Consider the following 72,089-nt stretch of genomic DNA (forward strand, 5'->3'; position numbering starts at 1 on the left):
ATCAATTTGAATGATAAAAAATCAGTCGAACACTGCATCTTTTCCCGATACGTCGTAGTTTGACGTCGCGAAAATAACATGTTTACGTTAGCGACGTCATTACCTCCCCTGTAACTGTATCGTATGCCCTTAAGAAATACCTTTGAAAAATCAGCAACACAAACGTTATCAATTATGGTTGATAACTCACTCTAAAAACAAGCCAGTCAATAAATCTTTGCCGGAATATTGTTAGGAATAACAACTGAGTTTTACTGTTCGTATGGTTGTGTCTTTGTTTTTCTACATTGGCTAGAGGTATAGGGGAACGGTTAACCCCGCAGCATTGTTGTGCCTGTCTCAATTCAGGAGCCTCTGAACTTTTTCAGTCTTGTATGATTTTATATTTTAATTTCTTGTGTATATTTCAAAGTTGATGATTATACAAATAAGTTGTCTTTACCACTATACCATATAAAAGGCCAATTAAAAGTTTAATATCAAAATGAACGATACAAATCAAAATGTACATTTACATTCGCCAAACCGCTGTCAGATATATTTGTAATGCTTCTAACATTATGTTTTTTTTTTCTTATTTGATACACGTTGAAAATTCATACATCGACAAAATAAATAAATAAAGTGCACCGCCAAATTTGTATATTTCTGATGATAAGTTATTTGTGATGTATCTATTCTATCTTTATATTTAAATGGCCTAGGTTTGTTATAGTTGTTTCAGTCTATGTTTATGGGACTTTTCAGTCAAATATATTGGTAAATAAAGCCAGGAACAGAACTAACGTGATTCCTATTTTATATTAAGGACACAACCATGATATCGTTGAAAAACAGAACTATTGTGTACCTTTTTTCTTCCATGAAATAAGTTGATGTTAATTACAGCCGACAAAGATTAAGTGTCGTAAAAAGTCCGTATATACAATTCATTTGTATTTATCTGATATTAGTATTATAAGTATCATTCAAATGTTGTACATTACAAAAAGTATTAAAGCATACCCCTTAGCTTATTTTGACAAATTTATAAAGAGAAGCGTCAGATATTTACAAGATGTTCAAACTATATAACACAAAACATTACATAGTAAACTGAACACTTAGCTACATGAACCCCACCCAAAACCGGAAGATATCAGGTTCTCTGGAAAAGTAATCAAGTTCTGCTCAATATGTGGTACGAGTAAAGATTGTGTAAATACTAATTCATAAAGGTTTATTATGTTGAAACATCATCTTAATTTAAATGTTGTTTGATACATGTGTGTGGAAAAGAGTTCAGAAAAATTGTAATATGTTGAAGTCAAACATGAATCTTCTTTGGTATAAATGTTTGGCGAGTTCAGACGACGAGGATTAGTCTTTTCAATTGTTATTACTTAGTTAATATTATTCAGTTTATATAAAAATCCTGATCATCAATTGAAAATATAAAAAAGAAGATATGGTATGATTGCCAATGAGACAAAGTTTGTTCTTCAATTTTTATTATATAAAAAACCTGATATCGCATCCAATTCATAAATCATAATTCTACATGTTCTAATGGCAGTATTTCCTGTGACACGTGATAAGAACGAAGATACATTTAGAGGTGAATAAATGAACTTAACGACATCATTACTGCGAATATAATCCTTTTGTAAATAGCACGAGACAGCAGGTAAAAAAAAAATAGAAACACACGTCAAACAAACAAAACACACTAATTGGAACATACAAATTCTGCTAGGAAAATATGTTTTGAAATAAGAAGATCAATGATGTTGCTATGTCCGAGTTTTAAACAATGAAAACTGCTTTCTAAAATACAATGAAATAATGTTAATAGTTAATGTGTTAGATGTATTTAGAAACATATTCATGTCATTGTACTGTAACATCATTAGTATTTGTACAAATTGAATGTTTAAGATATTTCTGTAAAGAAAAAAGCATTTCCCTCCCTCCTTTCATTAAAATATCAAAAGAAATAAATAAGGCTTACAAAAATTAAGGCTTACACTATTTTGACGTAAAAGTAATGACTTTTGTCTGGTTTGAAACACAAAAGAGATCGTTTTTGTCGAAGACTGCGTGGTATCTGTTTGTTCATTGATGATGACCGTATAATGACCATCATGATGGAATTTATTGACCCCACATACTTGCACATCTGTATATGTTTTTACATGAAAGGTTTTATTTCATTTAAAAATATAAAAGTGAAAATGGAATAAAGTTTTGAACCATATTTATTTTCTAAATCGAATCAGCCCAATGTGTTGAAGTATGGTATCCCGAAAAATTTAGCAATTTCATATTTTGTGGGAAACAAATGGAAAAAGATAGCAAAAGTTCATACTGGTCTTTTGATCAGACTAGTAGGAAAGAAAAACAAAACCTTTCAAAAGACTGTTTTATTGCAAGTCATATTAATGAAAAAATCGGTTCAATAAGGTTTTATATGGCTCTTATTTCCAGCTGAAATTTGTAATACGGATTTATTGACCACCATAAAATAGAAATATTGTGAAATCATTCAAAATTAGGAAACCCTGATGCATGGAAGTAAACATAGAATATAAAGACACAAACGGATAAATACATGTACAAAATCCACTTCACAGTAAGTCAAAGGTCAACCCCACTATAAATTTTACAAATCAGATTAAACTTGCGCATAAATCATTGCAAATCCAGGTGATGTGGACTTATAAACTTGTCCTGATGCATAGATTAATCTTTGTAGCACACCTCATGGTTAGGAATACTTGTGCAATTAAAATCAGTTATTCGTTTTATTGAAATAAATAAAGGCAACAGTAATTGACCGCTGTTCGAAATTCATAAATCGATTGAAAAAAAAATCAAATATGGGTTACAAACTTAAACTGAGGGAAACACATAAAATATTAGAGGATAATAACTACGCCATAACAGAAACACAACATTTAAATGTAACGCACACACAGAAACGACCTATAAATTGATATAACAATATCCATTTTTATGACTTGGTACAGGACATTTAATTAAAAGTGGTGGGTTGAACCTGGTTTTCTGGCATGTCAAACTATGCTTGACGTTGTTTGTTTCTTTATTACTTAGTCTGATGTCAAACTGTATGGTTACAAGGTATGGATATCGATTGAAAGGATTGCTAAAAATAATCTTTTGTCGATTTTAAATTTAGCTTTTATAAATTTGTACAACTTTAATAATCCAGTATGTTCAATAACATCAAAATATTGAGTTTTTCTAAACAGAAAGAATAATGGGAAGCATGAATACAGGGAATTGTAATTATTTGAGGATCAATCATAATTCGGTTAAATAAAATCTTCCAAATGAATTTTACCTTTTTTAGAGTCTGTTAGTATAGGCCATTGCAATCACTCAACTTAAAATATGCTTAGTTTATAGATTCATTTGACCGATTTCAAGATAGATACCGAAATTGTATTTAAAACAACATAATTCAGATGGAAGCCATCTCTGTGGACCCCGTTGTTTAATAACTTGTGCTAAACAATGTATATTGAAAAACTGATATGAATCACTTTTGAGGTTATTAGTATTGCATAGTATCGTTACTTGCTGAGAGTGATTGAATCATTTGTGTCTTAGTTACTGTGAAATATTTGGCAATTTGAACTAGCTGTCAGTAAAGTCTGCGAGTACTCTGTACTTAAAGTCTTTTGGTTGTTGGGATGTATAAGTACCCTTCCACGTCCACTCTCTTTTTGTAAGATGTATTCTATTTGCATCCATCTGATGAGTTAAGCCTTTTTTAACTGATTTCTACAGTTTATTCTCATGTTGTACTGTTACACCACTGTCCCAAGTTGAACTGGTCCGGCATTCCATCTTAAGCTTCGCACCGTTAGTGTAACGATAAGGGAACACAACAGGGGTCCAGTTTATGTCCCAGGTTAGGGGAAAGGAGGGTTGGCGCCTTTAAACGAGTTTAACCTGACCACATTATGTATGTTCCTGTCCCGAGTCAAGTAGTCTGTAATTTAGTTTGTTGCTATGTAACATATTTGTTTTTCGTTCATTATTTTGTACATAAATTAGGTTTTCTCGTTTGAATTGTTTTACATATGTCATTTCGGGGCCTTTTATAGCTGACTATGCGGTATGACTTTGCTCATTGTTGAAGGCAGTACAGTGACCTATATATGTAAATTTCAGTGTCATTTTGTCTCTTGTGGAGAGTTGTATCATTGGCAATCATACCACATCCTTTTATTTATTTTTATGTATATAGAAACACATATGTCATCATCCTTGTGTTTTATATACATTGCTTCAAAGTTGACTGATACGCTTAGAATTTGACAGAAAACGTGTGACGTTACAGAATAAAGTAATTTGGTAAACAGTGATATTGAGGTACAACTTGAATTGATTGATTGATGGTTGCTCAACGTCCGGTGGCAACTATTTCATGCATTTACAGGACGATACAGTGCAATTTGAATTGTTGTGTCTGGAAAACACATTTGGTGCAGCAGTCAAGAAAGGTTAAACATTCTGTTATTTGTGGAAATTAAAAAGAAAATCAACATCCTGATACAATACACAATCTTAATATAGCATGCTTTGTACATGTATGATGTAAACGTGTGGGTTGTGTGCGTAGTTAGTCGGACCATGGAAGTGGAAGTATTATATACTTCCATGGTCGGACAAACCTTGCAAACTGTATGCAAAATTTCACTCAAATACACCAAGTTCAACATTCTGTCGTTCGTGAAAAATTATTAAAGAAAAAAATGATCCCGAGAATGTATATGCACCCTCAATATAGGTAAAAAAAATATATCGGCGCAATATATTTAAAAATGCCAAATTTAGCAACATGTCATAAAAAAACAAAAAAAACATTGACAAGATGAGAATCGTCAGTGTATGTACTAACACCAGGTACATCATTTAAAAGTGTAAGCTTAAAAACTGTACATAATCCTACGAAATCAGCCGTATAATCCTATACTAGTATACCAAGTGCGGGACTGTCGAAAGGAAACTGGTAAAACAATATGATCCCAGTATTTAGCCAAGGGCACACAATTTATATTAGCATATATAATGATGTTCTATGTTATAAATTATTATAAATCATTTGGTGACAAAATATCTTTTTGTATAAGCAGTTCATAGTGGATGGTAATTGGGAGATATCAAATATAGCAAACTAACATGTACGTCATTTTGACTTTGATGGAAAGTTGTTTAATTGGCAATCATATCACATCTCCTTATGTCATAATGGTTTGAGTTTTTTCAAGACTAACAAATACGTACTAGGAGAATAAACTATGTTGCTGTTATAGCTTAAATCTTACTATTGTTGTGAACATGTGATGTTATAATTTGATAGATTAAATACTTGCTATACTAAATATACTTATTTCGGGGCCTTTTATAGCTGACTATGCGGTATGGGCTTTGCTCATTGTTGAAGGCCGTACGGTGACCTATAGTTGTTAATTTCTGTGTCATTTTGGTCTTTTGTGGAGAGTTGTCTCATTGGCAATCATACACCATCTTCTTTTTTTTATAATTATAAACTTTCATATTCAAGAGAACCCAACAAATCTTTACTAAAACTACCGTAACAGATTAGCAGTAGAAAAATACTTGTCCATTCTGCATTAGTCACGTGTTATCTATATGTCTTTGGTTTTGATTGTCCTTATAATAATTGGCCGGTTGCTGTGTATATCCCACATTTCCATTTTTGCAAATAAAGAAATAGCAACCCTTTTAATTTACATAAACACTCGTATACTTGTTAGAAAAACTCCTTATAAGACTGTGAATACTCTCGTGCTTTTCCCGACGCCCATGTGACCAATATGCCCCCCACAAAAAGGCACCTTTGCTAATCGCATGTGATTCGTTTTGTCTCCCCACTTTGTGAAAAGGTGCGTTTTTTACCAGCTGTACCAGGCCTGTATATCATATCTAACTCAAAACACCAAAAACACACCCATCTCCTAAGACCAAAGTGCAAATTAATATGAATCTAAATTCAAAATGATTTTAAGATTTGTCCCTCGCGCGACGCGTTGATGAGGACATTGAAATATCGGGCGTCCGTCCTTTCGTCCGGTCTTGTTAGCTCTCTAACGTGTACAATTCTTGCCAGATTTTTATAAAAACTTATATATCAGGTATATATCAGCCTTGTTGCTGACAAGTTTCAAAATCAGTGCCGACTAACTGCTTATTGCATTGAGGAAAAACAAAAAGCGACTCAAAGACAAACACTAGTTTACAAGTATATTTACGACATAAATATGAGGATGTCAGAATGTGACATAAACCGAATTTATTTTACATTTATTAATGACTTGCTATTTTTATTACCGGATTTCCAGTCCCGTTATTGATTTATTGTTGTACTGCGGACGAGCAGGCGGACTGCTCCAGTTATTTCCGTGCGATGACTTATGAACCTTTCATCCAAAGGTTTTCAAATTTTGATATGTTGTAACTGGTGAGAAAATGGAGGTTAAGAGTTCGATATTGACGATTAAATTTACATCATTCAGCAACAACATTATTTTGATTTGAAATGAAATACTATTGCTAAGAAATATTTTAAAAATTTTGAGCCTTTGATTAGAACAAATACATGTACTGGGATTTTTTTTATATCATTATACCTATAAATAGGATAAAGTTAAGATTGGGAAACCAAAGGGCACCAAGATATTTTATTAAAATTTTGAATTGATTGAATACTACCATATATATCTTCAGAATAAAACTGATACAGGAGCAGGAAGGTTATTGAAATTGATGTAGTTTTTTCCATTTATGTCGGTCATTTTTATTCTTGTTAAAACACGAAATACAGAGATTACCTGATTCAAAAATTAAATTACTTGCTTTGCATCGAATTGTATCTGCTACATGTATGAGAAGCGGGGAAACGAGAATGTTTGTTTTTTATATACAAAAGATAATTGTTTAAAAACAGTTTTACTGTATAAAATATTAAAAACATATTTTTAGATACAATGTTACAGTAACTGTCCTTATTTCTCTTTTAATTTTCAAGCATATAAACTTTTAAATTATCTGCGTTTTTCAATAATACAATATTTTATTACAAAGTATTAACACGTTTTCACGAATACAATCTGCATGTTTAATGATGTCTTTATCTGGCAACTCTTGGCTTGCGTAATTGGTATAATCTGTTTACAACGTCTGGATTTAATTATACACAATTAGCGTTACATTGTATTTGATCAATTTTTGGTAATTAACACATACGGTTTCCCTTTTAAAATACCCTGTAGTGTTAAAAGATGAACCATTTCACAGTCAGGAAAATCCCTTCATTTACATACAAGTGACACATTTACCACCTATTAAGGGATAGTTGCATAATGTAATTCATGCTCTTTCTTCGCGGTATAGCCAGTCGAGGTCGTTAAAACTCCCATCATCATCATCTCTTTCTTCATTGTATTATTTAACTCGAATAATTCAAGCCCTTTCCGTGTCCGATTTTCTCCCACACGAGGTAGCCTTCGTAGATCAGCGGAATATAACGACTGAATTATTCGGGTTATGTATTATTAGACATTTTCAATTGTAAACATAAACATTCTGACAACATTCTGATAAAATACATGTATGTGCATACTCGTGTATTTTCAATTTATAGGATCATGCAAAACACACGCCTTGGCTCAAGTTATATTGAAATAATTATTTTGTATTCTCTTGTTTAAAATGAAAAAAAGATCACAAATAAACAGAAGCTAAACTAACTTTTTTCCAAGTCCACATCAAGGTTGGTAGACTTAAGCTTGGGTTGAGAAAACGTACCGTGTTTATCGATTTGATCTTATTTATTCTAGTTTAGCGTTCATTCTTAATGACATCGTTGTTTTCATATTTTGAAGTACAAAAGGAAAACCTGCTTACAATTTAGTACAGTGTTATTATAATAGTGCATTTCTCCCTACACCTGAGATTCATGTAGTATTTGCAACTGGACGTTTACACAAATCAATCCATCTACCCATTTATTATGTGGCTATAAGATTTAAAAAAAATATTTATTTTTTCCGTAAATGCGAAATAATCGACACATCTTACAGCATTTACTAGGGTCTGGATGGTCTTTCATATCTGTATTCTATGATCATTTAGATCATATTTCTCTATTTTTTTTTATATTTTATGCCCATTGTCATGATTATTTTCTATTCTGTATATATATTAGACCCTTTTTATCTAATTTTTTGGGAATAAATTATTTTCTTTTTTTCTTCTTTTAGCTCTAACCACGACCCTCATTTACGTTTGTTGTGCATGCGAGATATAAACTGCAGTCTCGCAAAGCTATACCTGTGTGAAGACAACTTAACAGTATCAATGTTTCATATACTAACTATGAAGTAAATAAAATGCATTTCTTTACGTACATAAATACATCCGACAAATGTTTTCAAAAATAAGCAAATATTTGTCAGCATTTACTTTGGTTGTAAATGTTTTATAAACCGCGGTCTCTCAAAACTTTGCATACGTCTATAAAGATATGTTGCAAATATTAATATTTATCAAAATAACTATGATAGTGGAAAGTATTAGTAAATAAAATACATGTCTTTACATACATAAACTATATCGACAAATGTTTACAAATATAACACAAACATTTGACAGCATTTACTTTGGCTGTAAATATTTTATAAACCGCGGTCTATGTTTTATTGTTTATTTCAAAATCAATTTGTTTTCATATCGTGCTATTCTGCATATAATTTTACTTACACCATGTATGTGGCATATTCAGACAAAATCTATTTTCCAGAATGCCCTACAGGTCTATTTGGAAGAAATTGCTCTCAGATTTGTGAGGGTTGCATTTCAAGAAAGTGTGTTCCCACAAATGGATTATTTGATAACAAAACCATATGTAACCTGGGTTATGTAAACGGAAAATACTGTAACATAAGTACGTAAAATGTTCTTTTAAAATTGTACTTACATAGGTTTTTTAAGTTACGAAACAGTAGTTAAGAGAAATAAAAACCTATATCAATGTTCATAAAATCAAACCCGAAAAATATTATAAAAGGAAAATTTGTGATAATGTCAGAATGTTTCACTTTATAAATCAGGTCAGAAATGAAATCAACATACATGTATATCCATTATCCATTATCACTGTACTAGTATGCATATTTTTTAAGAGGCCAGCTGAAGGACGCCTCCGGGTGCGGGAGTTTCTCGCTACATTGAAGACTCATCGGTGGCCTTCGGCTGTTGTCTACTCTATGGTCGGGTTGTTGTCGCTTTGACACATTCCCCATTTCCTTCCTCAATTTTATATAAACCAAAATTAAAACTTTGTGTGCGACAGATGCTTATCATGAAACAGAGCGCAAAAGATACCAAATAGATATTCAAAGTCATTTGTCGAAAAAAATGACAATACCATGACAAACACAACAACGGATCATACTGACAACAGTATACAAAACACAACATAGACAGTTTAAAAACTGAACAATATTAAAACCACCAAAAACCCTACCAACTCATGTGATCCGAAATTATATGCAAATCTTTCTCCTCATAAGGGAACCAATGTGGTATTCGTGTAAGACAACACAAAGCGATGTATTTAATTCGCTAGGAAAAGTGAACGTGAACGTGGTTACGACAATACCTGTCATGATATGTTCAAAAGTATATACGATCGCCTGGATGTTTAAAATTCGAGTAGATTATTTAATAGCAATGCGATATTACAAATTGTTAATATAATAACTATAGTTACACAAAATAAACTGCGCTATTTGAAAAATGAGTACACAAAATTAAATATAATTACAACATGACCTCCGCTGTAGTGCTTAATTTAGATTTGCCAACATAATTGTAGTTCACTTGAATACGATAGGGAATGGGGTGTACTTAAACAACTAGCAATGGTTCAGCAGAATTTGTTACAACATAATTTGTTTTGAAAAAGAAGTATGATATACATAAAGGCAACAGTAGTATACCGCTGTTCAAAACTCGTAAATGGATGGACAAAAAACAAAATATACAGTCACTAATCACAACCACTTCTAAGTGATATGACTGTACTAATATGCATATTTTTTAAGAGGCCAGCTGAAGGACACCTCCGGGTGCGGGAGTTTCTCGCTACTTTCAAATATTATGTCTCAAAACGTTATTATTTTGATATATAAGTCATTGCATGGTAGAGTAGATTACCTTAGCAGTATTTGGCACAACTTTTTGGAATTTGGACCCTCAATGCTCTTCAGCTTTGTACTTGTTTGGCTTTATAACTATTTTGATCTGAGCGTCACTGATAAGTAGACGAAACGCGCATCTGGCGTACTACATTATTATTATGGTACCTTTTATAACTATTTCAACAATGAGTTTAATCTATTTTGTATGGTAAGTTTCATTTTCTTGATTTCTTTCTTTATTTTGCTGAATACATAAGTGACCATGTCGAACATTTTCAGATGCAGTGTTTAACATTCCAAATTGAGCAAATATATTAAAACTATTTCATTTAATATACATTTTTGTCTTGTAATTTGGTATTTACACTTTGCATAACGCCATACTTTTACTACAAATATGCGGTATTGTTCTCTTAAACGAAGTATACGTGCATTTCTTTATAAATTTTTCTGAAAGATAATTTTTTGTGTTTTTGTTTGAAAGTTTTTTTTAAATATTCTTTTTAAAATCATCAAGGTTATCTAAAAATGTAGAATGGGTTGCACTATATATACCGGCCTACAAAGCTAAAATCCTTGCAGAATACAACAACATTTCTTCTACTTTGATGATACAACTATTTTAAATGTGAAAACTCTAGCTACTGCAAAACAGCAATACGCTGATATGATTATAGTTATTCATGTTAGATTTATGAGTTTGACTGTCCCTTTGGTATCTTTCGTCCCTCTTTTAAACAAATATGTGCACGATTGCTTTCTAATGAAAATGTCATGTTACAGCATGTATTGAAGGTTTTTTAACGGTAGCAACTGTCAGCTCATATGCTCACCATTTTGCCTGCAACAACCTTGTAATCGAGAAACAGGGGAATGTATTGGTGGATGTGTTCGCGGAGCACAAGGATTCAATTGTAAACAAGGTTTGTCTCATTCTCTCTTTCTTTCTTTCTCTCTCTCTTACGGAATATGAATTCTTTTTTTAGTATCGTTTTTCATTCTATACTTATTCTTGTTATTGTCAATTTCATATTTTTTCATTGTCACTTATTAGTTTTTTATGTAACAAAAAATGTAAACGAATAATGCTCTTCAACTGTGTACTTTTTTTACTTTCAACTGTTTTTTATGAGTCTTATTTAAAGGAAACGCGCGTCTGGCTTATTAGATTTTAATCCTGGTACCTTTGATAACTATAATCCACACGTGTACGAATGGATTATTATCATACTGACATATTCAATGAGGTATAAAACCATACACCGATTGACCATCTGTTCCGTATGTATTACCAACTTTATAGCAGTAACTTACGGTTAATAAATACATAGTGACTGTGTAGCGAATAATTCAATAAAATATATATACTTTTTTTCTTTATACATATTTATTTTGATATATTCTTTAATTCTATTTATTAGTTTTATCAAAAACAAAGTCCCCGAACACCGATGCAGATTGGTATTTTCATTGGAGGTTTTATATTTGGTGCACTGATTGCACCTGCTGTATGTTTTCTAGTTATGAAATATCGTAAAACAAAAGGTAGGGAATATTTTATATCAATATGACAGTTTCACGGATAATTAATACATACTGAATTGAGATTTTTTGGAATACAGATAAATTATAATGAAAACTAGTTTCCAAATTACTTTATATAAGTATGTCATGTATATTACGGCATTTATATGACTTTTCTGAAGAAAAGTAAAATGACAACAAAACGCTTTTAATGGAAGATTCAAACACGACATTCCTTTATAAAATGGAAAAATAAAAAGCTCAAACACATCCAAAGAATGTAAGCATCCGTCATTAAGTACAGCATTCCTTAATTAAAAATGCTTGATCGCAGCATTTACATTATTATTTTTAAATGTTATTGGTTGAACGTTAGTCTATTTTGTATTAACAATCGTTTGTTTTTATAGGTAAAGAAGAGAAGAAAACACAATGGTATGAAATTGTATGGCATAGCATTCCTGATATTGTTACAACTTTATGCATTTAACAGATGTTTTTTTTTCTTCATTTTTCCATATAAATCATATAGAAACTGAATTATTAAGAATGCCTTTTCAAGGTTAAACACTAATATTGCATTTGAAAATTTCTAAGGTTAGTTAAAAAAAAGTCCGTGTTTTCTTGTATTGCTTTTGTCTACAAACATAAGTAAATACTGAATTTTTTGTTGTCTTTAATTTTTTTTCTGTTTGAACATGATTCACATATTCAACAAACCTATCTAGTTGACAAAGACGAACCCTATTAGGTTCATACAACTAGTAACGTACTTTATTGGGAATTAAGTTGACTTGATATGACCTCTCAGTGTACAAGTAAAACGTATAATGTACAATTTATGTTATTCTTTTATTTACTATTTTCTTTTAATCAGTACAATTCATATTAATATTGCAAATACAAAGTTTTCATATTCAAAGTCCAAAAGCCAATTGTATTCCAAGGCATATTATCACGAGTATGTCAAATGATATGTTTTCCTTCGGATATGTATATTTGTCACTGCAATCGGAACTTCGGGAGAAAACAGCAGATAAGAATGATTTAGGTATTTGTACATTATGAATGTGTTGAGACATTAGTAAACTAGTTATTTTTTGTAGTCATAAGCAACAACATTATGACGATGTTAGAATGGAACATATATCTACATATCAGGATCTCACAAATGATTCCACTTCAAATGATTATGACCAGATAAACACAGCATACGTCAATCACCAAGCAATATGTAATGCATTTGTGAACACTCAATAATGAACAAATAAGTGAACGTACAATTAATGAACATAGTTAGACAACCCAAAACTCTCTGCAAATAAATAAGTTTATGCAAGCTGTGACATACACGAAAATGAAACTAATGAATGTTAAGTAAAATAAAATACACAAAGTGTATTTGCGCTTTTAAACTTGGTTTGATTGTATTTTAAAGGATTGATTTTTCAAATGGTTGCTGCACATGCACTATATATGTGCGGGCGTGTTTGTGTGTTTGTGTGTGTGTTTATGTGTGTGAAAGAAATTTAAAGATAGAGAGCAACAAAAATTATAACAAAATTCATGAATTGATTAGTAAATCCAAAGAGTTGTTTTGTAATTGATGAACATTAAATTTGTTCTGTTTCCTATGCTAACGTCGGTATATCTCAATATGAGAAAACAAATTTACCTTTTACAGAAATGCCTTACTAGTTTTTTCTTTAATGCTTTTTTGAAGTAAATAATTTATATAATGGTAAAGATAGGGTCTAAAGACATGAGAATAACAGTCAAAATTCTTAGTAAAAAGGGGCAGAAAATATCAAAAGAATTTGGAGAAACGGGGACAGACAGACAACACCATATATCTATTTACGCAACATAGAAACAACTAAAAGACGAATTTCATTTTATTGAACAATGAACGAGTACTATAAGATTGATTAACAGGAAACAGTGAAGAAGTAAGTTGTCATTGACGGTAAAAAGATCCTGTTCTACTAGTGGCATCCATCGTATGATTAGTATGATGTAAGATTTAGGGATACGGTGCAATTATGTCAAAGTTCGTGGCGTTCATTACGTTGTCATTTTATTTTCGAGTTATGAGTTTGACTGTTCCTCTTGTATATTTGGACCCTCTTTCATGTTAACTATAGGCTTGTGGTTTGACCCTGATACTCCTCTCTGTATTGACATACCAGATGCGTATGCAGTAGAAATAAAAGTTTTCTCTGATATGCAATTTAATTAAGTATCAATATAAATAATCAAAGAAAAAAGACCAGTCAAATCACTTTGTAGTTTTATAATGTTCTCTAATATGGAAGCAACAAACCTTTTCTTGCATCAGTGCTTCTGTATGAGCGGAGTTCTCCACAATGCTAATATTTTAACTATAATACTATGAACTCACTTTATACATATTAGATTTAATAACGTTTTTCACAAAACACAAAAAGTAAGCTTTCTATATCAATAGTACAACTAGGTCTGACATTATCAACTTCATAATACCCTCTTATATCACATGGATAAAATTCTGTAGATGTCATTTGAGCAATGAATCATTATTAAAGGTAAGCGAATGATGCAAAAGGGACATTCAAACACATAGATAGAAAATAAACTGACAATTTCATGGCAAAACAAACTAATTTTACAAAACAGAACAGTAATAATAACCGAAAATTAGAAAAGATTATACTAAACATTGCGCAGTTCAAAACGTCTAAAACATTTGCAAACGTTTCCTTTAATTGAATCGGAAAGCTAGCTCTGAGTATACAGACGTTACGCACGGTAATGCGTTCGGATTAAAATTACGTTATTATATGATTTAAGAACAGCAACAATTTGCCTATACAAAATAAAATCACCAACATCCATAGATCTACAGAAAGGCCCGGACATGTTTTTCTTATTTTAAGTTACTTCTATAAATTTTTGCACCATACATTTATTTTATTGAACAACACAAATCTTACTTTTACGTTAAAAATTGCATGTCCGGCGTAACATTTCAAATTAAATAAAATGCATTTTTCTATGTTCCGTTGTAATTTTGCACATAAAATCTGCGAAATTTAGTATACCAGCTTCCTACTAGATTTATATTATAACATCATACCCGTTTTTTGGTATTGGCTGAAATTTGAAGCAAGCCTTCAACGAAATATTCAGCAGAGGAACCTGTCTTAATGTGTTATGAGGAAAGTTTATCAACATTTCAGTATTATTATTATCCCTATAAAGTAATAAAATCATATTAAAACTATACTCAATAGAAAGTTCTGAAAAAGATAAACATTTCCAAAGTTTCAAATGTAAAAAAAAAACTTTTCTTGAAGCAGAATTTTAAAAAATCGAATGTCTAGCCACTATGTCCAAACGTAATTTTTGTCCATTCCTTAGGTGAAACATGTTGTATAAATACTAAATGTGCATTTATAATACAGAACTAACATATTTATAAGATACAAACTATAAGTTCATACAAATGGCTAAATGAGTCGGGTGTTTTCACAAATATGATGACCTTACAATTTTTTTCAGAAAGCATTCCCTATGTCTAGCCATTATGTCCAAGGGCGTCATTTTGACGTTTCTGCACAGTGGCGTCTTTTTTACAAATACACACTATTTACGAACTGTTTAGGCAGTTAAAATGATGCCGGGAAATGTTCATTCCAAAATGGTCTGCTGAATCAAAATAACACTCAGATTAGAAAAACACATAAACATAAGGAATAAACCCTTTATACACATAGGGGAAAAGGGGGATGGGCCGAGGGATAATTTCTTATGGACAAAAGTTTTCACGCAAATCTAAAACACCTTTATAGATTAGAAACCGATTAGAATCCGAGGTACAATGGTCTTATAATTTTTAAAGAATTGAATAAATACGTATTTGTAAAATAAACCTATCAGTGCTAAAAAGATAGAAAAATAGTCTAAAAACTCGCACAGACACAGACAAATATTGGACAAAAGTGAGTTCAATCTAAAAAAAACAAAACATTTCAACTAAAATCCTTATAAAAAGAAATATTGCTGAATTATTATATGACCGATTTTTATGAAACAAATACCATAAATGTTTATGTTCAATTTGTCAAAAAAATGTTCAGCTATATTTTTGTTTTCGTGTGTCCCTCCGGGAGCAAGATTTTTTTTAAAGGTTGCTATGTATCCTATCCAAAACAAAATTGGAAAAATTTGCATTTGATTTCATCTCATTACAGATCAGAAAATAAAAACGATCCTTACTTAATTGCCTTATACATGATGAATTTTGAAACATTTCTTTAGCTTATTGTATTTATTTGATAAAAGTCGATTGAGTAGGTTTTCCGCTCTTGATAACAAAATGTCAAAGTAAGTATATGGCGTCACATTTGTCAATTATACATGTTACGTCTTGCGACGCAATACCGTGCGTAACGTCACAGTTATCAGTTAACAACTGCTTATATCGCAATAAATTTTGATATAATAATACTGATACTGATAGCTGTCAAGAAGTATCATGACATTCAGCAATGTGTTTTAGTGGTTGCTGTTGGTTAGTTTCTCTAATTTCATTGTATAAATAATGTCGTTTTACATTTTAATTTTGGGACGGTATCGGTATCGGTGTTTCGTCTTGTAAGAGGCATTACAGTTATCTATAAGTTTATAAGGGATATACTCATCATTGAAAAGTAAAATCACAAAAATACTGAATTTAGAGGAAAATCTAATCGGAAAGTCTATACCCACATGGCAAAATCAAATGGCAAAACACATCAAAAACGAATGGACAAGAACTATCATATTCTTGACTTGGTACAGGCATTTTCAAATGGAGAAAATGGTGGATTAAACATGGTTTTAAAGCGCTAAACCTCTCACTTTGATGACAGTCTCATCAAATTTCGTTATATTTACAATGATGCAAATAAACAGACATGATAATGAATAAAATAGTCAAAATATATGTACAGCAGTCATCATCGTATAACAATTTTAAAAGGAACAATTTAACAGAACACAAAAACATCTATCCAAGTGTACATTAATTATCGTGATCCTGATAATAGCTATCAACGGAACCAGGATTATAATTTAATACGCCAGACGCGCGTTTCGTCTACATAAAACTCATCAGTTACGCTCAGATTGAAAAAAGTTATAATGCCAAACAAATACAAAGTTGAAGAACATTGAGGACCGAAAAATCCAAAAATTTGTGCCAAATACGGCTAAAGCAACCTATTCCTGGGATAAGAAAATCCTCAGTTTGTTTTCGAAAAATTTAAAGTTTTGTTACAGGAAATTTATGAACTTACCTAATTGATATTCATGTCAATACCGAAGTGCTGGTGAAACCCTCTGGGACGAAACGTTCACCAGCAGTGGCATCGACCCAGTGACACGCGATTAACAGCACATTTGTCATATTTTATGATATAATTGATTTATTAGTACAAGTTTTCACTTGTTCATATGTTTATATACAAGTTGAAAAACAATATGAAAAACACATTCAATAACAATTTTGAAAGAAGTGGATCCTGAAATATAGACAAGATACGAGAAGCAGTCAATCAATTTTTCATTTGATAACATTATTATCAAAATGTTCTACATGTTGTAAAAAATTCACCTATGCAAAGGTTTTATTTCGTTTCAATCATGTACTTCGTTCTGGTAACTTATGTCTGATTGGTTTTACACTATTAGGGCATTTAGTATATTAATGTTTAGAGATATGCTTCACTGTGTGTTCTATTAAAAAGCCTAGTTATACAGCCTATGATGGAAAGTTCATTCAGTTAAAATGTCTAGTTCATTCTACACTCACACACAATGTGTTTTAGAAAAGAGCAAACAATGGTTCTACAACCACCATAGTGTAAGGGATGATTGTTATTCGTGGTGTCAACAATGCAAATCCTTCAACATGTTCAATTACAATTGAATTTGTCGTACTCGAAATGACTGGAGAGTATAATTCCATAATAGCAATATCAATCATCAAATTAATGCAGTTAAACATTTATCTGTTATGTATGTTTCGCTATCTTCATGTTATACATCGATGCACATTACCCGATTTAAACAAATGTACTTCCTACTTACTTTTAATACACTGTTCTATTCATTAAAAATGTGTACACAAATGTCTTATTTTCCTTCTTTTGTTGTATTGATATTATAATGAAGATATTAATAATTATTTATAATCATCATGCCTGTAAACACTATTTTGCATGCATAATTTATTATCGATGTTGATAAATTGAAAAATATGTATCAAAACAATTAAAACGTCACGCAAGCGTTCGCGAAGATAATCTGGTTTGGAACTATCCCCCAAAATGAGGGCTATGCCTTAAAAGAGAGATTGCCTCTCGAACAAGAGGTCATGTTACTATTAATGAAAATAAAAAAAAAAACAACTTAGATTTTAAACTAAAAAGAGGAAACTTATTTTATTTGAAACAACTTTTCTGAAAGAGAGTCTCATTATATTTAGTTAAGAAAAAAAGGATGCAAGCTATACTTTATTGTAGTGTTAACATAAGTTGACATTATATTCTGTATTATTTTTGCTCGATCGATAGTGTCACGAACACGAATATTATACCTACCCATGTTAAAACTAAAATAAAGTATAGCTTACAAGAATTATTTCGATTCTGAATAAGGCAATAAGGAAATTTCTATGCCCGATAAGTATAAGTGTAAAAGCGTTTGTTTAGGCTCTTTCATGAACCTATCTTTTTGTTTGTAAAGAAGCAAACGGCTGGCACTGTGGGTTTTCAGAGGGAGAAGTTTGAACAGCCAGTATGAGCGGTTGTCGTATTTAGGTCGGAATGCAACACATTACAGTCATAATAAATGAATTAGTAGTATCATGTGCACCATTTAAGAGTTTGAAAGTGTTTTAAAGTTTAGGAAATATATTAAGTGCTTGATAATTTGATAAAATCCATTATTCTGAAGAAGTCAATATACGCATGTGCAAACACATTTGATTGGATTTAGAGCATGTGTTTGTTCACAAAGCGAAAAAAGCACGTCATATAAGAAGGTCGAATAATGTCTAGTTATATTACATAATTCTTGAACATGTTTTGACCATATAATACCAAATAGATCCATTGATCCTTGGAAAAAGTTTTGTGTAAACGAAATAAATATGTGCTCATTTAAATGAAATGTTACCCCTGATTTTAGGGTTGTTCCCAGACAAATACATATATATTAACAGGACTTTAAAAGTCTAATCGTTACAGGAGGAGGATATAACTGTTCTGTGTTTGAAATAATGCTTGGATCGATAGGCTATGCATTCATTGTAGGAGATTGTCCTGTAAAAGCCATATCTGCTATCTGAGATGTGCAAAATTAATTTGTCAAATGAAAGGCTTGCAGCGATAGCAGGAGAACGGTTTTATGTGCATACAATACTTATGGTTCTTTGTGTGACCCCCACCCACACTAATACAAACGATTGGAAATATTAAAATAAAAAACACACACACCCGGTTGCAATTGAATTTTAGAATACAACCATCTAAAAGTAACGAAAAATGGAGAACACTGAATTTGAACTTTATATACAGATTAAATATGTCCAAATTGATACGATAATCCTGCGCTAGATACATGACTACTTTTGACAAACAATAAACAAGAGTCGAGAGACGATAAACTTTATAAAAGGGTCGTCTCAAGATTTCTTTAGAACATATAAGCTTGAAAATACCTTGTTCTTAATGTGTCATTATTAGATCACGATTTTTCCGTTTATATAAAAAATATTCCCCATTAAATCATGTCGAGGTCCGTGTCCTATATCTGGCATCGTTGTACATCATTTTGATTTCAGAGGAAACCGCTGCGTAAAGTATGGGGTTTTGATGGTCAATCTCTGTAACTTTACGGACGCCATCACGAGTTGATTGACCGTTATGGAATATCCATTTCACAGATATATCTGAGATATTCCAGATGTCATGACTACAATCCCGCTCGATTTTCACGAATGTGACCTACCGAATTAATTTTTTATCGGGTTTGTAATAATATGAGCAACACGACGGATACCACATTTGGAAGAGGATCTGTCTAGTCTTCCGGATCACTTGAGGTCATCTTCAGTTTTTATTGGGGTTTGTGTTCTTATTCTTTATATGTCGATGTTTTGTCTTGTTTACTTTTATTTTTCTGTTTGTCTTTTTTCTTTTTTAGCTAAGGCGTTGTCAGATAAATTTCGGTCGATGAGTTTGAATGTCCCTCTGGTATCTTTCGTTCCTCGATGGAAACAGTAAATGCAAATTTTGTTAACTTTCTGCTCTATATTTGTTGAAATTGTTTATTCTTTACTTTCAGAAATACAAACTTAAGATCAAGTTATCGTAAACACCTTTTTAAAAAAAATATAACGTACTATAAGTATTCATGAATTAAATAAAGTATATGTTCAAACATTTTAATATATGAAAAAAGGAAAACAAAACTTATTCAGACGTCACATTGCACATCAATATCCAGCCAAAACAAAACGATAAGGACCACAGAACCGTTTTCAATCACAGGGATGACAAGTATGCATCCATGAAAACAATATGATAATACTGTAACACCAAATTTGAATACTGACATTTGCAGATAAATGATGAAACGGTATGCCTAGGATGTTTCGAGGATGCCAATAATTTTCATTGAGTAGTATTTGTGTTGGTACTTTAGTGCGTCATATCATTCTCATGTTTCAAAGTATAATAGTTAGTATTTCATCGCAATTATCATGAATAATATGCTTAAAATGTGACGAAACAGAGAATACGAATTTCAGTTTTGATTGTTGAAACGACATTGTTTGGTCAAAACACTGCTACATCGGATGTGATAACCAAATGTTCGCTTGCATAGTTACAGTTGACCTATTAATGACCTCAGTTTTAATATACTAGGTGGATGTACAAATATAGTTATATTATAATTTTATCACAGTATTCCTTCCGGATGTTATATATGTTTTCCGCTTACTAAGTACACTATTAATATTTGTTATGAATTTTTGCAAATTAAATGTTTCAAAGGATTATTTTCTTAGCGCCAATAGAGAATATAATTAGTGAAGGTATGTTTTAATTAATATAGCTGAGATGTCAAGTGCCCTGTATTAGGCAAAATTTTTTAAAATTTTGGTCCTCAATGCTCATCAACTTCGTACTTTATTTGGCCTTTTTAACAAACTTTTGGATTCGATCGTCACTGATGAGTCTTTTGTAGATTAAACGCGTGTCTGGCGTATATACTAAATTTAGTCCTGGTATATATGATGAGTTTATTTATTAATATATTCAATATAAGATTGAGCATTTGACATTAGGATTATAATACTTGTATTCTCTATGAGTTTTAAGCTTTCGATTCAAATAATAACAGAAGGCTCCAGTGTCTTTAAATAATGTTCAAGACATGTTTTTTTTTCATTTTTACTATTTGTTTAGCATAGGTATAACTGTTTTTAAAATAAATTCATTTTTCTGATGTTTACGGCCTTTTATATATGTATTGCATGATCAAGTATGTCAAGTAGCATTTTTTTGGTGGGGTTCGTGTTGTTTATTCTTTAGTTTTCTATGTTGTGTCATGTGTACTATTGTTTTTCTGTTTGTCTTTTTTCATTTTTAGCCATGGCGTTGTCAGTTTGTTTTAGATTTATGAGTTTGACTGTCCCTTTGGTATCTTTTGTCCCTCTTTCCCCTAGCATACTATACGAAAGAAAATCTGTGTTAATTTGATTGGCTTATCCAGCATTAAAAGACGATACTATGGAATTTTTATTGACTATTTGTTAGATCATTGATGAGTTTAAAAGTATAATGTTATTTATCCTGCAATTTGGTTTCTTATCATACGTATACAGCCCAACATATATCACCAAGGTTATATCTTTATACTATATCGCTTTTAAGTTCCGCAACCTGCCAGAGTACGTTTGTGTATTGATGTCCACAAGTGGTGTGTGAATCTGCGTGACCTCAAAATATTTATTGCAGTCGCATTCTAATGACGTTTTGCCTTACTTAAAACAAACAATAGTTTAATATACAATGTCTGTGTTCTATTTGTTTTCAGATGTCTTTACAGCAATAAGAATTAAACCCATTTTCTTCTAACAGACAAACATGAACAGCAGGAAAAAAAATCCATTTTCTACGATTTTCTATCGATAAAGATATGTAACACAAGCTCAAGCGAACAATAATATCAACTTCCGAATGTTAAGTGGATGTCGTAGGACAACTCGTACACTTTTGTATCAAATCGGACATTTTTTTTTGTTTTATTTCTACTGTTGAAATTAGTCATTATATCAGAAAAAATTATGATTAACTTTGAGCATTGTATTATTAATGACCATTCAAGATTCTTTTCATCGAACCCGTCTTTAACTGAACGTGTGATTATAATATTACTATACGGGCCTCAAGAAATTTTAAATCGACCGTAAATAACAAAAATTTGAGTTTTGTGTCTTTAAATATCATCTGTATTTGTACTCGACTCTAAACAGGAGTGCTGACCATAAGAAAAATATGGATTCTGACAGTGGATTTGATAAACGAAAATCGAACTCATTGATTCATCCTCTGCGATTACCGGCAACGACGCGTTGATTTCATTTATGCAACGAGTCAGGTCTTATTTTCACGGAATTAGAGAAATAGGTTTAACAACTGTGATTATTGAAACTCGCTTGATATCAGCTCTCGGTATATAATTTAAATTGTAATAATGAGGGCGGCGAAGGATAGTTTATTATTGCTGTCTAAATAAAACAATCCCAGCTGATATCAAGCGATATCCCATTCTCACTTTTTTATCGTATAAATCTTACACATGTTCCATTTAAAGAATATCTAAAACGAAAATGTTCATTTCTAAAGTGATTCTAATTTTCTTGTTTTAAACATTGTACAGTTTTTTTAAAGACAAAATATAACCTTGCGTTTACATGCGTCAGGAAAAGACAATCCCAGTGTCTGAGAACAGAATGTTGATGAACCAGAGGTTTTGATATCCACTGATGTATACATCGCGTCAATGTGTGCATTTTTGATGTTGTGTTTAGTACGTGTGACTTTTTGTGCGTCATTTTTTGACTTCAGACACGCAAAGCATTGAATGTGGTTGTTGGGATTGATGGATGCATTGTGTGCTTCTATGTTAAATATTTATTTGTTTCGTGATAGTAACACAGGGATTACTGATATACCCAATGTTTGACAATTTGACTTATTATATCTGTTTTGTGCACGAATCTGTGTAAATATAATTGAATTTGATGCGACTGTCATACAAGTGAGAGGTTAAGCGCTAAAAACAGATTCGATTCTCAATTTTCTACATTAGAAAATTCCTTTATCAAGTCAGGATATGACAGTTGTTGGCCATTCGTTTGATGTGTTTTATCATTTGATTGTGCAATTTGATTAGATACTTCCCGTTTTGAATTTTCCTCGGAGTTCAGTTTTTTTGTAATTTTGCTTTGTTATTCATTGCTGAATTTTGCAAAAGCTTAACGAATTTTTGGTCCTCAATGCTCTTCAACATCCTACTTTATTGGGTCATGTTTTACTTTTTTTATATTTTGGCGTCACTGATGACTCTTTTGTAGACGAAATGGGCGTAATAAGAAAATTTCGATCCTGGTTTCTGTGATAAGTGAAGTTACAAATACAAAAAATACGTAAAATCAAATGACTTCATTTTAAAATAAAAAAAATAAAGGTTAAAAGAAAAACATGGATGATACTATGATAGCTTCGAACGTTCATTTCTTTATAATATCAAATGTTCTAGTTTATCCCATATCGCAAGGCTATTTTCATAGTTTCATTTACAAAACGAAAAATGTCCTGTATTTTATAGAAACTCCTCGATCATTTAAATGAATATTCTTTTCACTGAGTGATATACGAATAACATATGACACATACTTATCTGACCGAATAGTTTGTAAGTAAGAGTAACAGTAGTATACCGTTGTTCGAAATTCATAAATCGATTGAGAAAACCCAAATCCGGTTTACAAACTTAAACTGAGGGAAACACATCAAATATAAGAGGAGAACTACGTACGACACAACAGAAATACAACACTAAAATGTAACACAAACAGAAATGAGTTCTAATATAACAATGGCCATTTCCAGACTTGGTTCAGAATATTTTAAGAAGAAATGGTGGGTTAAACATGGTTTTGTGGCTTTCTCAACCTCGCATTTTTATTGCAATGCTAAATATACCCCTAAATTGACACCATGTGATGACAGGAATACAGTACAAACAAATGAAAGTACATTCAGGACAGATAATTACGCAAATAAACATTACAATAAAGTATATTTTGACATCGAAACAATAGAAACGTTGAAATGAACAAAAATCAGACAACAATGCAAAACACACATAAATAAACTATGCGATATAATAATTGTCATTTTCTGGATATTGTACGGCACATTTTTAAGAAAAGAAGTCGTGAGTTGAACCTGGCTTTGTGGCTAGCCAAACTTCCTGCTTTTATGGCAATGTTAAATACAACATAAAAATGACAAAATTACATGACACGACTACAATACAAATAAATGGGAGAAAATATAGTTAACACACGCATTATAGCTATCAAAAGGTACCAGTTTTTTTTTTATTTAATACGCCAGACGCGCGTTTCGTTCACACAAGACTAACTAGTGATGCTCAGATAAAAAAATTCGAAAGTCAAAACAAGTACAAAGTTATTAAAGAGCATCGAAGACCAAACATTCCAAAACAGTTGTGCCTCATACGTCTTAGGTTTTCTGCCCGGGAAAAGAACATCCTTATTATTTAGAATACTCATACTTTTGCAAACAGTACATAAATAAACTGACTATATAATAGATAATTATGAAAACATTAAAGTGATGACTAACTACAAAATAGATACGAATACATAAAACAATCTAAACCAACAAATAAAAGTCAAGCGGAGTTTAAAATCAAATTTTCTATATATATCATATCAAACTATGTGACTGTATCTTACAGGAATCACAACGACAGCTGGTATGTTTTTTCTGTTACTGATCCACACAGCAGTTTTGTGGATAGTTGAAACTCAACGTAAGTTATTTTTTGTTTGTAACTTTCAATGTTTGCTCATTCCACATGCTTGGCACCAATATTTCTTGTTTTATTCGCATGACACCAAATGTTAATTGTCATTAATTCGTGTCTGTCTCTTTTGTTGTTAATATGAGTATTAATGAAATACACCACTTATTATTTTGAACTACAATTCCCTTGCCTTTTCACGAGTTTGACCTACCGAATTATTCCATATATCGGGTTTGTAATAGCATGAGCTACTCGACAGGTGAAACATGTGAAGCAGGATCTGTTTACAGTTTTGGAACTCCTGAAATGTTGCTTAGTCTGTACTTTTATATGTTCTGTATTGTGTACTATTATGTGTCTGTTTGTCTTTTTCTTTTTCAGACATTACGTTGTCAGTTTGTTTCGACCCATGAGTTTGAATGTCTCTTTGATATCTTTTGTCCCTCTTTATGTCTGTTTTGTTCACGCATCGTTGTAAATATATCGGAATTTGTTGAGACTGTCGTAAAAGTGACATGTTTAGTGCTATAAAACCAAGTTCAATCCACCATTTTCTACATTTGAAAATGCCTGTATCAAGTCAGGAATTATATGACAGTTGATGCCCATTTGTTTGATGTGTTTTGTAATTTTTTATGTTGCCATGTGATTAAGGACTTTCAGATTGAATTTTCCTCGAAGTTTGGTATTTCTGTGATTTTACGTACCTTTTTGTATTTATCATCAATATTCCTGCAATAACGATGCACAATTCACATATATGTGGTTTATTTTTTGCTTTTTGTTTGCAGATAACCTCACACCGTTTGGCAATGCTTCTCAAAGTTCTGTAGTAGCAGCAGCAGGACGACCTGAAAATGCCATTAATCCACCCATTTCAAATGTATTTTCCTATTCTGACTGTTCACACACAAAAGTAGACCCTGAAAACACGGCAGCTTGGTGGATGTTTAAATTATCTTACGGAGCTACATATATTCAAAATATAACAATATACTACAGAGAAAACTGTAAGTATACTTAAGAAATACGAAAGAATAATTTTATATATCAAAATAATAATTTGTGTTAATTTATTTACATATAAACATGATAAAGATTGAGCACAATAAGGTGTAATGGAAAAAGAATAACAGGAAATTGTTGCAATTTCAATAGTCTTTGGGCAATATGGTAGATGACAAATCCTTAAGTATCATTTCTTAAATATTGAGAAGAATAAAAATGAAAAATAAGACAAAAACTGTAAGTTTCATTGGAAAATTAAATCAAAGATTACAAATTTAAGTAGTTTGTAAATATATTTAAAAAAAATCAGACAGCGTATGTTTTTAAAATGTTTTTTTTTATGAAAAAACATGGCAAAATATCATGTTTTATTACCTTTATTTCATTCTATTAATCACAACGTAGAGAGTGAATTTATGTTGTGGGTTTGTTTCTGTTACTTTAAATAATTGAATAATCAAAACTTGATTATTATGTCAAATTAAATAAGATTGTGATATGTTTTTAGCAAATATGTTTTATGTTAACATAAAGATCTACTTTCGTCTAGATAAAACATGATATATAAAAAAGAAGATGTGGTATGATTGTCACTGAGACAACTGTCAACAAGAGACCAAAATGACACAGACATTAACAGCTATAGGTCACCGTACGGCCTTCAACAATGCGCAAAGCCCATACCGCATAGTTAGCTATTAAATGTCTCGATAAGACAATGCAAAACAGTTGAAACGAGAAAACTAACGGCCTTATTTATATAAAAAAAATGAACAAAAAAAAATATGTAACACATAAACAAACGACCACCACTGAAGTACAAGCTTTATGACATAGCCAGAAGGGTTATTTGAAGATATTTACTTAGTAATACGCACTTAAAGAAAATAACATGTATTTCCCAAAAAAATCGGTGATCATCATCTTAATTTTCAGTTCTATGGAATTGATAGGTTCCATAACATTAATTATATATCGTGCCCTCTCTTTTGATGAATTAACAAATTAGTGAGACACTAAATTAGTAATTCCCTCAGTCAAATTTAATCTATAATCGAAATAGTTATTGTGTCAAGTCTCTATTTGTCAAATAACTATCACATGCTCGGTCCTGATACAAAAATTACTCTAAGCCATTCAGAGTAACTGAGTAAGGTGAAATAAGATTTTGTACTGCCGATGTCTATAATTTACTATCACATGATTGTGTACTATTTTATGTCTGTTTGTCTTTTTTTTCATTTTTAGCCATTGCGTTCTCAGTTTATTTTCAATTGATGAGTTTGGCTGTCACTCTCGTATCTTTCGCTTATCTTTTAAACACAGTTATGTTTCTGTTTTCATATTTTTATTGAGTGTGTTTTACTTTCGTGTAACAGATTTTCAAATTTTTATGTTCGTGATGTCAATCATCCACTCATAATGTTATTTTTCTGTATCCGTGTCGGTTTCTCAATTTAAAAATTCTCAAATATGTTTTCTGAAAAATTTTATTAGCAGTGAAAAGAGTATATTACGGAAGACCTATCTTATAATTTGAGCAGAAACATATTCACACAAAACACCGGATTTATAATAAAGCAGTATTTGATAATGATAAAAAACAAAAACTATAGAGCACTCTTCACTTCAAGTTATATCGTTTAACATGTATTTATGTTCATATGTAAGATTAAAATGAAACAGTTATAATAATTTCCTTTCTATTTCGATTGTTTCCATGTCCATCAAAAAAGCTCAACGCGTTATTGTACTTGGCTACTGCCTAGATTTAAAACAGGTGCAATTATTGTTACAGTTGCGCATCGTATGGATGGATTTAAGTTGTATGTGACAAATACATCAACCATTCCACCTGATGGTTATCTTTGTTATGAGGATCCTGATCCAGGTTTGCCAAGCATCACACAAACTATTCCTTGTAACCAACTTGGAAGATATGTCATATATTACGATGACACAGGATCTTTGGAGAGAGTAGGGAATTTCACTCGCCCCGATGGACCTGTAGTTGAACTGTGCTACGTTGCCATTTATGGTATGTGATTGTCATTGTGTAAAGTGTTCTCATTTTCATCAGACAAGCTTCAATCTGAACAATACTGAATGTGCCAATTTTTAAATATTTCAATCGTTTTGTTGCGTATGTTCAATCTAACAAAACAAAATAATAAAAACTGATAAAAATAATAGACTATTTTGATTACAATTTGTAGTAAAGTAAAGTAATAAAAATACTAAACTGAACGAGGAAAATAAACTGTCGTATTCCTGACTTGGTACAGGTATTTTCTTATGTAGAAAATAGTGAATTGAACCTGTCTCTTGTATGACAGTCGCATCAAATACCATGATATTGACAACGATGCGTTAATTAAACAGATATAGTAGATAAAATGGTCAAAATAGGGGCACATAAGTCATCACCATGTCACAATCTCAATCAGAACAAAAACAAACAATATTTAACAAAGAAGCACAAAACGGAAATATCAAAATTAACATTCACTGCCTACTTATTTTGTTACAACGTTAACGAGTCACAACTTATTATATAGGTAGAATTGTCAAAATAGGGGTACAGCAATCATCACCTTGTCAAAATCTCCATCAGAAGAAAAACAAACAAATTTTCAACAAAGACGCACATAAAAAGGATATATCAAATTCAGGGGTTCGTGTTGTTTATTCTTTAGTTTTCAATGTTGTGTCATGTGAACTATTGTTTTTCTGTTTGTCTTTTTCATTTTTAGCCATGGTGTTGTCAGTTTGTTTTAGATTTATGAGTTTGACTGTCCCTTTGGTATCTTTCGTCCCTCTTTTGATAATGCGTTGTCAATATTAAAGATATGTTATACAAGAAGTACATAAACAGGATTAATAAGGTATATATATATATATATATATATAGTTACTGTTCCACAGTGTGCTTTATGGGTAAAAAGAAAGTCCTTTTATTCTGGTGTGAATTCCAAAAAGGCCTTGTAGTTTTAGTTAATACAATGTCATGTTATATGTGCATTTGCTAAAAAACAGGACAAGACACATTTCTGATATAAGGTTCAACTGTTTCAGTGTCTATGTGGCTTTTCTTATGTCAGTTGAAAAGAAAGTTATATCAGTATTGTACGTAACCATGTAAAACTATGTAAATGTATTGATGAATTTTAATAGTTAAAATAAGATTTTTATAAAAAAAAAAAAAGACACATTGCCAACAATAAGCACCTTAAGAATATAAAATTACTCTCAGAGCAAGACTAAACTGAGTTAATTTGACCATCTCAATCTGCTTAATCTGATAATCATGTAAGGAAGTAAAATAGGTACATATACCAGTACTCTTTTAAGGCTAGTGCTGTGTCAGTTTAAAAGGATAGTAATATAAACATAACATATAGAACTTAAAAATTGGTGGTTATTTTGTCAAACCAGTCGAGTATTGGTAATACTTTGGTTGAATTTGGCTCATAAAATTGGTTGTATATGGTTCAGACTGGCAAACTAGTTCTAGTTTGGTTGAGTAAGGTTCAGACCGACAAACTACATGAAGGTCTAGTTTAGTCAAACGCTGGTCGATAATGGGTCCAGACTGATTCAGAATTGTCAAGTTATAATTTTGACTTCCTTAAATGGCAAGGATAATGGTCAAGTGAAAATAAACACAATTGAATATTGTTAGAATTGAGGTCGAGTGATATTGAGTAAAATTCAATACTAATCCAGACTTGATAGCAGTGCACCTAAATACAGATATAGAACATGTATTGCAAGAACCTATTACACCAAGAGTTTAAAATAGTGAATGTGAAAAATAAAAAAAAAAATGGCAAAGAGATTATCCTCAAAACAACAAACAAGAGGGAAAACAACTGCAAATTTCAATGATTTGAATCATACGTGTCTTTAGATTATAAATTGTGGACTGAACCTGGTTGTATAGGTTTATTTTAACTTTACCTCTCTGAGATCCCTAATATCACAGTTAAATAAAAGTTTATGGGTGAGCAAAACAAACATACGGGATAGAAAAAGTATCAAAATTGTCGAGAAAATTGAGGTAATCTGATCAAAATCTGTACGGACACCATCTCGAATAGTTGTCAAAAGGAGTACAATGGATACGTTCAGATTGTCAAAAACCTCTGTTCATCGAAAGGGACATCATTTTCAAAACTTATTCCTGAATTGGTATTTGAATGGTCGACCAAGACGACAAGAACCACATTGTGGAGGAATAATTGCTTATCCTTCGAAAGCATCGGAGTTCACCCCGTTTTGGTTTTGTGGGTCCATCTTGCTGATACTTTCTTCGTATTTTGTTTGGTATTGTTGTTAGATGTTTATTTTGAATTGTTTCCATGACTTACACAGTAAGTAATCGACTGATGAGTTTGAATAGTTCTTGTTATCTTCTGTCTCCCTTTTACACCACTAGGCATTAATAATTTAAAATATTAAAATCATAAGTGCTGATATAATTAATATGAGGCAGGCATAACCTGTGAATGGGGACGAAGTCTATGATTATTTTTTAAATCAAAAATGATCAACAATGTTAAAAAGAGAAACGGAAATACCGTAACGTTTCCGATTTTGGTTCTGTTGTTAGGCATTTTAGTTGTGACGTTGTTTAAGTTATGACGTCATATTCAATGTAAACAAAGAAACGCTGTCATCAGGTAACGTTTTTTTTTAATAACAAACATTTTTTTTAAAATGAATTAGTGTTAGTTCCTTTCTTAGACTGATAAATATATATTTTATTCAAAGTCTCATGTAAACAAAACCGGAAACGGAATTAGATTTCTGCGTCGATCCGGAAATTTAAAAACGCGACAAAAAAAAATTGAACGATTTTGAGTTCATTAGTACAATAAAAAATTCGGGACATTTTCCCAATTTTTTTAATTTTTTTTTAATTGAATTTTCTACTGTTATTTGGGACTTCGTCCCCATACTAACGAAACATTCAATCAGAGTACACCAAAGGCTTTAGACATTAAAAGTCAATGAATGCCTTTAACAACGAACACATCAAATACAGTATAGTTTGCTTTAAAGTCCAAATTCAAAAAACTAAAAAGTGATTAATCAATCATTTAAAACCTAACAAATTAACATCATTTTCTAAAGAATAATCAAAAGACTATTGGAAAAAAATGAATGATAAAATGAAATAAATTTCATACAATAAAATATCTAAGTTAATAGATTTTGACATTGGAAAAGCTCATAAAGATATGCTATTGTTTAACATGTGTGTCAATGCAGAATTTATTATTTTGAGTAACACTACAAGAATGACAGAAAGAATATAAAAAGGACACAAACTTCCAGCGACGCAAATTCAAAAAACTAAAAAGTGATTAATCAATCATTTAAAACCTAACAAATTAACATCATTTTTTAAAGAATAATCAAAAGACTAATGGAAAAAAAAACAAATCATTTTTTTTAAAACATTAAGATACCAGTACATGACTTCTGTACTATAAAGACAATGGTCTTATATAATCTTAAATGCATGATTTTTTTATAAATTGTTAGTGGCTTTGAACTAGCTGTCAGTTATCTGCAAGTACTCTAAGATCTGTACCTAGTGTCTTTTTGTTGTTGGGATGTACATGTACCCGGCCACTTCCACTTGTATATTTGTCCATCTGATTAGTTAAGCCTTTTCAACTGACTTTTATAGTTCGTTCTTATGTTGTACAGCTAAACCACTGTCTCAGGTTAGGGGAAGGTTGTGATCCCGGTAACATGTGTAACCACGTCACAATCTTAAAGGAGAAGCCAAAATAGTAAAACATGCAGTTCTATTTCTCCTTTTTCAGGTTGTCAAAAGACCTTTTGGGGTAGTGACTGTGATAAGAACTGCTCCGAAAATTGCATTGACCAACATTGCTACCCGCAAAATGGTTCATGTGTTTGGGGATTTCACACTAGAAATTGTTCAAATGATGTGTGCGATAACTATACTGTAGTTTGCACGGATGACTGTAAGTAATTATGCTTAAAATAACTTTGTAATGACATAATATTTCCTACTGTATCAATCGTAACTGATGTTTACAAGGTTAAAGAAAAAAACTTGACACTCGAGGTGTTTTGAAGTTTTTACAAATGTTAGTATAGAAAAACAATATGGTAAAATCAATTACATATAAATCGAACTGTTTCCTCTCAATCTGGTTAATAGTGTAATTCATTTTTATTGATAAATATCGTTTGTCGTGTACACAAATAACAAATTATTCATACAAAGTAAAAACATCAAAAATACTGGTGTTTTGGAGTTTTTACAAATTTGAGTATAGAAAAACAATATGGTAAAATCAATTACATATAAATCGAACCATTTCCACTCAATCATGTTAATGGTGTAATTCATTGTTATTGATAAACATCGTCCGTCGTGTAGATAAATAAAAAAATATTTATACAAAGTTAAACCACAAAAATACTGAACTCCAGGGAAAATTCAAAACAGAATGTCCCTGATCGAATGACAAAACCAAATGATAAACACACCAAACGAATGAACAACAGCTGTCATATTTCTGACTTTGTACAGACATTTTAAATGTAGAAACTTGTTGATTAAACCTCCGTTTTAAGCGTTAAAACTCTCACTTGTATGACAGTCGCATCATATTCCATTATACTGACAACAATGTGTGAATATGTTATCCTATCAACTGCTGTATATGACAAACCCTTTCAAAATGCAGGGTCATTAATGATCTTCAATACAATATATTTGGCATTTTTGACTTTTTTGTCGCGCGTCACTGCATAGGGCTTTGTACACGAAAAGCGCGTCGTGCACATATCATGATAATCATCCTGGGACCTATGATAACTTTATTTCCATTTTATTACATAAAGTTCTTAATCGTGTAATAGGATAATTAAATCAGTGATTAGTACTTCAATATCAAGATTTCAATAGCACAGAAGGAAGGTTGCTCTCTCCCTCTCTCTCATTCAAGCTTTTATCAATGTAATATCTCAATAGAAAAATGCCTGTTTGATTTTTAATAAATATTAAGATGTTTGTGTTAATTAGAAAATGAATTTGAATCAGTCATTTGCTGCTGATATTATTATATTGAATGGCACCTTAAAAAAAATATGTACAAATTATTGCTTGAAATAACTGAAGCTGTATTTTCTAATTTATTTTCAATAGTTTCTGCAAATAAAGAAGAAAACATCAGCTTACTATCAACCCAGATTGGCTTTTTCACAGGTGGTGTTCTTTTTGGTGCTCTGATTGCATCTACTGTGTGTATTCTAGTAATTAAAAAACGCACACGTCGTAAAAAACACGGTAGGAATTATTTTCGCTTATTATTTCTTCTTGCAATGCTCAATATTTCATATATTCACTGAAAATTAACTAATGTATAGCAATGTCAATTATGAAGTCAGTGAATATAGATATAATAAGAAGTGTTAAATAAAACCATTCTCCATCCATGTCAAAATTTTATAAAAGTAAACCTTTATAGTTTGGTTTTCAACACCAAACAGCAATCTATAAAGCTTAGGTAAATCATTTCACCCTCATCTAAAACAGTAGTGTAACATCACAACATAGAAAGACACACTATGATATATCAATTGAAATGACTTAACTCAAACAAAAGACTAGCACAAAAATGCGAAAATACTCTGACCGAATGTGTTAATTGTAACACTGTATTAAATCAAAGGTATACAACATCAATATACATTTTATATAGCCAGTCAAGGTCGTTAAAAACTTCCATGTGTATACATCTTACTAAATGAAAAGTACACTTTAAATAATGTGTTATCGAAGATTTTACACTTATAAAATGAACAAACTTGAAAAGAATAATGTATGACTAAGTAAACTCAAAGTTTGTTTATAGTTTGTAACAACTATTTGTTTATTTGTAGGCAACATTGATGTAACGAAGACATCTCAGAGGTATATGTGTTATTTATAATGTGATAATTTTATTTGCCCAAATATTTTATTTGCCTTTCATAAGAAAAGACACAATTCAATTCAAATGGTAAAAGAAAAAACACCACAACAAATTCATTAAAAAGACGCCCAAAGTCGCAAAAAGTGTTATCGTACTCGGAATATAAATGATCTTCATTGCTTCCATTTAACGTTATCTATTAGTGGCAAAGATTCCAACGCATTATATATCGAGTTTGTTATATGATATTTATGTGTTTTTTTCGGAACATTTATTATTGTTATTGAAATCAGAGTAAAGACAACGGCACGACTGATCAGAATGAATATTACCAAGTATCTCACTAGTTATTTTATACAAATAGGTGACAAAATGAAATACTAACAAACTAGTTTATATTTTGTAGTCATGAGCAACAGCATGGTGACGATGTTCGAATGGAAAATGTATCTACATATCAAGATCTTACAAATGATATAATGCCAAATGATTATGACCAAATAAACACAACATACGTCAATCACTAAGTTGTAAGCAATAAATATACAAACATTAGATGGGACCAACTAAACTTAATACAGTGAAATTTATATCAGATGAAGATAGTTCGACGGCGCAATCAATATACAAAATAAGTATACGTATATGCAAATGTGTCATCGACGAACATCGTACGAATAAATACTCTGTACATTTGCATTTACATGTGTATTTGTGTGGTACAAAAAATTGCAGGTGCTTTCTTGTTGAATTTCAATTGGACCTTAGCAACTTGTATGATGGTATTGATTGGGTTATTGAAATAGAATATGTAAGGGAAAAAATAGTATACAATAGCTTGATGATTTAATGTCAATTATTTAAATGTTTATCGGAAAAATTAAAGAGACATTTGACTAAAAGATAAATGAAAACAAACAAAAAAGAAATCCCCAATCTAGACACTCTTAATTCAAAATTAAAGTTTGATTAATATAATTGCAGATATATTAAGAAACCATTGGATGCGTTTCCGAATTTAAATTCTTTTTTCTTGTTATTTTGTCTATAACGAATCAGATTTGTCTCATTTTGATTATATGAATTACCAAAAACATGTAAAAGTGCATAAGGACAAAGGTTTTCCTCGCACCGTTTATGATATAAATGTCCTTTCACGTTTATTTTGCGTTCAATTGTCCCTTCATGTTCTTTGATATACATTCACATCGTTGATTTAAAGTATAATATAAGTGGACAAAATCCATGACTCGATATGCAAAGTTTGTTCATGATAAGCAAATTGACAAGGTAAACATTATGTGTTTACTAGGTGTAATTTGCTTTGAACATATTCATAGTATTTTTACAGTGAGTAATGTGCAATTACTCTTATATCAGTGCTTAGAGATTGTTGTTTGTGTATTCGTTGATGGTGCTTTGAAAGAATATATTGCGTTAAACCAATTTCAACTGTTCTTAACAGATTGTGTTTTTCGTTTTTGTTTTAGCATGAATATTTTATTTTATTGAAAGAAAAAACCATTAAATACATCAACCCCATGCACTCCAGAGAACCTGAAAGAGAGGTCCTTGGTTTTATTACGTATCACTTTCGCCACAGAAAATACAAATAAGTGAACAGACTCTCTTCAAAATTTATTTTTTTCAAACACTAGCATTTGTTTTCACTTAGATCTTACACACCTTGAAACCTTGACGTTCTCTGCAACCTTTAGATCTGTTAAACTACCGAGTTTTTTTTAATTGCCGTTTGCAATTTTTTTTTACTAAATATGCATTCGCTTTAAGGGTGATGGGTGCATTGCATTAGAGGCTTATTTTATTCAAAGGAATTAAAAAAATATTTTGATTTTCGCATGTTCTTAATAGATATGACATTTAAACTACTGTAAAAAATATAAATTAATAGTGCTTTGCATAACTCTTTCAGATAATATAAACACATATCATGGTACACCTGTATTTTAAAAATAGATGTGGACCATTAATATTTTATAATCTAATTACGACTTTACGGTCATGATCAATGATATAAAGACGATAGAAGAATAAAAAAGATGTCCACATTTAATGATCAAATAAAAGTATCAATATAGAATACAAATGTATCTTCACATCAGGATATCACTAGGGATAGACAATAACAATCAAAACAAAGGAGTAAACAAAGACTCACAAAACCAAAGGACATTTACATCAACAGTTATAAATAATAATTAAGAAATAACACGAACCCCACTAAAACCTGGGTGTGAAATCAAGTGATCCGGAAGGGTAAGCATTTCCTGCAAAGTATACGGCACCCGTCGTGTTATTTCTTTGTTCAGTTCGGTAATGATGGAATGTTATTATGACTGAGGAAGAATATCAGATATGATTTCTGACACACTTTTGTCATAATGGCCAATCAGCTCATGATGGCGACCGTAACATTTCTTGAGTGATGACTTTTTTTTTGAATGATTCATAGCTCTGTCTTAGCAACCTTTGAGAAAGCAGTATTCCTCGTTCAACAAAATCAACGTATTTTGAGCTTGCTCTAGAGTAACGTATCAATTGAGACACATATACTCCATATGCTGGTGCCTCTGGGATTTTGCTACACAGAAATGGAAAGTTGACTATAGGAAAATTAAAATCATCGCGTTTGTCATAAATTTTGGTATTCAACCTACCATCAGTAGTCATTTCGAGAAAAAGGTCTAAATATGAAGCAGATTTATCTGTGTCGGTAATATCTTTAATTTCAAGTTCACTTGGATATATTAAATGTACATTTAAGTGATCACTGACTCTATTATTATTAAAAAACAGTACATCATCAATATACCGAAAGGTGAAATTAAGAGACTGGGCTAATTTCTTTTCTCCTTTCTGTACAAGGCCTTGGATGAATTCTGCTTCATAGGAATATAAAAACAAAGGAGTAGGTCCGATAAGGGCCGATTGCGGCCTCAAACAGATTCATCTAACGAAAGATTTAGGACACTTTTTAAAAAACTTTTAAAAGTGTTTAATTCAGTTGATTCAATAAGTTTATGCGAAAAATTTGAACTGATTTAGTCATTGACCACGCCTTATTCAAGCTTAAATATGAATAATCTATCAAATATGCCAAAAAATGTCACTTTTCAGATGGTTTTGGTCAAACATGAAAGTGGCCGCATCCGTGTTCATCCTCAATCTTTATATATGTTATGCATTATTATAAAATACAACTTACATTTCAATATTAAGGATGAACACAAATTTTAGTAAAATGCTTAAATTGTGAAGATTTCAGAAATTTAGCAGGACTTTATGATGTTAGTACTTGATATATGTGCATTGTATTGTCAAAAACAGCCTATATTTATGTAGCACAAGCATTCTTTTTTCCAATAAATAACTAAAAGTTTACATTTTAAAAATTTTGCTATATTTTGGGGCCAAAAAGGGGTCTTACTGGACCTACTCCTTTGCAAGTAGAGGAGCGCAATTGGTACCCATTGGGTTTCCAATAGTCTGTTGGAAGACCAAACTTCCAAATTCAACAATATGTTGTCAATTTAAAAGTCCAGCATGGCTGTGATATCCTCGTCGGTGTATTTTTTTTCTGGACTTTTTCACAAAGTAAGCTGAAGTCCATCCCAAAACTAGATATTTAAAACGTCTTGTTCCCTTTTGTTAAAGAAACATGAGCTGACGAGTTCTTTCAGTCGAGCTTTAAGTTTAGTATGTGGAAAAGTGGTATAAAGAGTTGAAAAGTCAAAGGTTTTAATGTTGGTACAATGTTTTAATGATTGAGATCGTAAATTCACCAATAACTCTTTTAAATTTTTCAGTATCAATATCTGATTAACACCACTTCTTGAATATGCCGTTTCGGAATATTTCTGAAGTCCTTCTTTGACTGCAGTAAATATTGCAGTAAGAACTTTAGGAAGGGGGTTAGTGGAACACTTGGACGAACCTGCAGTATTTCTTTCCTTATAAGGATTCTTGTAAAGCTTAGGAATCCAATATAAGGATGGAAGATCCTGGTCTTCATCCTTTGGATTAACACCAAAGGAGATTAGAACCGATTTGTGTTTTTTCTAGGATCTCCTGCTTCGTAAGCGTACTTAGTGTATATGTAGGATTTCCAAGTGTGTTATCTATCCCCAGTTTCTTCATCAGGCAGTCAATGTAGTGTTTCTTGTAAACAAAAACAAAAACAATATTGTTTGAGGATTTGTCAGCTGGAACGACAACATATGTGTCATGGAGGCAAGACAACTCCTCTATGACATGAGGGTCTTTAAAGATGGAAGAAGCTTTGGGGCTCATTGACCCTTTAAGATTACTTACTTTTTTCTGAATCAATGACCTCACTGATTTTACCCACTCCGAAAGCGTGTCAACCTCAACCTTTTCTCTTTTTGCCTAGTCTTTTGCATAACCCTCAACAGAATCCATTAGTAGTTTGAAGTTCTGAAATCCAATTGATTGGCTGTGGCTCTCTGTATTTCGGACCTTTGGACAAAAGTTGTCTTAACTTGTAGTTATTGACTATGTTTAGGTCTCCAGAAATTACATGGCCGGCCGGATTATACACGAAATGGGAATGTGAACAGGCACAATCAGGTAGTTTAGTTTTGAGGTCATCAATATTTAGAATCTGCAACACTTTTTTGTGATTAAAAAATTTCGAATGATTGTGATTATAAACCTCCACCAAGCGTCAATAACAATTGACGTATAACTCTTGTTAAAACATACAATGTATTCTCATTCTTAAACAAACCCGAAATCTGAAAAAGTAACGTGGAATGCAATCAGACATTGCGTAAAATGTTACGGTGTTACTATATCAGGTGGATAAGGACAACATGAAACGTTTACGCTGCTGTGTAAGATAGATTGGTCGGAAATTCCTGGTCTATAATGAAAGATCAGATAACTATTTGGTATATATGAAATGTGGTATAATTGCCAATGAGACCACTATAACAAAGACGTTATGGCGTAAATGATTAAAATACTTTCGATTATTTATTGTACATCAATATTAAGAATCCCTTATCGTAAAGTCAACTTTAAAAACCCTTTTCACTTAGCGAATTGTTGAACAAAACCAACAATGTATGACCATAGGCAAATACATCATTCTTTCAAAATATTATTTTTTTAAAATACATTATGAATAAAAATAGAATCAAATCAAATCGAACTTTAACTTAAAAGTATTTAAATAAATCACCATCATGATGTTTCACTTGAGAGATTCAATGAATACATCACTTCGGTATAAAGGATATTTATCTGATCTTACAAATAAAGTGTAGAGTTTTAGTTCGATGACAGGTAAATACTATTAAAAAATACATATCAACATTTTTACACTCATCATTTTGATTGGTGTTTTCCTTGATCTTTTCGACTGAGGAGACTCATGCTTAAGTGTCTAACCCCATTTGTTAAAATTAATATTAACCTAATTGTAAAGAATATTGCTTGTGTAGGTATGTGTTTATGTTGAAACAATATTACTAAATGAAAAATTATGGTTACGTTTAGCTCTTTTATTTCAAGTCAGGAATATGACAGTTGTTATCCATTCGTTTGATGTGTTTGAACTTTTGATTTTGCCATTTGATTTGGGACTTTCCTTTTTGAATTTTCCTCGGAGTTCAGTATTTTTGTGTTTTTATTTTTTTTATAGTTGTTTTTTTCACTTTCAGAAATACACTAGTTTTATGTTTCAGTTGTTCTAAATATTTTGTTACCATCGAATTGTAATGTGTTATTATCATCCATATTTAGATTAGCAAATTTACATTCCAAACAGTTCATCATAAAAATGACAAAGTAAACAAGGAAATAATATCTGTGATATTCAGTATTGTCAATATAAGAGTGTTGGTGGCATAATGACTTATTTAAATTAGAATTACTATGGCATTTCAAATTAGAATATTCAATTGACATTTTTTTTTGTAATGGCATATGATCATTCGAAAGAAAGTAAAACTCGTAAAGTGTTGCGAATAGATAAATTCATCATAGATACCAGGACTAAATTTTATATATACGCCAGACGCGCGCTTCGTCTACAAAAGACTCATCAGTGACGCTCGAATCAAAAAAAGTTTTAAAAAAGCCACATAAATTACGAAGCCGAAGAACACTGAGATTCAAAACTCCCAAAGGTGTTGCCTAATACAGAAAATTAACATAGGGATACGCAGAATAGCTGAACAACAACATCAAAAACAACGTTGTCAAAATTATTTTTTTAATGCTTTGCTATAAACGTTTGTTTGTTTGTTTGTTTTTGTTAGATTGTATACAGTACATGCTGAATATCATTTTGGCTCAACGTTTTTAAATAACATTTCATGCTTTTTTCAAACTTAGAAATTTTAAAAGGTAAATAAGAAATACTTTGTTGTAAAATCTGACTTGTAACTGTAACTATTGTTTTAAGTAAAAAAAGAAAACCCGTTTCATACTTATAGGTTTGTTGTCTACAGTTACCAACTCGATGTTTTATTGCCATATTGGTCACTATACTTGGACATGATAACAGTTAATAATTTGCATGCTCGAACAGGCCTTTTTTTTTTTTTTTAGATTAATACGTTATTACATCAAACAGATTATAATATCAAATTCTATATTAGTCTCTTGTTGTCTTCTTACGTGTATGTTTTAATTTGATAGAACAATTTTAAATGGCATATATTCCCTTTACCATATATTTTAGAAAAGTTTAAGTGATGACTATACCTATTTGTTGTTTATAATAAGCAAGGCAGCAGACATTTTATTACTGTTATCAATGATCATTGTTCGGTTGAGTGCAGCAGACATGTTATTACTTTTATCAATGTCCACTGTACTGTTGAGTGTTGTAGCACAACGAAAGTTAATATTACTAGTATTTTAATGACATAAAGTGTGTTCATCTAATCTTAACCCATTTCTCTGACGTCAGTCTATTGTTCTAACAGTAGATTATTATTCAAGAATCCACTGACCACTATGTTAACTTAATATAACTTATGTCAAAACTCTTAACTTTTAACTTACGATATGCTATAAAAAACGAGTGACATATGAAAGGTTCGATTCGCGCGTATTTTCGTCAGTAAAGTCAGAGGTCTATGCATGATACCACTAGACCACGAGTACTGATATCAGTTAATATTTAAATAACACTCTTATAACGTAGAACTGTCAATACATACCAAAAAAGTGTATTTCTGTCTTTTCGTTATCTAATAAAACATCTGAACTCTATAGAATCAAGGAATTGTATATATTATTAATTGGTACAATTCCTTGATAAAATAAAAATCCACATTACACTTGTCACTTTTAACGCACAATGACTTTTCCTTTTCATCATATCAACTGCTTTCGTTTGGTTTGAGTATTATAACGATATCATACTATCAATAAGTTTTTCTATGTTTGATTATAAATGGTCAAAATATACATCAGCATTGAACTGACTCTAATGTGAATAGTGTGTGATAAGGTACGACTGTATAATAACTTCTTTGACTGTTTGGGCTTCAAAATGCGTACCACAAATAATACTAGATTATTGACTGATCGACGATGGATGCCAAATGTAATAAGGGTAACATAATCTAAATATAATAAAATGGAAACAGTTTAGACAAAATCTATGTATAATTGTTCAATTTTGACCAATAATTTTATTTATTTCATCATCAACTGCAGCCTTGTGAAGTGGTAGAATTGTGGCATTTAAACGTCCATCCAATTTAAATATTTTTGATCATTTCATATGTCTTGTAAGCCCAAACATACGGACGATATTAACGATTATACACTCGGTTGCAAAATACTATATATATAAATAATAAAGGTTTCTAAATTTTAGTAATTAAATTTTTTCAACATTCCAAAAAAAGATAAATAAATTCTGTATAACACTTAAATATTTTTTTGAATGAATAATTAATCCTAAAATCTATCTAATATGCATGATTTGTAATGATTAAAAATTGAATGAAATATATAGACAAATAGATAATCTGGTATTAAAAAGGGGAAATAACAACCCATTTAATTTAAATTGAGCTTATGTTAACTTTAATATAAATGTGAATCATGAGAATCCAATCATTTGCAGCTATTGTAGAATGAAAAAGACAATTACGAAATTATTTTCCTGAAATTCCGTTGATTCATTGTCAAATCATAAAACATATAGTCGTTTTACTAGAAATGAGTTAAGCTAGAGAATTGATAAGAAGAAGTGAATTCGTTAACGATAATCAAATCGCAACTAAAGTCGCTCGTTGAATATTGTTTACGAATCCACTACTTCTTATCTATTCTCTACTTCGTAAACGATAATCAACTCGCGACTAAAGTCGCTCGTTGATTTCGTTTACGAATCCACTACTTCTGATCAATCCTCTACTACAGAATACACATATGTATATAGATATATATTGTGACGTTCTGGCTTAGTGGTTAATTCTTCACTGCATTTTTAGTCTGTATTTACAGTAACGTTTATTTGACTTGGAAATAAAGTAACCAATTTAAAACTAGTTAACCAAAGAAGATGGGCAAGACTAAAGGAAGTTTTCATATTTTATTGATGCTTCAAGAATACATGTTAACAATTAGATAAAGGAGAGACTATTTGAGTTATACTTCTTACTATACATTTATATTATAATGGCTGCTGCATATAGAGAAATATGGGAGAAACCTCAACTAGGCTCGACTGGCTTTCGTACTGTCTATATACTAGTATAATATTATTTCTGACAGTATCTTTATCATAGTACACATACGTGTAGTCAGCCATAGTCATTCCGAAGAACGACATATATTATAGCATATATTATATATAGCATGAACGCTCCTCTTGAATTGTTTTTGGAGATATTTCTCCAATCTACAGAGCCATTAGCAATAACTATTTATATGTTATATATTACAAATTTCAACAATAACTAAAGGTAGTTACAACTATTTACACGGAACCTGACAAAAAGTAGATTCTTCAAAATCTGACCCCCCTTTTTCTTAAGTAAATAAAAATATCATTATAGTAAAGAGCTTAAACATAACACAGGCGACTTTTTCTCCCAGCTAAAATTCACTTTTGTAAAACTAGCACTAGGATAATTCCATATCCCCAAGTTACATGCTAAAAATTACGGTTATAAAATTAAGATTTATTCCCCTAAACCTTCAAATCATTTGCAAGATCTCTGCAACTTTATTAACATACATGGCCAACTATCCTGTAACTTCTAGAAAAAAGCCCTAAGCTCACAACAACATACAAATCGCTTTTCTCCTTTTTCTCATGTTCATTAATTTACTCAGCTATTGACCATAGTCAAACATACCTTTTTATGTTGATACTGTTAATTAAAGCACAGGTATAACTGAGGGGAAGCAGCTTCTTTTGATTACAAGCTTAACCAAATTCGAACTTTGCCGCTTCTGAGCTTTTATATGTCAGCGCCAACATGATAGGATAATTTAGGCCTTACAATTGGTTCCAACAATATTCTCCTTACTCTAATAATCACGTGACCATTACTGTTTATGTTATTGTATCTTTCTAGACTTGTATTTATGTAACATTGAATCAAACTGATAATAAATTTTATTTATAAAGCTATATAGTTTGTCAGATTCTTGGTTTGAAGTGTATATGGCTCGAAACCGAACTTTCTTACCGATGAGTCTGAAACTATCGGGTTGCCTAGTAACTACATCAATGAGAAGTAGTATTTGAAGCGAGTACTTGACTTCCTTTACAAAACATGTGAAACCAAAATTGACCACGAGGAAATCAATATCTGCTGTTCTAAACCAAATACGATATTTCAAACAACAACGACCATTTCCTAATGATTGATACGATATAAAGTAAGCATATAAATACTCTAAACAGCATGTCATTATATATTCTATTATAAATCCACCCAGTAACTCGTTTCGTTCAGACGACAGATTTCCCCAATCAACGAACATATTTATTACACATAGCGAACATTACAATATATATCACACAACAATTGTTACGAATACAAATGGTAATTGCAAAACGTTATTTACTGTATTGTATTCAGCACTTGCAAGGAATGGTACAAGGAATGGTACATCGGACACACTGGATATTCAATATGCCAAAAAGTTTTATTTGTGACAATATTTAGAGATCCATCCATACGAATGCAAAATGTTAAGATGTAATACCACCATTGATTTCCCCTATTAGTCTTTGTTAAATTTGCACTTTTAAAAAAAAATGTGCAGAATTTATCTTTGCTTCACAAAAAAAAAAAAAAAAATACTTAACATGATTAAAGTTTTATCCTGTCTAGCACTTTAGAAAAAAAATGCACATTGTATTTCATTGCATATAACAAAAAAAAATAGCCATCCCTTATTTAACCTGTGTACAAGCTCCAGTAACCATATAACCATAAGTTTACACAATATTCTATAGAAACCCCAAATAAAAATGGTGCTTGAAATACCCAAGTCATTTGTTTATGACACAGAAATGTGTTACTGCAATACAATGTAGATTTATTAACCTACAACTGTCAAATTCAAGGGAATATTTTTCGACCTATTTTCGTATACAAAAGGGTGTGACGTACCATGATTTGGTGGTATTACACCTTACAGAACATTTAGAACATTTAGAAACGTGCAGTAGTGGAATTTGTACCGTACATTGTATTTCCATTCTATAAAATAAACGAATCTTTTAAATATAAATGCCTGGCAAAGGAATCACACTTTATGAAGGTCTTTCAGCCAAAATTTGACGGATCTTAGTAACCACGTTTGATTTATTTCCCTTTACCATCATTATAAAGTGATGAACGTTACGAACAGTATTGTCTTCAAGGACAGTGTTAAATCGCCAGCAGGCTTGAAAGCGCCAGTGACATTATTTCAATTGCAACGAACTGTTATTATTTGAAATGAAATGTAGTCTGCGAATTTTAAATTTTAAAATATAATAAATTGTTTAATTGGACTCAATGAATGCTTATTTTGCATGTCTTGAATTTCGGCAACATCAGTTTACAAATAATCAAATTTCATCATCTACTTAACCCTTACCATGCCGTGGTCGTCATACGACGGGCTTGCCCAAACCAGCGTTTTTTTGGCTCAAAAGGCTCTCCATACTTTGAGAAGTCAAAATGTATGCATGTTCTCTCAAGTTGATGCTATCTATTATCATGTTTCTCGTGTACAAATTGCATTTTGAGCTCAAAATGACTTTCGAAAATTGAAATCGGATAAAACTTGGTTTTCTAGATGGCTGGAAGTTCGGAGGCTTAAAGCTTGCAAAAAAAGTGAAAGCTCTGAGGCATACGCATACTAATCGTTATACGCATAGGAAACGACTACTGCCGGTTTTAGGTCCAATTGAAGTCAAACAACTGTAAAAATCGTGATTTTTTTTTGGACCAAATGACATGCTTGAGACTGCTAATCCAAGATCATATTCACTCCCACCTAACTGCTGTTTAGTTAACTAGGGTCCACTCTACATGTAGACTACAATTGAATACCTATACCAACATCGCTGAGTCTTCGTTGTCAAGAAATAGGACAACTAATCGTCAAAACTGACGCTTTGTGCACCTGATAACCAACGTTGGCCAACATTATGGCTAAAAAAGAAAAAAAAAGACAAGCAAACAAATAATACTACGTAAGACATAACATAGAAATCTGAGGACTAAGCAACACGAACTCCATCAAAAACTGGGGGTGATCTCAGGTGCTCCGGAAGGGCAAGAAGATCCTGCTCCCTACGTGGCTCCCGTCGTGTTGCTCATGTTATTAAACATCTGGTAAATATTCTAATTCGGTAGATTATCCTCGTAATAAGGGAAATGAATTGTAGTAACGACATAAGGAACATATCCGATATCATATGTGAAACGGATATTCCGTAATGGTCAACCAATTCGTGAAGGCGTCAGTAAAATTTACGAAGGGGTGATTTAAACTTCACCATTTAGAATTCTTGATTTACTAGATTCCTTGTGAGCAAGAACCCTTTATTTTCTATAGGAAATACAAGCCCGGGAATATCGTATTAACTGGGAGATACTAAAATGTTACTACATTGAAATCGAAATTTCACGATATTTTTTTTTCAACCGACACTCATAGCACCTGCCAGATAAAATTATTTAAGTTGACATGATCAACATTAGTGAGGTATGTATTTAGGATGGATATCTTTAGTAATATTGAACTGAGAGCGAATTTGTCTGTAATGTAAATGTTTATAGGGTGGAATCTTATACATGTTAGAACAAATAACGTGTTACTACCGTAGGTATAAATTGCGTTTGAATTATTTTGCACATTATTTTGCAACTTTCGGGTTAAGATTCTAGCACCACTGGTAAGTCCTAAAATGACAAAACGCATAAAAAATTCAAAGCCTGGTATAATATATATATAAGTTTACTACAACCGATGCGTATTATGACAGATAATGTCTTCTTATATCATTGTGGTTTTTTTTCGTCGATATATTTTATCTACTGGCGAACATGAGTTATTGACTAATATGTTTTTTTTTTTTTTTTATATTTACTGCATTTTTTGTAGATAACCTACCACCGTTTGGCAAAGCTACTCAGAGTTCTTCATACTTAACTAGTTCTGTAAATGCCATAGATCCACCTATAGCAAATACATTTTCATTTCCTTATTGTTCCCTCTCGAACATTGAGACAACAACAGATTGGTAGCAATCGGTAATGACGATACATTAGGTTAAAAAATGCGGCTTAGCTCAAGCAATTATATTGGTACAGAACATGCTAAATAAGACAAAACGATACAATTTCTTAACAATGCAAACAAAAACTATATATCTTTTCTCTTTTCTCTTTTAAGACAAAAAGATACCATTTTCTAACAATGAAAACAAAAGTTAGATATCTTTTCTCTTTTCTCTTTTTCTTTTCTCTTTTATCAATTAATCTTATGAAACACAACCAATCCGGATGAACAAAAATAACTTATATTAAAAGTAACATGCATGATTTCTATCAGAGTGAAAAAATAACAAACGTGTAAAGTAGATCGTCGGAACTTTTACTTAGATAAAATGTTCTAGTACTTTTTAAAAATTAGATACTAGATATATGTAGATGTGGTATGAGTGCCAAGGAAACAACTCTCTATCCAAATCAAAATTTATCAAAGGTGAGCATTATTGGTCAAGGTATTGTCTTCAACACGGAGTCTTGACTTACATCGAACAGCAAGCTATAAAGGACCCCACAAAATTACTAGTGTAAAACCTTTCAAACGGGAAAACAAACGTTTAAATCTATATACAAAAACGAGAAACGAGAAACACTTATGATAGTTATCAAAGTAGTTATCAAAGGTACCATGATTATAATTTAGTACACCAGACACGCATTTTGTCTACACAATACATATACTCATCAGTGAAGCTCATATAAAAAAATAATAAAACCAAACAAGTACAAAGTTGAAGACGATTGAGGACCCAAATTTACAAAAAGTTGTGCTAAATACGGCTTAGGTAATCTATACCTCAGATAAGAATCAATTCAATGTTTTGTAACAGGAAATGTATAAAATTTACCGTATAATTGATATTCATGTGCTGACTACTGGGCTGGTGATACCCTCGGGGACGAACCATCTACCAGCAGTGCGTGTTACATTTTAAAGTTTAATGTGTTTCTGTTGTGTCGTAGTTATCCTCTTATATTTGATGCGTTTCCCTGAGTTCTAGTTTGAAACCCGGATTTGTTTTTTTTTCTCAATCAACTTATAAATTTCGAACAGTGGTATACTACTGTTGCTTTAATTTAATAAGTTTTGTTAAAATATTTTTGTTTAATTTCAGCTAAAATTATTTATTTTAGATGAAAAGGTCTGTTAAAAAGTCTTTAATGATGTCTTCTTTTTCTGTATGACAAACGGATACTCCTTAATGTATACTAGATGGACTTTCCTCTGTTCAGATGAAGGCAGTGCTGGTCTTTCATTTAAAACATTAAATCGAAGTTTTGCAACAGAGGGCGGCACATCGGGCACGACACTATATAACTGTTGTGAAAAGTTTTCTCTGGAATGATTAAGAATATATGAAACTAAAATAAGAACGCACATTTGTTCTGCTGCTCAGATCAAAGAACCTGCTTTGAACAGCTTCAATGTGCAATTCAAAAAGAGAGGCAAAATATACCAAAAGAGAATTTAAAACTCAAAAGTCAATAATAAACTAATAATTTCTGTAGTTCGTTCTTATGTTCTACTGTAAAACCACTGTCCCAGGTTAGGAGAGGGTTGGGATCCCGCTAACATGTTTAACCCCGCCACATTATTTACGTATGTTCCTGTCCCAAGTCAGGAGCCTGTAATTCAGTGGTTGTCGTTTGTATATGTGTTACATATTTGTTTTTCGTTCATTTTTTTTATGTAAATAAGTCCGTTAGTTTTCTTGCTTGATTTGTTTTACATTGTCTCTATATCGGGGCCTTTAATAGCTGACTATGCGAAATGGGCTTTGCTCATTGTTGAAGGCCGTACGGTGACCTATAGTTGTTAATGTTTGCGTGGTTTTTTTCTCTTGTAGTTGTTGTCCCTTTGGCAATCATACCACATCTTCCTTTTTATTTTGACAACATTATGGCCGACCAAAAAATACCGACAAACTATGGATGATTGAAGATGCAGAATTCAATACCGAAGCAATGGATCTAGGAAGTTATGGTGTTATTTTTTTAACTGAAAATATCTGAAATGTCAATTTTAAAAAGTAAACCGTTCGTAATGAGTATTTGTGCCATTTGTTGTTAGTAATCACATCACTTCATTTTTTTTTTATGAAATTATGTTTTTGTAAGATTATAGCTTTCAATTCAAACCGCATCAAAGTGCTTCTTTTCTCATTTTTTTAAATCAAGCGTACATAAAATAAGATATAACCCAAATGTTCAATGTTTGCATTGTTTTAAGTAGAGAGTAATGAAACAAGTATATAACGACATTCTCGTAGCAAAAGTAGCTTTTGGTTGAATTATCTTGTGAGGTTCATGTGTTATTGGGTTTCACATTGTATCGTGAATATCGTCATATTATAAAAAAAACATGGTATATACTTATATAAGAGCACACATATCTCACTTGAAATTCAATGTTCATCCAGTTTAGTAAGAGGTCTAGCTGGGATTTACATACATTGCTCTTGTTGATATATGTTATAACATATAAGTTTTTATTATTTTCAGAAAAGTTCATCAAAATTCATTATAGCACGTTTGATTCTGTTGAATAGATAGAATGACTAATTCGGCATGATTAAAAATAAGACAACAAAAAAGTTGTATTCAATTTTAATAATAAAAAAAAGTTCATACGCATAGCTGTAATTTGTCTATATGTGACATATTTGAGTAATCGAGGTATCTCGAATATTTTAATAACTTTGAATGTTGTATAACTCTTGTTAAAGTTCCTCAGATAAGAAATACCTGCTTTAGAACTATCCCACGTTTAAACAGTGCTCTTTAATATGCAATTAAACGTATGTTAATCTTTTTAAGCACACACTAGGATAAGTTATATTTCTGACATGCAATCATTGTTGTGTTATTTGATACTAAACAAATTACCTATTAAAGGCCGAAATTGCAGCATTAATCGCAGAAAGTAATGAATTTTTGAAATAGTTTATTGTGTTATTCCTTAAGGGTTCCTGATAAGTCTTCGGACAACACCAATTGTTAGCTTCATTTTAATTTAATATAGCAAATAAACACAAAACACCCCTAAACGTAATGTTTGCAAATTAGTGGACTCTCTTTGAAAGTATTTTGGAGGTTGGAGTAACCTATTCATGTTTATCTTCATCAGACATTCGACATTGCTGTTCGAAAAAATATGTTCCTACTTCCAATCAGATTTGTTTCTTACTATAACCAAATATTGTATTGAACTCTTTGAAGATATTTTGTTTTGTTCAATTCATATTACTCTGTTTTCTTGATAAAATAAGAAATATAAGCACCAGACTTATATGGCGTTCTTTAAGTCATTATCTATGAAACTTAAAACATTAGGCGTGTCCACATGATCTGAACTGGTTATTTTCTGTAGCTGTTTTGTTTCTGAAACTTGATTAACCTAAATTTAACTACATTAATTGAAATCCAATCTTTCAAATTAAGTATCCTAGTATACATACTATATACACATGATTGTAATATGAACAGCAAGGGAAACATTGCATAATAAAAAAATCAACACATGAAGGTATATGTATTCTTGGCTTAATTTTTGAAACGTAAATTTATATCTTTTGGAGTTACGGCTCTAGATATATGTTTATTTGTAACGATTCCGAAAGTTTTGTAATATTTTATTTATCAAGATTAAAAAAGATAAGAATACGCATGAACATTTAATCGCCATGGTTAATATTAAAATGAAACTTTATTATTTGTCAACGTCGAAAGTGCTGTCCAGTATGTACCTTTATCAAGAACGCTCACATCAATGTATTAAGAAGACAATAATTAATGCATGCATACATAGAAATATAAAGATCCAAATCAATAAAGAGAATCAGTAAGCAACCAAGTCGATTTTTCGAATTGTATGCTGAACTGGAGTAAGTACTTAGACTGTATAAGTAGAACAATGAATACGTGTGTGATATTGGTTTTGATGAATGTGTAGTTTACGTATTGTTTTTAATGTTATTTAGGAGAAAAATCACGAAGACGCCTCGGTTGACCAAATTTGATAGAGTATTTTATCAATGTTATATAGCCATGTTTCATTTATCTTGAGTTTTGTTACAGACACATCATGTCTACATCGTACTATGCAGTAAGGGTTTAGTTCATTGTTGAAGGCAATAAGGTCACCTATAGTTGATTTGGTATCTGTTGGACATTTGTTTCAGTGGAAATCACACCAGATCTTTTTATCTTTATTTATAAAGACTATAATTGGCGGACGAATTTAGGTTTAAAAAAATTATCATGTTTTAATACCAATCAGGGATATTCTAAATAAAAAACCAACAAGTATGACAAACTTGTGATCTGTTTTAATTGCTTGGCTTAAACAATATTGTGTCATTTTATTCTTTCAAATTGAAATTACAGTACACTCACACGTAACTCAAGTATAGTTAACAGAGCGTCTAAAAAACTAAAATTACCTATACTATATGGCACATATGTACTTTGTTTTTTAACAAGGCCATTTAGTTCCACTTGCAGGGAAACTCACATCTCAGATTGTGTTCACAACAATCAAACAAAAAGCATCTGATTTAGCAGTTTCGTTATAGTTTATCATTAATAACATGTCAGCTTTGAAAACACTGATAGTCGTTCACTTTGATAAACAAATCATACTATTGAGAACGTACTGAAAACCGTCAATTGTCCAATATGCAACTTGCCACCAATAAGAGAACTCGCAAATTCAATAATATTATTCACATTCAACATCCAGAAGACTCGTTTTACACATGTTTAAAATATAATGCCACAATAAGATCAATCAATAAATGCTGCAGTAATTGACAAAAGAAGGACCAAATGTCCTGTGATATTTGCATATCTGTTTCTGTCACGTGAAACGATTCCAACGTAGTGAAAAGATCGTTTTGTTATTTGTATTCAAACGTGTTCTGTGTCATTCATAGTACATACAAAACGTTAACTCTTAGAAAAATGTATCGATGCTTGAAAATCACTTTTGCTAAAAACAATTTCATGTTTTTACTCCTTATGGTGCATTTTTTCTTTCAAAATACTGTGACAGAATTTATTCTATACGACTCTGTTAAAATAAAAATTTCTGTCAATGATTTAAACATTTGCATGACATACTAGTCTATGTTATTGTTATGCGTTTACTTTTCTACATTGGCTAGAGGTAAAGGGGGAGGGTTGAGATCTCATAAACATGTTTAACCCCGCCGCAATTTTGCGCCTGTCTCAAGTCAGGAGCCTCTGGCCTTTGTTAGTCTTGTATTTTTTTTAAATTTTAGTTTCTTGTGTACAATTTGGAGTTTAGTATGGCGTTCATTATCACAAAACTGGTATATATTTGTTTAGGGGCCAGCTGATGGACGCCTCCGGGTGCCGGAATTTCTCGCTACATTAAAGACCTGTTGGTGACCTTCTGCTGTTGTCTTTTCTATGGTCGGGTTGTTGTCTCTTTGACACATTCCCCCTTTCCATTCTCAATTTTGCATCATATTACATTTGCTTAACAATAAGTAAAGATGAAATGCTTTTCAAAACAAACCAAAACAAGAATGTGTACCTAGAACACGGTTGCCCAAACAGCAACATCATTTTCTATGTTCAGTGGACAGTAAAAATAGAGTGAAATCTTTAATTTGGCATTTTAATTACAAAGACCATATGGAAGTGAACATGTGTACTAAGTTTCAAGTTTGTAAAGACTTCAACTTCATCAAAAACGTTCTCGACCAAAAACTTTAAACTGAATTGGGACAGACGAACGAACGAACGAACGGTCGGACGAACGAACGGACAGATGAACGGACGAACGAAAGGACGGACGAACAGACGAACGAACGGAAGAACAGACCAGAAAATATAATGCCCATAAATAGGGTATACATATAAGGTTGTAAAACGATCTTCTGTTAAAAATTTAAATGTTGTTTTTTTTAAGTACGATAACGTATTCTTGACTGGTTAAGGTAAAACTTAAAATGATATAAATTATTCTTAAAGTACTTCCTGGTATCAGTATTAAACTTGATTGTGTTTGTCATAGTAGGTAGGTTGTTTTTCTTTAGATAATGATACATATTAACATGCTGAATTAAGCCAGGCACAACTAATTTACAAGTTTGTTTTACTAATGTCATTATATTTTAATTGCACTGTTGATATGTTATCTTTCTATTCTATATACTAATAATTTCAAAACACTGATTATATAAACGAAAAACCCGAACTTATACCTTTGACTTCATTTTAAGATACGTATGAAAAATATATATTTCAGGTAACTTTGAAAGCAACACTTATATATGTATAAATAAAAAAACACCCTCAATTGCCTTTTTAATTCATTCACAGAATAAGATATTCTCTAGATGAGACCCTTCCACGATATTGACAATAATAATTGTGCACATGTTGGTAACATGTACACCTACAAAATATTTAAAATGACAACTGATCATACTACAAGAACTTTGTGATTCACGCACAGTACCTGTTTTTTATGTATGTTTCAACATTGAAATTTGCAGCTGTTTTATAATGGTTCTAAACCTTTTATCATATTTAATTTAATCTCCGATATATAGACTAACTATGCCTCTATTAGTCTTTTAATATTTCATTTCAGCCAAAACCTTCAATTTGACTGGAGCTACTGAGTTAAATTCATAGATAAAATTCATAAATGCAACTGATATGTTACTCCTGGTTTTAATCAACACAATCGCTCTGTCTAGAGTAACAGCCCAATGTAAGTTAAAATATTGCAAAGAATTGATGCAGTTTAGTATTGCACCTCATTACACCTTATTACAATTTTACATGCATGTACTGCAATGTTAGTAAATGAACATTGCAGAACATTAACTTGGACTAAAGTTCGCATCAATGTCAGTCTGTCAAGCCATTTCAATTTTGATCATTCTTGAATAATGTTCCAATGAATATCCTTACATCATTTCTATTGTATAGCATATTTAACGTCCGCTAAATATGAATACATTAGTTGTGTTCATTTGTATGATTTAATCAAAATAGTGCATAAAAGGTGACATAATGATAAACAGCTCATATACATCAAACAAATAAACTATCAACTGTTATATTCCTAATACAAAGTACAGATACTACGTCATTCAAAAATGATGAATATACCTTGTTTTATAGTTAGGTAAACCTCTCACTTGTAGGACATAATATATTAAACTAAAGATTATATCACACATATCAAGTGATGAAGGCAAACAGTTATAAATGTACATGAAGGACGAGGCAACTGAATACATTTGACACGTACTCTGAAAATACCGGTGTCATATAAAAAAATATACTCTTTTACTTTCTGTCGCTGAGGAAATCCTGGTGAATGTGCAAAACCTGTAAACATATATTTTTATCAACTTTCGCTTTCAAGAAAAGAGAAAAAAATGTTTTCGTAGAAAACAACTATAAGCATTTTTCATAGCGTACCGAATACTATATCACTAGTTGCTAAAAGTGTTTCATATTTTTTAAATGAAACAATCAAAATTGAGTAAAGGCAAATTGCCTCCCTCCTAAGTAGGGCTATAACGGGGTAATATGTGCATAGTTTAATCGTCTAAATTGTATTACGTTGTCATTCAGGGGTCTTTTATAGCTAACTATGCGGTACATGCAGTATGCCTTTGTTCGTTGCTGAAGACTGGATGGTGACCAATAGTTTGTTAATTTTAGTGTCATTTGGTCTCTTGTGGAGAGTTGTCTCATTGGCAATCATACCACATCTTCTTTTTTTTTTATATAACTAGAATTTCAATCTTTGTGGTTTTTAGTTTTTACTGAACATCATATGAAAGTGGCCATTTCTAAAGTACAACTTCTATGTAGTATCGTTTGTAGTTTTGACATGTTTACATTTTAATGTTATATTTTAACATTGTCATAAAAGTGGGAGGTTTTGCATGCCACAAAACCAGATTCAACCCATCATTCTTTTTTAATAAAATGTCCTGTACCAAGTCAGGAAATGGACATTGTAATATGATAGTTTGTTCCTGTGTGTATTCCAATTTAATGTTGTGTTTCGGTTGTGTCGTAGTTCTTCTCTTATATTCCATGTGTTTTCCTCAGTTTAAGTTTGTAACCCGGAATTGTTTTGTTTTTTTCAATCGATTTATGAGTTTCGAACAGTGGTATACTACTGTTGCCGCAATTTAACCATTGTGTCTGTTTGTTTTGTTCACGCATAGCTGTCAATAAAATGAACACAAGTGAGAGGTTTAGCTAGCTATTTAGACAGGTTCAATCCATTATTTTCTGCATAAATAAATACCTGTACCAAGTCAGGTGTATGACAGTTGTTATCCATTTGTTTGATGTGTTTTAGCTTTTAATTTTCCCATTTAAGTATAGACTGACCTTTTTTAATTTACCCCAAGTTCAGTAATTTGGTGAATTTTTATGTAGCCTCATCATAATCCATATCATAAGGTCTATAACGATAAGTTTGGCCCAAGTTGGCCAAAAAAGACTTTTTTTAAATTTTTTATTGATCTTTTTGGTGTTCAAACTGCAGGGCATACATACATTTTTACAATACATAAGTGAATGACATGATATTTATGGCATTGTTATACTATTGATATATATTACGAATAAGACATAGTAGAAAATTTACAAGTAAATAATGTGAATACTCAGTATATGATACGTCTTAAGGATACTTTGGAATACATTAAATATATATGATCATATAAAACAAAAAAATAATTGAATAACTTCGTTCTGACGCTAGGAGATGTTTGAATAACTTCCGATTGTACTTTCGGAGTGCTACCACTCCATAAAAAACTACTTATGTCCCGTTGTATTTTAATTACATAGGATTATAGAACACGTGTAGATGAAATGACATACATAATATTCGATATTGCAGGTGATTTAAGAATTACGATTTTACAGATCAAGGAAAGGTTTCTGATACTCAACATTTTAATAATTGATTCCATTTGTTTTATGCATGTATCTAAATTAAAACAAACCATTTCTACAAAAGCGTTAAATGTTAAACTTAGGTTCTAAAACCATATGTCCATTTAATCGGAAGGGAACCTTCTTTGTCAATAACGATAAGTTTGGACCTAAGTTCGTCAAAAAATTAATTATGTCATTTAAAATACATTTTCTGGTTCTCAGACAATGCGCTCAGAAAAATTGACAAGGAAGGCAGATATTTCAATTGTGTATATATGTTTTTATTGACAAGATAACAGTCGTTTAATGCACAAATCAGGAATATGTATTGCTTTTCTAGTCTTTTAATTTCACCTTTCGATATATTGATGATGTACTGTCTCTTAATAGTAATAGATTCAGTGATCACTTACATTTAATATATTCAAGTGAACTTGAAATTAAAGATACTACCGACACAGATAAATATGCTTCATAATTAGACCTTTTTCTCGAAATGGCTACTGATTGTAAATTTATGACAAACGTGATGATTTTACTTTTCCTATAGTCAACTTTTCTTTTCTGTGTAGCAACATCCTAGCGGCACCAACATATGCAGTATATGTGTCTCAATTGATACGTTACTCTAGAACTAGCCCAAAGTACGTTGATTTTGTTGAACGAGGAATACTGCTTTCTCAAAAGTTGCAAAGACAGGGCTATGAATCAATCAAATTAATGCCATCACTCAAGAAATTTTACGGTCGCCATCATGAGCCGATTGCCATTATGACAAAAGTGTGTCAGAAATCATATCTGATATTTTTCCTCAGTCATATTAACCTTCCATCATTACCGAACTGAACAAAGAAATAACACGACGGGTGCCGTATACGGTGAAGGAAATGCTTACCTCTCCGGAGCACCTGATTTCACTCCTGGTTTTTAGTGGAATTCGTGTTGTTTCTTCATTATTATTTATAACTGTTGATGTGAATATCCTTTTGTTTTGTGAGTCTTTGTTTACTCCTTGGTTTTGACTGTTATTGTCTTCTAGAGTTATACAACTTATAACATTCTGATATAACTGTTTCACCGATGATGCTTTCTGAATTTCAGAGATAAAATATGTCTGCCCCGTAAATTTATGTGAAGATAACACAAATGATCTTGAAAAAAATAATAATCATTGTTGACATGTCGAGACCAAAAGTTTCAGATCCACAAATCGTTTAGTATAAGCCAATTAAAATCCAATCTAACAACAACAAAAAAAGGGATTCAGAAAGCGAATAAATAATGGTTTGTATGAATTAAATGAAGATTTAATTGCAAAGTCAGGTTTATTTATGACACTACAGGAGATAAGCATCATCAGCTTCTAAAGTTATATACATATACCTAACTAATCACTGAGTTATTTAAATTAAAATTTTACTGATTGCTTTGGAGCATTGTTTTGTTGGAAATGTATCGTTTTGTCCATTTAAGGTAACACAATACAAAGATTTTGTTCCTCCAATTCCCCAGTTAGTAAATGCTATAACTTTCTTTATAATGCGTGAAAATTTATAAAAATGGTATTTTTGGATAGCTAACAGATTACTCTTTCAAATTAATGCAATGTTAGTATTATACAACAATTAAGTAATCAATTATAATGTTAGCTGTTGCTACAAAAGTTCACAAGAAATTTCCACTTTCAATTGAAATTAGCTTCTTCGTGGATACCACGAAAGGGTTGATTCAATGTGTTGTTCCTAGAGCCATTATCTACAAAAGAGTGTCTCAGATTTCAGATAGAATGTAAAGATCAAATTTACACCTAATCACACATTATCTACTTTTAAGTGGTATGGATGTGTTCACTAATTACAGATTTATGAGAGAATTGAATAGCGATAATTTGAGACATAGTTTTGTAACTCCTGTTGTGTTGATTAAGATTTCGTTTAAATTTCCTGCATAGTTATAGAGATGAAAAAGATAAATTCATTCAAAGGAACTGACCAATATTTTCCCATTAATTGCATTATAATTGATTACATAATTATTGAAAAACAAAAATATTGCAATCATTCAAACTAAAGATCAATATTTTATCTATCTAAATATATATATATATATCTCTTTCATTCATTTTTATGCAGTCTTATGAAAGTTACAGCATTTTAAATCTTGGTGATTGGGATTTACACATATCTTTGTATTGTGTTTCCTTAATATTCTGAAACAAACAGAAAATGCAGTGAATCAAGGCGTTTTCCATCACATGTTCCTCTTTTTTAAACGATTATATCTATCAAATAGTTCAGATATAACATTTTTGTTTACTTAGACTTAATAATGTATTAAAATATATTGCTCGGTAGTCCCAATGTTTCTTTAAGTTCTTTAAGTAAATTGAAAATCGCAAAATTGACTGTTCAGTTATGATGAGTTTTGAGAAAGAACGCCTAAAATTCATACTTTTTCAGTTATCATCACAGATTATTTGACCGTCATATTTTCAACTATTGACATTGGTTGAATTGAGACCTACGGTATAATCGATTCTGACATGTTGACTGATTGTAGATTCACTTGGTAGTTGATGCATGTATCATTTGTATGACAAATGACGTATAAATCGTGTGCATGTAAACTCTGATTCCTTTTTTTGAGTTTTTTTAGATTAACTCAGAAGTTAATTGCTTTGAATTGTGTCTTCTTAATAGATTTAGAGATTTAAATATGGATTATCTACCGATGCCTAACTTTATCAAGTAGAATACTACCCGGGTTTCCGATTTTTTTTTATGTAACTAAGGATTTGGATTTTGTTTTCAATTATCTTATCGAGTTTAACATTGTTAACATTTGAAGCCAGAATCATACATATTACGTCGACTTGTTTAGTTGCCAAAGACATTAAGGGCAAAAACATCTTTTCGCGTATTTTACGTTTATAACTATAACATTTTACATAGAAATAATACTTGAAATGGACTGGTGTGTTTATTTCGCATTATGATAGAGAAATCCATTTTGTATTTCAAGCGTGGCCTACCTAAACGTTGGTTTGACTGTCGGAAATTGATACTAACTGGCCATTGTAATATCCTAGGCGTAACTTGAACAGAAATTGTATGTTATTGCGTCTGCGTAGCAAAATGAAGGGAAACAAAACCAAAAACGGGAACAATGTTTTGTATAAAAAGGTATAAAAATATCTCAAAATTGAATCATCTTTTCGTGATTCCTTTTCATTTAATTTGGTGTGTACTCTGCAGATAACCTCACACCATTTGGCAGAGCAACGCAGAGTTCTATTTTATTTGACGCAGGACCAGAAAATGCTGTAAATCCACCTATTTCAAATGTGTTTAATCTCAATCACTGTACCCATACTCTCCTAGGAAGAACATATGCTTGGTGGATGTTTGAATTTTCTTTCAAACTTGCATACATAACAGACGTCATAATATACTATAGAGAAAACTGTAAGTTACAACAAAAAATATAGAAATATGTATGTCAATTTAAGTCTGTCTTATGTCTATAACTATCTTTAGTATAGATGATTGTTTTTCGAACGTGTATAGAATCAATTCAATTTCTGACACCTTTGTGCTTTATAAAGAATATTACCATAAAAAATTGGATGTGAAATACCTGAACGTATTAGAAGTCTGCATGTTGAGTTATATTTACGAATGATGTCTTTATACCGATGATAAAATTTAGTAAATGTTTTGACTAGTTTGTGATATCGAAAACCCTGGTGTAATAATTTTTCAGTAATACATAAATTTCTCTCGTTAAAATCGAAAACATTGTTACATACACGAGTGAATCGTACAAGTTGAGATATATAAACACCGTAAGATGGTGACAAGGGAACGTCACCATCTTAAAACGGATAATTAACGATAGGAAATGAAAAATCATCCCTTTTATCATAAATTTTAGTATTCAGCTTTCCATTAGTGATATAGATATCAAGATCGAGAAAAGGGCAGTGGTCATTGTTAGTATTAGCTTTATTCAAAGTAAGTTCAACAGGATAAATTTCATTAATATACATACTGAAGTCGTCATTATTGAGAGCCAAAATATCATCCAAATATCTAAAAGTATTATTAAATTTGTTTATCAGATGTTGTTTCGATGGGTCTTTGCTTATTTTTGTCATAAATTGTAACTCATAACAATACAAAAACAGGTCCGCAATAAGTGGTGCACAGTTAGTCCCCATTGGAATTCCGATAATCTGACGATATACGGAATCTCTAAAGCTAACAAAAATGTTATCTAGTAAAAATTCAAGGGCATATATAGTTTCAAAGCATGTCCAATTAACATAGTTTTTTTGTTTATTGCTACTAAAACATGACCTAAAAGAGTTTGAACATATATATTCACATTCTGATTTTTTGAATGCCCATTTAATTAGGTGTGTGAATTTTTACTTAATGAGAATGTGAGGCAATGTGGTATACAGGGTAGAAAAATCAAAACTTGGAACAGATTCAAAATCACCAATATAAGCATGCAATTTATCAAGTACTTCCAACGAGTTCTTGACACTCCAAAAGTAATTTATTCCACTATTTTCGAAGGCCTTATTTGAACAATTTATTATCAGGTTTTTAATTGTACCAAGTGTGCTGGTAAGAAGAATAGACAATTTAGTAGTTGAACAATGGCTTGAAGACGAAATAAATCTATATTTGTAAGGGGTTTTGTGTAGCTTCGGAAGCCAATACATAGTTGGGACTTTCATTGTATTTGGCTCTGCTTGTAAAGCGGTGGCTAAAAGTTTATGTTTGTTACAGATTTCGTTTTCTGAAAATGGAGTCAGTTGGAATGTTGGTGAATTGGTGATTTCCTTTTTCAGAACCTCAATGTAAAATTTGCGTCAAACAATAATAATATTATTAGCAGCTTTATCTGCCGGGACAAAAACAAATTCCTTGGCTAGTTCTTTTAGTTTATGTTTGATACGAGAAATAGGTTTATTGTGGTTATTGTTTATAGTAACGTACTGCTTCTAGTATTGTATATGTGAAAAGGATCTAATTATAAATCTTTCATTTTGCTTACTGATTCATTAAATCATTAAATGTGGTCTAGGTCACGTGAACCTTGTCTGGTGGACATGAAAGCGTTGCAAGGAACCCATATACATAATATAATAATCTTATTCGTCATTAGAAGTTAATGTTAACATGTTATTATGCCTCAAACGAATGTAGGAAATAATGTATTCATGGATTGACTCATTTGCACCAAAATGACAATATACGGTTTACATTATCGGACAATACATGGTCTTCATCATTTTGACGTCGAACTCGGACTTCTTTTAAACTTAGCTTTCATGTGTGTATTGCTGTGTTTATCGCTGCATTTTGGCCTTTTTAGTCTTATATGATTTTAATTTTAGTTCATTGTTATATTTCGGAGATAAGTATGACGTCCATTATCAGTGAACTAGTACACATTTTGGTTTAGGGGTATGCCGAAGCACGCCTCCGTGTGCGGGATTTCCCCGCCGCATTAAAGATATGTTTCTGCTCTTAGGTCGGGTTGATGTCTCTTTAACAAATTCCCCATTTCCATTATCAATTCTATTCAATAGTAATCATGTTTCTATTATTTATGTTTAGCTTTCAATTGATTGTTTTCACTTACATCTAACAATTGTAAAAACAGTAATGACTGTGATATTTTAACATCGTATAGCACATCATTAATGAGAAACTGCAAGATTAACCTATCTGTATGCAATTTCCTGAAATCCCAATGTTTAAAATTGCATGTTTTTTTTCATTCTTCAAACATTGCAATAATAAATGCACGTCCTAATTTCTTCATTAAAGGTATCATATTACACAGAAAAGTTGTTTTGAAGTGCAACATCCAATTTCAATTTATTTTAGCTGAATTGGAAAACAATGATACATGTACTCATAAAAATTTTGCATTTTTTAAATTTTCCTCCAATATATGTTTATATGCATTATACTATCAATTTATCATGAATGCATAACAAATGAAAAATATAGATCTTGATATAATTCATGAATATGGTGTTAAATATTTATATATCATATTTATGTTTATATTCAATCTTCTGTAGAATAAATGAACAGTCATAAAAACACACAAAAAAATGATGCCGTTCTTGATATGTTGAGTATAGATAAGATATTTGCAGTTATCGTCCCTAAGAATATAGGGAAATCCCATGACACATGATCGACACGGTTGGTATGGTTGCAATCTATAATTAACATCAATGAACTCAATTTACGTTAAGTTTCACAAGCTCATCTGTTAATCTTTATAAAGGGTGTATATATATATAGTGTAGTTTAGAGACTAGATGTGCAATAGTGGCGATTTAATTGCACACACTTGTTGGTGGAAGGAAACAAAGGACAATGCTTATTTACATTTAAAGTAAGTCTACTTTCGTTTCTAAATAGATAATTTAGTACACAATTTAAACCTTATATGTAAACTTAAAAACTGTCCAGTTGAAAATAATAAGTATTCCACTGTGTTAACATCTTTAAAAAAAACAGTTTGTTTTTATTACAGTATTTAGTTATATTTAAAGAAAAGAAGAAATAGTTATATTTACTGAATTAACTGCAGACCTGTTTGTTTAGTTGATGTTTACTAAAGACACAATACAAATAATAATTATATTTGCAGAAAATGTAATCCTTTCAATTTATATTTGTTTAGACAATTTTTGAAAGTCACATTTTTGACGAAAGTAAAAACCCTTTCTTAAAATCTTACAGCTGACAGACAAGGTCACATGAACAAAAAAACTCAATTCAAAATAACTTTTTGGACCTGAATTTAATTGGCGCTCAATTAAAACAAACAAACATGTGGCTGCAAGTAAAACTAGAAAAGACCATAGCTATTTGAAAAAAAAGTTTACATTTAGTGATGTTTATATCCTGTTCGCTTCTGTTTCATTGGCTCACTGTTTTGAGGTTTAGACTAGTCTTTCTGCATTGTAACATTTCCCCTTTTTTCAAATAGGCATGTACCCTGAAGAAGCAATGATATAGTTTTCTATTACCAACAAACAAATTCTGTTTTAAAAACATGGCACCTCTTTCTGAAGAAGAGGAGAACTATTTTCGATTAGCGTTGTTACTGAAAGGAGTGGCACCTAGAGCAGTTCGTACTTTGTTTGACAGAGAATTGTCACCTACTCATCTGCCTTCAACACTGAATAAAAACTACAACCATCTTTATGACTTGAAATCTAAGAGAATTGTGAACCAGGTTCAATGGAATCTTTTGTTTCCGAGAAATGGTATGTATTTACGTAATTACAGAAAATGCGTAAAATAAGATTTTAAAAAGGGACATTCAAACTCATAGATCGAAAACAAACTGACAACACCATGGCTAAAAGAAAGAAAAAAGCAGAAATATAATAGTACACAAGACACAACAAAATAAACAATAGCTAAGACTAAGCAATACGAACCCCACCAAACACTTTGGTGATCAATCTCATGTTATCCGGAAGGGTAAGTAGGTTAGCTCCACATGTGGCATTCAATATTTGGTCTTTTTTTATTGTTTTATACATACATGTAATAGATGTTTACGTTGGTTCATTTCTGTTTCCATTCCCTAGATGTATAACATGCATAAGGGAGCAACAATGATTTTATGCAAGTTATTTTTCACAATTGCCTTTTTGAGTCGTATATTACTAAATAGATATTAGTATATATAAAAAAATGTATTTACAAACTGAAAGGTGCTGATTCATTTCGATTTTACTAGCATAACAAATTTTATATATGATTATTTACCCAATGAAGTATGAAATATAATCCTCCAGAAAACGATTTGCCTTCAAGATGCATTAACATTTTACATTTCACTTTAGCTTCCTGAGACAATGATTTTTTAAAAACGTTTTCGTCAAACCTTTGAAAGAAGAAGATATAAGTAGAAGACTAATGCAATGTAAATGATAGTTGAAGTTCTTGAAAATTTTGCAAAATTTTAACTCAAAACAAGTCGGTATGTTCTTTACATTATTGGAATCATTTTTTTTACTAATACAATCAATGTAAATATAACGTATGCTAAATATTGAAAACTGATGAGTGAAATATTACAGCATATTACATTTCAACACTGATTCAGAACTAGAAGTGAAACAATTTCAATATTACAGGGGTTCCTGATTCCAAAACCTTCGACGTAACATTGATGTTCTGTTTGATCAGAAACTTGACATCTGTAATTCCTCCCATCAAGGGATTTGATAGTCTGCCACTATCACAGGAGACAACTCCAGGACCTGATCTAGCAAGGATAAAATATTACAGGAACAAAATAGCTCACCATGATCGTAATACGATAGACACTGCTTATTTCAATTCAGCATGGAGAGATATATCAGATGTAAGTGTGGGATTTATATTTATTTCATTGACTTTTCAAAAACAAACGAAAATAAGTCTAGAGTAAAGTAAGCGATTTTATTTGTTCATTTTCACTGACCTATTTTGATGAAATATTTACCATGTTTATTATGCAATCTTTTTATTTGTTATTTTACTATCCAGCATATATACCATCTGTGTTCAAAACATATTCAATTGGCTGTGATAGCTTGATTACCAACGAGAAAAAGAATAACATTATAGATAACTCAATGGTATAAACAATTAAAGGATTTTATATTGGCTTTGACAATGAAAAATGCTTCTACGTTAATGAAAGCTATGAAGACCCATGAATGGCATATAAGGAAACAATTTAAAAGAGAACCCGCCCAGTTTCATTCAAACTACAAAAATGAATAACAAAAACCTAATGTGTAAGACAGCTTTCTCCAACAAGGAATGAATTGCAAGATCCTGATTGTTATAAAATAATTAAATAAATAGCGAAAATACTTTTTAAGTTCAGTGAACTAATCTACCGATTGTCTTCCACACCTCTTGTAGGCTGTGGTAAAGTAATTATCTATGACAGCATGCTGTCTTTCCGTCCACTCGAAAAACAATATTGATCAGAGACCATTAAACAGATAACTTGAATGCCTGGCATGCATATTTATCATCAAATGTTCTTGAACATTCTTATTTAAATTGACAATGTTTTATAAAAGTTATCAGACTTTGACCAATTTAAGACAATAAAATGAAACGCAATGTTTCCTTGTACAATGATGTACATATATCTCTTTTAAACCTTTTTTCAGAATGCTCTAATACTTTGTAGTATTGTTTCCCATTATGTGTAGCTGACATTATTATAGCATCGTGCTTTATTGGTCATAATTTGAAATTAACTGTTTTACAAAACTGTTCGAATTTATTTTTTGAAATACGTTAGCTTTCTACCTCAGTTATAGATTACCTTACCTGAACATGTTTGTGGTAAAACTTTTAAAGATTTTTGGTTCTCAATTCCTTTCAACTGCGTACTCTATTTGGCCTTTTTAACCCTTTTTTAATGGAGCGTCCCTGTTCAGTCTTTTGTAGACGAAACTTTCGTCTGGCGCAAACACAAAATTTCAATCATAATACTATAAGACAGAAAGCTCTTATGCTTGCATTTTTTTTTTTTTTTTGTCACCATGTATCACTGAGCATATTTTACTGTCATTTTGTTCGAATATGAAGGTAATGCAGTTTGACATTTTTATTACAATTGTAGAACACACTCAAAAGCTCGAAATATACTTTTAAGTCAATCTATGTTGTAGTTGTACAATGTTATACTGTTAACCAAATTGATATTGTTTATTGAACATAGAAAATCTAGTTCATAATTGTTTAAAGAAATTAACATATCATACACTTAACAATGTATTTCTAGGCCATAGGTCGATTGGGAGGTCAAACAATGTATCATGAGTGTCAAGAGTTAAAGGTGAAAATTTTAGATCAGTCGGAGTCAGTTGAAAGCAAACAGTTATTAGAAGAGATGAAAGACCTGAGACTACGAATGACCAATTTGGAACAGGAACATTTAAGAGTGACAGTTAATGTTGGAGAGTTACAGGAATCCTACACTTTCAAAACTGAGTACCCTAAATCCATAGGGGCTGGATACACAAAAGTCAAACACGTTATGGAAGAGTTTATACCATGGAACATCAGAAGTAAAGTTTTCTAATTTCTTTATAAAGTGTAAAATAGAAAGAGAGAGGTGTGTACAAAAAGCAGGCAAAATTAATAAGTTGGTGTCTAGACTAAAATACTCACGAAACGATGAGACATAATATCGAGTCCATGTCTTCTAAATTATTTATTTTAGACTTTTTATAATTTAGATAAATGTGTAAATGTGTTATCTATCAAATTTTAGAATTGATTCCAATCGATGAAAATAAATTTGACAGCTAGTGCCTCTTTAATTGGTATCTGTTTGCCAATAAACAAAACAAATATCAGATCGACTTAACCATTTAACCATTCCTTGCTAAAATAAAGGTAACACTATTTTTAATACTTATGGCTTCTTAATTGTCACTGATTTATATTCATTACAACATTTGTTTCCAAATGCCAAGGCCAACTGAAGTGAACGACATACATTATTTTAATAGATCTTATAACATGTAGATACCAGAGCTTTTACAATCACGATGTCTCATTAAGAGCATTTTTGTCTCTAATTTTCAATACTTGATTCATTAAATGGAAAATACCACATCTTCTGTTTTATATAACACTTTTTCATTAAATGATGGAAAGATAAGAGCAGTACGCATATGACCACTACAACATGCATATTTGCTACAATTATATGCTAGGTTTAATACAAGGTTCACATTTTTTGTAATTTTTAAAACTTTTTAAAAAATGACAAATTATTTCTCATTATTAAGTCACCTTAAATTGTAAAAATATAAGAAAATTCAATTTGTCACTTAGTTTACCTGCTGTTATTTTGTTTGCATAAAGTGGTGTCTTCCCGATTGTCCCACTTTTTGAAATTACAGGTAAATAAGTAATAAAATTTTGTGGGACAATCGGGAATATGTTTGTGGGACAATTGGGAAGTTTAAATGTGGGACAATTGGGAATTGTTTTGATAGCAATTAATTTGTGTTTATAGTGTGTAGCAGTTAATTACAGCTTACTAATCAATGTAAGTTGTAAAACATGAAGACAAAATCTCATGAAAAATAATAATATTTACATATTTTATTTTGCACATAGTAGGTACGGTACAATTGAAGTATCATCAACCATGGAATATAATATGAAGTCATAACATATTTTAGACTTAGATGCATGATTTTTTAAATAGTTTATATTGACTTTGAACTAGCTGTCAGTAACTGCAAGTACTCTCAGATCTGTACTTAGTGTTTTTGTTGTGGGGATGCATAAGTAGCCGTCCACGAGTACTCTGTGTTTTTGTTAGGTGTATTTCTGCACGTACCCATCTGATGAGATAAGCTTTTTTCAACTAGTTTTTGTAGTTTATTCTTATGTCGTACTGCCGGGTACAACAATGTCCCAGGTTATTGAGAGGGATGGCACCTTCAAATAAGTTTAACCCGCCACATTCTGCTTGTGTCTGTCCCAAGTCAGGAGCCTGTAATTTAGTGGTTGACGTTTGTTGCTGTGTAACATATTTTTTTTTTCATTCATTATTTTCTACTTCACTTTATTGAGTTGATACTGGGGATATTTGAAAAAAAAACCTTAAATAGTGATTAGCCGTCTTCAATAGTGCAGAGAATGTCGTATTAATGTTCTCTGATTTCCCTAGTTAAATTGCAAAGACTAGTGGAAACATCTCTCTATCAACAAGTTTGTGTAGAGTGTAGAATGTAAATGAGTTTATATGTAAATGAGTTTATACTTCTTAATTTTTTTTTTTAAATTGCATACATTATTTCTAAATTTATTTAAAAATCCTTTAGAAAAAATGTTATTAAAATTACGGTATTGACATTTGTTTAATAAATAACGTACCATTGTTGATTTATTTCATAAATTTAATGATTTAAAAAACTTTTTTTCATTCTTTTATAAAATTAATATATTTGATGTGCAATAATTAATTCTTGTTTATTTAGCAAACAAACAACAGTTTCCTTGTTTATCTAAGAACATTTTACTTTATAAAATAATGTGGGACAATCAGAACTTTTCATGTGGGACAATCAGAACTCTAAAATTTTAAAAAGTGGGACAATCGGGAATAAACCCATAAAGTGTACAAGTCAGGTATAATCACCTGTCATGATTAATAGTTACAGGTAATCTACTTATTCAATTGTGCGACACTGATTCTCAAAATTATATGCACAAATTAAGTAGAATCAGTCATTTGGCATTTCGATTTGAGGAAATGTGTCTTTTACCTTCAAATATATAAACTTAAACTCTCATTTGATCTCACAGATACAGTTAAGTCGGCTCCATATCTTGACTAACATCTAGACATTGACAATGAGGGTCGGCTGAAAACAAAACTTTACGACACAAGAGATGATTTCAGCTTTCCAATTGTGAACTTTCTATTTCTAAGAAGCAACATTCCAGCAGCACCTGCATACGGGGTATATATCTCCCAATTGATACGATATACCCTTGCTTGCATTTCCTATCATGATTTTCTTGATAGAGGGTTGCTGCTCACAAGAAATCTATTAAACCAAGAGTTCCAAATGGTGAAGTTGAAATCATCCCTTCGTTAATTTTACGGACGTCATCACGAGTTGGTTGACCGTTATGGTGTAACCGTTTCACAAATGATATCGGATATGTTCCTTACGTCGTAACTACAACCCCCTTCCCTCTCATTAATGTCACCTCCCGAATTAGACTTTTTACAGGATTTGTTAGAACATAAGCAACACGACAGATGCTACATGTGGAGCAGGATCTGCTTACCCTTCCGGAGCACCTGAGATCACCCCTAATGTCTGGTGGGGTTTGTGTTTTATATTCTTAATTAGTTTTCGATGTTGTGTCATGTGTTCTTTTGTTTGTCTGTGTGTCTTTTTTTATATTTAGCCAGGCGTTGTCAGTTTAATTTTGAGTTACGAGTTTGACTGTCCCTCTGGTATCTTTCGTCCCTCTTTTGTATGACAGTCGCATATAATTCAATAATATTGCCAGACGTTTTTTATGAGTTGTACACACAATTATAATACTAAACTGATATATTAGTTATATTTACCTTTAACTTGTGTGAACCTATTGATAGTAGGAACACATCAACGCGGGATAATTTTGCTTACTAAAAAACAAAACGTTTAAGGTTTTGGCCCGTACTCAATACTGAAATACTTAGGCCGTGTTCACACCAAACGCTATGTACAGTAAACATGTTTACAATTAGTTTAATGTAATGGACACTGGTTTCACATTGAAATTGTTCACATCTATACACCTGGTTTAGTTACCTGTGCATATGTTTTGTTCACACTTATAAACTATATGTCATTTAAATGTTCATTACATACAATCGAATTAAAATTTCTTGGACAACTTTTCTAGCAGTGATGAAAGCCATTTTGATGATGTGCACATATTTTAAAGATACTAAAGATGTTTCGATTACCAGAGGCGGATGAAGGCATTTTTAAAATGCATGGCGTTCCAAACATTGATCGTCCAAAAAAGGGGGTTTCACCCCCAGAACCCGCCCCCCATCTGAATCCGCAACAATTACACAATAAATAACGTAGGCTGCAGCAGTGTGGTCACAAACGAAGAAAAAGGTTTGTGATGTTTAGGGTGTTTAAGTAATGCATTTATGAGTGAATCGATGATTGAGTTAAGACCAGTGGCAAATATTTATGTGTACGTCCAGTCAATTCGAGAAGACATTTTCTAATGAAATTTGTGTTTGGCAATGATGATGCTTTGAGTCTGCATCAGAAGTTAAGGGAATGACCATTCAACTTAAAAAAAAAGGGGGGGGGGGGTTCCATAAACAAATATTCTGTTCAATGAGGGGAAAAAATCTGAATGAAGATTTCCCCTTACCTTATAGTGGTAAATTTTGAACAAAAGTATTTGATTGATAGCTTTGAAAAAATATATAAAATTGTTCGTGTTATGCGCGAATTAAAAAATTCTGTGTCGAACATAAAAACCATGACCCCCTTCCCAGATGTGGTTAAATGGTTGCTCCCTTATAAGGCTACAGGTTTCTGGGATGATTAAGCATTCACCCACAAATTTATCCCAGCCACATTATTTAGGTTCATGTCCCAAGGCTGAAGCCTGTAGTTCAATGCTTGTCGGTCGTTCATTTCTGTCATCTTATTTTGTAAATTGTTTGTTATAATTTATGCAGTAAATTTTCAAACTTTAATTGTTTTATTGTTTTCATAACGGGTTCTTTCAGAGCCGACTATAATATATTGGTTCATCTCATTGTTGAAATACTTACGGTTGTCAAACAATACTCACATCCCTATATTTGAACATTGGTGGATAGTCTTCTTATTTCTTTTTTATCATTTTTCATCTCTATAAACCTTCTTAATATTGAAAGTACCAACCCTCCCCTTACCATATACAGTAGTGTAACGCCACAACACATGAACAAACTACGCAAAACAATTAAGAGAAAAACAAATATTAGAAACTGCCAAATATTACAATATTTTAACCGGCTCCTTCCTCGGGATTGGCATATATAGAATATGGCGGGAATAATTTCTTGTGCGGGTGTGAATTCTCTTACCTAGATCACGTGGAATTGTATTAATGCATCCAAAAAACAAAAAGTACATATATTAAAAGTACTTGTAGTTACTGACAACTACTACAAAGCCAATAACAACGAAAGAAAAAATGTCTGAAACTAAGACAAAAAAAAAAGCGATCAGTACACATATAACATTAATGTAAAGACAATACTAACATTCAGTAAACAACTTGACCTTTTGCAACTCCATTTTTAGTGCAAACAGTACCTTTTTTATATATACATTTTTTTAAATAAGTAACAGTTTTAGAACATAAGAATAAATCTAAAATCCTCATTGCTTTCAAGATTTACTTACATCTTACATTGACGCCTATTGGTCAAGATTGGTCTTTTGGTTCTATCAACATATCATTTTCTTACAAAATCTTGAAGGTAGACAGACATGAAACGATAAAAAATGTAATATTATTTCATGCTTGGAAATATTACTTATGTTTCCGATCGATTTCATTAATATTTAGATATATATATACTGAGTGCCAATGAAAACAAATTTTGTTTTTCCAAAAAATCTTATAATTTTTATTTTATTTATATTAGAACTTTGTATAGTTGGTTGAAAATGACTTTTAAGACAATTTTCGACAACTTTACGGTTGAGTGATTTTTGGAACAAATGCGAAGTAAGGGTTATTTTGAACGAACAAAAACCGAGTTCACCGCTTTTCAACATACGCACCATTTTCACGATTTTGTCATTTAAAGCTTGGCTAATGTCATGAATTTTCCCGCCCTTATTGTTAGGAAACTGCAATAAACATCTGAGTAAATGCCAGGACTTTCCGACAACCAGCGACATGCAGTTTTGGGCATGATCCAATGAAGCCTTTCACAGTATACAATTACGAGAAGACTGAAGTTGTAGCCTCTACAATAACCCAAATCATCCACAAATTCAACCAAAATGGATCATTTAATGATAAGCCACATCCCGGGGTACAAAAAGCAAGAAACGCTCAGCAAGACCGATAAATTTGGTCTTTCACATATCCGATATCGACTATGATGGCTGTCCAAATGTCAAAGAGTTCAATGGTGGTCACGGTAGAACCTTTGGAGCAATTCAGTTAAAAGCACCATTTGCGCAGAAATTGTTTAAGAGCACCACAGTCTTTCCTTATTGACATTTAAACGGCCGTCTGGCGTAAATATCGAATTCTGTAGACCAAAAATCATTCATTATGTACAAAAAACGTCAATTGTGGTTACATAGACATTTGGCACCCGCCTTGGCTAAAAGTCATGATTTTCGCCGGATTTTGGTCCGATCGACCAAATTTGCATCATATTTAACATGTTTTAGACGATGAAAACCACCTCCAATATCACAAAGTCAGCTTGAGTTTGCTTTGCGGGACAAGAGGAATAACATTTCTCGGGATCACATTAAACGTCCGGGATGATCAATTCCACGGCGCTGTCGAGATTGCGCTGCACCACGGGGTTGTAATATTTTTTGTTAGGACTGTTAGTTGATGATTCGACATCGGATGTTTCGTTTACCTATTGCGCCCGAAAGATTACAATACAACATTTTTGTTTGATATCGATCTATTGTTAAAATAGTTAATTTTCAAGAACAATTTATTTTGAGAGATTATCATTTCTTATATAAATTTTATTTTTGAAAAACCAAGTGTTGCGTTTTCATTGGCACTCAGTATATAAAGAGAGAGGTTATATTATTGTAATTGGAACATTTTTCATGTAACTTTTTATTGATATACCCCCTTGTTATT

At 31.5% G+C, this 72,089-nt stretch overlaps 2 protein-coding genes across 3 annotated transcripts; both read left to right on the forward strand.

The window, feature by feature from the left end:
• The first annotated feature begins 20,751 nt into the window (after positions 1-20,751).
• LOC143044513 (uncharacterized) lies at positions 20,752-34,585 on the forward strand. Of its 2 annotated transcripts, XM_076216566.1 has the most exons (8): positions 20,752-20,883; positions 24,846-24,920; positions 25,706-25,924; positions 27,721-27,960; positions 31,760-31,924; positions 33,118-33,258; positions 33,855-33,885; positions 34,293-34,585. In XM_076216566.1, the coding sequence occupies exons 1-8, from the start codon at positions 20,832-20,834 to the stop codon at positions 34,411-34,413; spliced, it is 1,044 nt and encodes a 347-aa protein (XP_076072681.1). In that variant the 5' UTR covers positions 20,752-20,831; the 3' UTR covers positions 34,414-34,585. The 2 variants fall into 2 exon arrangements, with proteins under 2 accessions (XP_076072681.1, XP_076072682.1); XM_076216567.1 differs by lacking the exon at positions 24,846-24,920 and having other exon boundaries at positions 20,783-20,883.
• Positions 34,586-61,880: 27,295 nt separating this feature from the next.
• Positions 61,881-65,816, forward strand: LOC143046659 (E3 ubiquitin-protein ligase DZIP3-like). Its single transcript, XM_076219777.1, has 4 exons — positions 61,881-62,061; positions 62,662-62,941; positions 63,824-64,053; positions 65,479-65,816. Exons 2-4 carry the CDS (start codon positions 62,728-62,730, stop codon positions 65,776-65,778), a joined length of 744 nt encoding a protein of 247 aa, XP_076075892.1. The 5' UTR covers positions 61,881-62,061; positions 62,662-62,727; the 3' UTR covers positions 65,779-65,816.
• The last annotated feature ends 6,273 nt before the right edge of the window (positions 65,817-72,089 follow it).

The sequence above is a fragment of the Mytilus galloprovincialis genome, chromosome 9 (assembly GCF_965363235.1).
Source record: "Mytilus galloprovincialis chromosome 9, xbMytGall1.hap1.1, whole genome shotgun sequence".
Lineage (NCBI taxonomy): Eukaryota > Metazoa > Mollusca > Bivalvia > Mytilida > Mytilidae > Mytilus > Mytilus galloprovincialis.

Bases quoted from the DNA above. Each gene is read 5' to 3' on its own strand.
- LOC143044513 (XM_076216566.1), top strand. From the start codon at position 20,832: ATGTTTCAAAGGATTATTTTCTTAGCGCCAATAGAGAATATAATTAGT. The intron at 20,884-24,845 runs GTATGTTTTAAT...TGTATCTTACAG, and splicing joins AGAGAATATAATTAGTGAAG to GAATCACAACGACAGCTGGT. The intron at 31,925-33,117 runs GTAAGTAATTAT...TATTTTCAATAG, and splicing joins TGTAGTTTGCACGGATGACT to TTTCTGCAAATAAAGAAGAA.
- LOC143046659 (XM_076219777.1), top strand. From the start codon at position 62,728: ATGGCACCTCTTTCTGAAGAAGAGGAGAACTATTTTCGATTAGCGTTG. The intron at 62,942-63,823 runs GTATGTATTTAC...TCAATATTACAG, and splicing joins TCTTTTGTTTCCGAGAAATG to GGGTTCCTGATTCCAAAACC. The intron at 64,054-65,478 runs GTAAGTGTGGGA...ATGTATTTCTAG, and splicing joins CATGGAGAGATATATCAGAT to GCCATAGGTCGATTGGGAGG.